Source organism: Bos indicus, chromosome 12 (assembly GCF_029378745.1).
Source record: "Bos indicus isolate NIAB-ARS_2022 breed Sahiwal x Tharparkar chromosome 12, NIAB-ARS_B.indTharparkar_mat_pri_1.0, whole genome shotgun sequence".
In the NCBI taxonomy this organism is placed as follows: Eukaryota; Metazoa; Chordata; class Mammalia; order Artiodactyla; family Bovidae; genus Bos; species Bos indicus.
In genome coordinates, this window is record NC_091771.1 from 14,911,939 (window position 1) to 14,984,027 (window position 72,089).

A 72,089-nucleotide genomic window follows, 5' to 3' on the forward strand; every position below is an offset into this window, starting at 1 on the left:
GGCCATTGTGAAGAGTCAGTCATTCTGAACTGGGGGAGGAGGCAATGTGGGTTCATGAATGTTCTAATGGGCCACTCTAATAGCAGAATATCAGTATCTTAAAATATTAATTCTGGGAAGAGGCATTAGCAAAGCAAGGAGGGCTGAGTAGCAAAATATGAAAGCTCAAAGAAGAGTTGAAGAAAAAGTATAATTCTAATTGTTACTTCTTGACCTGCATACAGATTTCTCAGGAGGCAGGTCAGGTGGTCTGGTATTCCCATCTCTTTAAGAATTTTCCACAGTTTGTTGTGATCCACAGACTCAAAGACTTTGGCATAGTCAATAAAGCAGAAGTCAATGTTTTTTTGGAACTCTCTTGCTTTTTTGATGATCCAACAGATGTTGGCAATTTGATCTCTGGTTTCTCTGCCTTTTCTAAATCCAGCCTGAACATCTGGAAGTTCACAGTTCATGTACTGTTGAAGGCTGGCTTGGAGACTTTTGAGCATTACTTTGTTAGCATGTGAGATGAGTGTAACTGTGCAGTAGTTGAAGCTTTCTGACCGTACTGTTGTGCTATTTGAGCCACCCAGTTAGTGGTCCTTTGTTCCAGAAGCCCCAGGAAACTAAAGCAACCCCTTGAGACATCTTTCCCAACTAGGTGGTTTCCGTATTGCTAGAGATCTCCCAGGACCCTGCACCCTCTACTTTTGGGAAAGAAAAAGAACTGACAGATTGTAACAGTACCAGACTCTGTATTAGATGCTCTGCATTCCTTGCCCCAATTAACCCTCAGACAGCCCCGAGGAGGTGTATGTTACTATCCTCATTTTAGAAACAAGCACATAGTGGGACTTCCCTGGTGATCCAGTGGTGAAGAACCCGCCTTGCAATGCAAGGCTTCCCAGATGGTTCAGTGGTAAAGAATCTGCCTGCCAATGCAGAAGACACAGGTTCAATCCCTGGATTGGGAAGATCCCCTGGAGAAGGAAATGGCACCCCACTCCAGTATTCGTGCAGGGAGAATTCCACGGACAGAGGAGCCTGGTGGGCTACAGTCCACAGAGTCTCAAAGAGTCAGACACAACTTACTGACTCAGCACACATGTACACTTGCAATACAGGGGACTCGGGTTCAAGCCCTGATCTGAGAACCAAGATCCCGCACGCTGTGTGCCACAACTGCTGAGCCTATTAGTCCAAGCCCCCTGGAGCCCCGCCACAACTGGAGAGCTTATGTGCAGCAACGAAAGGTCTTGTGTGACACAGCAAAGATCCCGGGTCCACAGCTAAGGCCTGATGCAGCCAAATAAAAGTATTAGGGGAGAGGAAGAAAGAAAGAAATGAGCACGTAGAAACATTAAATACTTGCCCAGGGTAAGTGACGGAGGTGAAATTCAAGCCCACGTCTAACTCCAAAGCCAAAGCTCTTTCCATGATTTCATTCCTCCCCACTTTCCTTGAAAGAGCAGATAGTTCAAACCTCAAAACCGTCCTCTCCTCTGACATTTCTCAGTTGTTCTGTTTCCCAAAAGAGACCCACAGAGTTGCGAGAAAAATTGAGAGGCAGAGTCTTCACTTAACAAAGCTCAGTCCCTACCCTCTGTACCTCGGCCCCATATACTTCCCTATTTTGTAGAAATAGTCATGGAAATCGGAGCTAATTAGACTGAACCTAGGGAATGTCAGGAAGAAATGGAAAAAAACAAGGATTTAGAGGCTGTCCTTAAAGTTAAGATTTTATGATTTTCAAGTGTAAATGAAATACAAAGTGTGCCAACAAAATATTGCTTGGGAGAGAGCCCTTGGAGGATCTGCTTTAATGAATAAATAAGTATATTTTGAAATTAGCTTTCTATTGTCTGTAGTAAATCCCCCATATGAGCTTGAAAGTAGTTGCTTTCTAATTCATGAAAAGAATTTCCTTCTATTGTTTTGCTTACCCTGTTGGAAGCATGGTGCTTATAGGGAACCTCAATTCAGGGAAGGCCACTGGTGCAAAATCCACCAGTCTGAGCCAAAGTCAGAGGCCAGAGGTCAAAGCTATCAGGTTTAGCCTAGGGAGGGCCCAGGTCCAGAGAGTCAGGTGACCTGGCATTCTTGGATCCAGAGAAGCTCATTTGTGGGCCTTCTTGCAAATGAGGCCCTCAGAGAAGAGTTCCTGACTTATGTAGACTTTGTTGTTAAAACCAAAGTTTTAACTGTATACTGTTAACTGTTTTAACTGTATACTGAGCTACCGTATAGCTCAGGGAACTCTATTCAGTGCTCTGAGCGAGCATGCATGCCTGCTAATTCACTTCAGTTGTGTCTGTCTCTTTGCGACACTATGGACTATGGCCCACAGGGCTCCTCTGTCCATGGGATCCGCCATGCCCTCCTCCACGGGATCTTCCCGACCCAGGGATCGAACTTGCATCTCTTATGTCTCTTGCATTGGCAGGCAGGTTCTTTACCATTAGCGCCACCTGGGAAGCCCATTCAGTCCCACTGAATGGGACGGAAATCCAAAAAAGAGGGGATATATGTATATGTACAGCTGATTCCCTGGTGACTCAGACGGTATATGTAAAATGACTTCCCTGGTGGTCAGACGGTAAAGCGTCTGTCTACAATGCGGGAGACCCGGGTTCGATCCCTGGGTCAGGAAGATCCGCTGGAGAAGGAAATGGCAATCCACTTCAGTACTATTGCCCGGAAAATCCCGTGGACAGAGGAGCCTGGTAGGCTACAGCCCATGGGGTCGCAAAGAGTCGGACACAACTGAGCAACTTCACTCATTTATAGCTGATTCACTTTGCTGCACAGTAGAAACTAACATGGCACTGTAAATCAACTATATTCCAATAAAAATTAATTTTAAGAAGATCAATCAATCAATAAAAATGAAGAGCCCTTGACTTGATGTGTTGGTAGGCTTGGCCCCAGGTTCCTACACTCAGCTCTGGACCCCAAACACCTCAGTCTGGCTCACTACTTCATGCTGAATGTTTTCTGCTCACCTCCCAACCCCACCCCCAACCTGATCCATTATCCACCCTGCTGTACATCCCAATCCTAAAGAACTCTAAGAACTGCATCTTTGACCTCTTACCTTCTGGCTTCCATTTGGGCTCATCAACATTTGGGGTATTTATTACCCTGGATTCCTCAACACTGAGGCAAGACACATCGGTAAATGCTTTCCTCCATCAAAGGCCAAAGTTGCTTTCTGGAAGCCCCGTCCCTACAGTTATACTTCTGGCCTGGTCCCTTTAGCCTTTGCCTCCCCTTGCTTCTCTAGGTTTATCAGTGGCCGTGTGTGTGTGTGTGTGTGTGTGTGTGTGTGTGCGCGCACTCAGTCATGTCCAGCTCTTTGCAACTCCACAGACTGTAACCTGCCAGGCTCCTCTGTCTGTGGAATTTCTCAGGCAAGAATACTGGAGTAGGTTGCTATTTCCTTCTCTAGGGGATCTTCCCGACCCAGGGATCAAACCCACGTCTCCTGCATTGGCAGATGGGTTCTTTACCAGCTGAGCCACCTGGGAAGCCCTGGCAGTGGTGATAGCTTCTTGTTATTGCTAAACTGGCATCTTCCTCATCTTCTACCCATTCCTTTAGCTCTGCCTACAACTTTGCAAGTATTTTCTTCATGAACTTTCAGGTGGACCATTTGCTTTTCTGCTGGGACCCTGATGGAAATGCTACTGCATGTCCAGTATCTAACGTTTTGGAAAATAGTAGATACTCCGTAAAAATGTGTTGCCAGGGAAAAAAACCAAAAACGAAGATGATGGATGGGGAATAGATTCTACTTCAAAAGGAGAATAACTTTCCTCTCCCTTCACTCTCTCCCCAGTAACTCTTGCCTTCCACTCCTTTCTTCAATTTTTTTTTTTTTTTTTTTTTTTTGCCTCTTCAGCTTTTGCTTTATGATCTTATTCCCAAGAGTCCCCAGGGAAAGAGAACTGAGGACAATGATCTAGCCACAGTTACCCATCCCCACCCCCGAAAAGAACTAGAATTGAAAACGGAGGATTCACATGCCTAGTTCCCCAAGTCAGTGGATTCTGCCGAAAATGTCAGTGGAAAAATGCAACACAAGTGGATGGTGAGATGGGAGACGTCTGTAGATGAAAGTCAGCGAACTGATAAATTAGCAGTACATCCCATCTGGCGTGAAGAAGCCACAACAGAGAATAAAGCAGGCTTGCGGAGGGGAATTATGGATTCATGTACACTGTGCCAGAGAGGTTCTCATTTGGCATTCTAATGTGCTGACAAGCTGTGCTGAAAGGCCATCTCATTTTCCGGGCCCATAATGAAATGATAAAGGAGTGGTCAATTGCCCTGGGCCCTTCTTTAGGAAAAGCCACAAATGCTGAATTGGTACATCTGGACGGGGAAAGGGGACTAAATACTAGGACACATGAAGTTTGTTACCAGGGACTGGAGCTAATCAGCAGTGAAAGCCAAGAGGATCATGTTCAGTTGGAGCTTCTGGTCCTTATATATGAGAGACAGGGGGCTGCTGGCTCAACTATGAACAAAAAGTTTGACCTTCATTTCTCTTTATCCTCGGTGGCTCAGATGGTAAAGTATCCACTGGCAATGCAGGAGACCCAGGTTCAATCTTTGGGTCAGGAAGATCCCCTGGAGAAGGGAATGCCTGGAGGATCCTATGGACAGAGGAGCCTGGTGGTCTATAGTCCATGGGGTCACAAAGAGTTGGACCTGACTGAGTGACTAACACTGTCTTTATTTTCATGTTTATATAAAGACAGAAAGCTTATATCAGCCTCCTTGTATTAAAGCAGGGACATTTTCTGTGACTTTCCAAGAAAAATCTCTGTGATTTTCAACCCCCTCTCCTCGTATCTTTTTATTTATTGACTTATTTTTTATTATTATTATTTTTTGGCTGTGGTGCTGTACAGCAAGTGGGATCTTAGTTCCCTGACGGAGAGTCACACCCATGCCCCCTGCAGTGGAAGCCCAGAGCCTTAACCCCTGGACCAACAGCGAAGTCCCCCTCATCTCTTTTTTAGGTTTTGCTCCATTTGCTGTAAGTATTTGTGGAGCATCAAGACTGTTCTAGGTCTTCCAGATAGATCAGCATTCCCAGAGATGCCAGCGGGGAGGAGAGGACTACCTTTGGCTTATCAGCCGCCTGGAGCAGGGCCACATTTGGGAGGAAGCCGAGCCTGAGTCCAAATTCTGGCTCTTCCACGGTTAACTAGCTGTGTGACCTTCACCTCTCCATGTCTCGGTCCCCACATGACTCCAGTGGGGATAATCCCTGCATCACAGCATTGTTGGGAGGATTAAGTTAGGCAGCACGTGCTGGTACCCAGAATAGTCCCCGGCTCTTAGTAGGCCCTCAATAAGCGGTGTCTGTAAGGGTCGCTGGCCGCCAAGCATCCCTGCATTAGTTGACCACAAAGACCGTGGCGCGGGCGCAGGATGAAATAAATCACTTTTGTTTTCCCTGTCCGGACAAAAGAAGTCCCCTGGCTCTCGTTGCGTATAAAGCAGCCAAAACAGACTGAGCCCTAAGAGCCCCCTTTGTCCCAACAGAGGCCTCATTTGTCAGACCCAAATGCTGCCCTGGCAGTCCTGGATGCCTGTGCCACTGCTACAAATCTGTTTGGGTTGGAGCACCCCCAGTTCACTGCTGTGATGCGTCCAAGCTCCCGGGCTGGCCAGGCGCAGCTGTGAATTCATTCAGAGTGGCCCTGCCCACGGGGCTCCGGTCACCGTCGGCTTTAAATCCTGAGAATCAGCAATTCATTTTGATGACCTTGCTCCTCTCTGGGTTGAGGTGGCCCAGGGGCCCTGGCCTGCCAGGGGGTCAGATGACTTCTGGAGAGGATTTCTGGGTTCTAGGAGCAAGTGTCCTTGGTGTAGGAAGTGAGGGGACCTGGCAGGATTTCTCTTGGTGCCTGCTCTTGGAGCCTGTGCTAGGAGAAAGACACTGCTTTTGCTTTGTAAGTTGTTAGAGGGAAAAGAGTAGAACTTTTAACAGAGTTTGAGACAGGAATTCAGGTGGCGCTAATGGTAAAGAATTCACCTGCCAATGCAGGAGATACAAAAGATACAGGTTCGATCCCTGGGTCAGGAAGATCCCCTGGAAGAGAGCGTGGCACCCCACTCCTGTATTCTTGCCTGGAGAATCCCATGGACAGAGGAGCCTGGCGGGCTACAGTCTGTGGGGCTGCAAAGAGTCGGACACAATTGACCAACTGAACACAGCACAGTTCCTCATTCTGTTCAGATGAACTGCAAACCTGAAGACAAGGACACTGGAAGCTATTATAACTTCTGAGGCTGTAAGCACAGACCCAGGAGCTGGCGTGTGGGTGGGTTATCCACGTGGGCCTCACAATCACGCCCATGTCTCCCAGGGAATTACTGTTTCCACTCTCCTTGAACGGGGTGAATAATCAGCACGATCAGAACCATGAATCCACAGACCTTCACTCCAAGTGAGCTCACGAGCTGTCTTTTTAAATATATTTTTTATATTTCCCTTTTTATTTCTAATTGTGGTAAAATACATATAAAGTTACCATCTTGACCATTCTAAGTGTATGCATCGTTCAGTTGTGTTTAACACTTTCACACTGTCGTGCAGCCAATCTCCAGAACTCTTTTCATCTTGCAAAACTGAAACTCTATTTGTTGTTGTTCAGTCTCTAAGTCATGTACAGCTCTCTGTGACCCCATGGACTGCAGCACACCAGGCTTCCCTGTCCATCGCCAACTCCTGGAGCTTGCTCAAACTCTTGTCAATCAAGCTGGTGATGCCATCCAACCATCTCATCTCTGTCATCCCCTTCTCTTGCCCTCAATCTTTTCCAGCATTAGAGTCTTTTCCAATGAGTTGGCCCTTCACATCAGGTGGGCCAAAATATTAGAGCTTCAGTTTCAGAATCAGTCCTTCCAGTGAATATTCAAGGTTGATTTCCTTTAGGATTGACTGTTTTGATCTCCTTACTGTCCAAAGGACTCTGAAGAGTCTTCTCCAGCAGTACAATTCAAAAGCATCATTTCTTCGGTGCTCAGCCTTCTTTATGGTCCAACTCTCACATCTGCACAGGACTACTAGAAAAACCATAACGTTGATTATACAGACCATTGTTGGCAAAGTGATGAAACTCTATACCTATTAAATAATAACTTCCCATCTCTGCCTCCCCCAGCCCCTTGAAAACCAACATTTTACTTTTCTATCTCTATCAGTTTGATTACTCTAGATACCTCATATAAGCGAATCATACAGTATTTGTCTTTTTGTGACTGGTGTATTTCACTTACCCTAATGTCCTCAAGATTTATCCGGGTTGCAGCTTGTGTTGGAATGTCTTCCTTTCTAAGCCTGAATGATATGACAAGTTGCCTTTTTTTTTGGCTATGCTGGGTCTTCATTGCAGCATATGGGCTCTTTGTTGCTTCACACAGGCTTTCTCCAGTTGCAGCACACGGACTCTAGGGTTTGAGCTTAGTTGCCCTGAGTCATGTAGGATTTTGATTCCTGGACCAGAGATCAAACCTGATTATTAACTACTGGACCACCAAGGAAGTCCCACAAGTCGTCTTTTCTAATTACAGTCCTCTTAGGGATCCTTACAATATGAAGGAGAGCATTAGAAGGACTAATACTGAAACCAAAGCTCTAATGCTTTTGGCCACCTGATAGCAAGGGCCAACTCCTTGGAAAAGACCCTGATGCTGGGAAGAATTGAGAGCAGGAGGAGAAGGGGACGACAGAGGATGAGATGGTTAGACAGCATCACGGATGCAACGGATGTGAGTTTGAGAAAACTCTGGGAGATAGTGAAGGACAGGGAAGCCTGGTGTGCTACAGTCCATTGTGTCGAAGTCAGACAAGACTTAGCATCTGAACAACAACAAAGGCTGGGTGGGGAAGACCATTTAGGGTTTGACGTTTCATAAAGCCTACAGAGATTGAATCTTTTTATGGATATATTACCATCACTTATATTCAATATCCAATGTCACGTGCTGCCCATCAGGTAATTAATGCATGTTGATCACTGATGGTGTAGAGAGCCTTGGGTCATACATCACTCTCTGTACTGAGTTCTGAGGAAGACCAGGTCTTGCTTTCCAGGGGAGAGGGAGGTCCAACCATACCACACAGCTCTGACATGTGTTAGTGGTGAGTTCCTTGATGAGTCACTTCACCACTGTGACTTTGGTATTTTCATTTGGTATCAAATGAAGATGATATTAGGGCTTCCCAGGTGGCACTAGTGGGTAAAGAATCTGCCTGCCGATGCAGGAGACATGAGACTAGGGTTCAATCCCTGGGTCAGGAAGATCCCCTGGAGGAGAACATGGCAACCCACTCCAGTATTCTTGCCCAGAGAATCCCAGGGACAGAGCAGCCTGGAGGGCCACAGTCCATGGGGTCACAAAGAGTCGGGCATGGCTAAGCACTAGTGAACTCTCCTTAGGTTGGGTGGGGATTAAATGAAAGAGTACATACAAAAGCAGCAAGCATGGTGCTGGGTCAGTTTTCAACAAACGGACATTAAATATTAGCACAAAGCAAACTAAAGATGAGATTCTTCCCCTCATGAAGCAGAGAACCCAGAGTGGCCAGTGGCTCTTGTACTTTTTGAGTTAGGGGTCCCTCTGAGAGTCACATCCATGAATACACAATCTGACAGTGAATTTCCAGGGAATTCTTGAATCTTATGATGCCCATTCATGGATTTGGAGCACCAAGATCAGAGATCTGGAATCTAGATAGCAAAAGAAAAAACATTCACAGACAATGTAGATGATGTTTTACATGGTGTGAAAAATAAAAAGCAGTTTAGCGCTGTTTAGTGCTAAATTACAATTACAATACTAATTGTTGTTGTTGTTCAGTCGCTAAGTCATGTCCAACTCTTTACGACCCCATGGGCTGCAGCACACCAAGCTTCCCTGTCCTTCACCATCTCCCAGAGTTTGCTCAAACTCATGTCCATTGAGTGGATGGTGCCATCCCACCATCTCATCCTCTGCCGCCCTCTTCTCTTTTTGCCTCTAATCTTTCCAAGAATCAGAAGATACTGAGAGAGTCAGGTGAATCCAATCAGAAACACTACAGATATCCAGAAATTTCCCAAGAATTTAGCACTTCCTTTTCGTTCTACTGTGAGTGGTTGCTCTTTCACTCACCACCCTGTGAAAGCACTTATCCTCTTGGTAGCCACAAGATGTAGCTTTTTTAAAAAACCATTTTATTTATTTATTTGGCTGCTACCCAGTCTTAGTTGCGGCTTGCAGAATTTCTTGTGGCATGTGGGATCTAGGTCCCTGACCAGGGATCGAGCCCAGGCCCCCTGCGTTGGGAGCATGGAGTCTGAGGCACTGGATCACCAGGGATGTCCCTTCACAATGTAATACTTCTTGGCGTCTGTCCTGTGGCTTGGTGGGTTCACTTTCCAGTCCAACCTTTATGCCTTCTTCCTCGTGTTGCACACTTGGAGAGCCCATCTGTGGCGTAGTGCCTCTCCCAAAGCCTCACAAACGCAACTCTTTCAATGAGATTGTGGGTGGAAAATCACTCTTGGGATTGTTTTAAACTTTCAGATATACCACTGTCCCACGAGGTTCTCAACTGATTTAATATCATTCCATAGGTGTCTCCACAGATGCTTGGTGAACAGACATGGCCTTGTGTTTCAAGGGGGGTTGTTTTTATGGGCTCAGATGGCTTAGCTCTAAAATCCAGCTACCATCCTCTACCTCACTGGGTTATCTGTCTAAAATTGGGGACTGGGATAACAGTGGAGGGCACCATCAGTTTCCTGCCTGCCTGCCTGCCTGCCACCCTGGACTGTTCTCCAGCCAACTCAGGGCATGGGCATCGCCTAAGCAGTTCTACAGGTGTTACCAGTCATTTCAAATCCACTTCTAATGGCACCATTTCAACTGCTATTATAGATCCCATTTCTGCACCCTGCCCTCCATGGCCTAATGTGAGCATTTTACTAAATTTCAGTATCCTTGTAATCACTGCTTCAAGCCTAGCATTAAAGATTTATATGGTAACAAAAAGCCTCTTGTCTAAGCAAGTAGAGGAAAAACATATAGGGAGTCTAATCTTCTAATTGCCTAGGAACTGGCAGGTTACTCAACTCTCCAATTAGAGAGCCTTTGATTTAAGTTAAGTAGCAAATCTATTAAATCTGATACCTTAGAATGGTTTGAGTAGCCATACTGTTATAAACTACTTTAAAATGGCAGTAATCCGAAGAATCCAGGGTAAGGTAAGAAACAAGTCTACTCACACTGCCAGAACAAATAATACAACCTGCCCCGAATATGTCAACCTTCCAAATCCAAAGCCATGCAAAAGATAGCATCGATCAAAAGGATTTCTACTCTCTTTCCTCCCATCATCTTAATGCCAGCAAAGCCAATTCTTCCCAGTGGCAAGAAAAATAAAGCTGGCTCTATGTTTCATTTGACTTTGTTTTTAAACTGCACTTTCCCCCTAACTACGAGATGTATTCATGCTCCATGGAGAAAGCTTGGGGAGCAACACAACAAAGGAAATGTCACTTAAGGTCTCATTTGCCAGCAAGAACCACTGTAAGTATTTTAATATATGACTTTCCTTTCTTTTACATTTACCGTAGATAGAAAATTTTTTACAAAAACTAAGCACTGCTACACAAGGTCTTTTGGTCTACTGGTCTATTTATTTCATTTAGCAACAGATTATATTTCCATAACAATAGATAGTCTCCTTAGCATGTTTCCTAATGGCTACATTCAGCTCAGTCCTTTGCATGTACTATAATCCCCTCGAGTTAGATGTTAAGTACATTACAATGTTTTTCTGTCATAAATAAGGCTTTGATGGATATCTTTATAGGAACATCTTTAACTTCATCTCTGATTGTTCTTAGAACCATCCTAGAAGTGTAATTCCTATCACTAACATAAGCACATACTTCTAATCTTAGGCAATCTTCAAGTTCCTCTTTTGATTTTATGTATTTATCAGTCATTTCACCACCAAAAAATAGCACTAATGTGGATACAAGAGAAAAGGAACAAACATGCCTCCCGCAGACCCAAAGACATCAAACCTTAAAGTTATTTGCTAAAGAAACTTGTAGAGGACAGACTAGAGATGGGCTCTTTTCTGAAAAACCAACCAGAAAAAAATAGACTATCTGCTGATGCTAATGGGGAGATTCAAGAGGAACAACCAAAACATAATTTGAAACACAAATTTCAAACTGAATTTCCAACATATCCAAAAGTAAATTCCTTGAGGAAGGTGATGCAGTTAGGAAAGGCACAGTTACACAGACCAGAAACAATGCATTATTTCCAGTGAGTAATATGTAAAATTGCGGCAATACATGCGGATTAAATTGTCAAAGATAAAACGGTTGGGGATGTGAGAGTCACATCTGTGACTTTTTGTTTGTTTCTTTTGTTTGTTTCTTTCTATCCGAGCTGAGCACACACACGTTTAAAGAGTGGAATCCTTTTACAAGGCTTACTGCAGAAACAGCAGTCACACCCATCCCCTCTCACTTCTTTTCCTTGCAGAGGCAACTACTTTCTCACTTTTTTAGCTGATTCTCTTGCCATCATCATAGGCTAGGCTAGGCTAAGTCACTTCAGCCGTGTCCGACTCTGTGTGACCCCATAGACGGCAGCCTACCAGGCTCCCCCGTCCCTGGGATTCTCCAGGCAAGAACACTGGAATGGGTTGCCATTTCCTTCTCCAATGCATGAAAGTGAAAAGTGAAAGTGAAGTCGCTCAGTCGTGTCCGACTCTAGTGACCCCATGAACTAGAGGGGTCCTAGTCCATGGAGGCTCCTCAGTCCACGGGATTTTCTAGGCAAAAGTACTGGAGTGGGGTGCCATTGCCTTCTCCGGCCATCATCATATCCCTAATAGTTTATTTCTCTAATTATGTGTCTAATATTTTTCTAGCTTTTTATTCAGCCCAATTATTGAGATTACTTTTTTCCTAGATGAAAACATTATACACTGTCTTTCCACTATGAAAGGTGAGAATTCAGCTCACTTATACTCCATCAATACACTGGTACATCTAACAGGCTTGCGGTTGCCAAGGGGGAGGGGCCTGGCGGAGGGATGGAACGGGTGTTTGGGGTTGGTGGTGGTGGTTTAGTCGCTCAGTTGTGTCCCACTCTTGCGACCCCATGGACTGTAGCCTGCCAGGCTTCTCTGTCCAGGGGATTTTCAGGCATGAATACTGGAGTTGGGGTTAGCAGATGCAAACCTATTATACACAGAATGGATAAACCACAAGGTCCTACTGTATAGCACAAGGAATTCTATTCAATATTCTATGATAAATCGTAACAGAAAAGAATATTGTTAAAAAGAATGTATATATATATATAGAGAGAGAGAGAGAAAGAGAGAGAGTGAATTTTTTTACATCTTTTAAAAATTGAAGCATAGTTGATTTGCAATGTTCTGTTAATTTCTGCTGTACATCAAAGTTATATATAATACATATATAGATATAACTGAATCAGTTTGATGTACAGCAAAGCTATATATACATACATAACTGAATCACTTTGATGTACAACAGAAATTAACAGAACATTGCACATCAACTATACTTCAATTTTAAAAAGATGTAAAAAATATTCGCTCATATATCCTCTCAATATATTATCTGTCAGTCTATGTGTGCATGTGTAACTTTGGTTAGATCAGTAATCAGTGATTGCATAAGGATAATAATATTATTCTCTGATTATTTTCTGCACTATGTTTGACCAAGTGTTCATCATTATTTCCTTTGCTTGGTTTTGTCGGTATTGCTATTGAGTCAATCTGAACCTGTCCACCAATGTAGTCAAGAATTATCTACAGACATTCAGCTGTCTGAATCAAGACATTCAGATGTTATCAACTCTTGTGTCATTGTCATCTGAAAGTCCTCTCCTGGAAACCTCGACTGCTCCAATCCATCTGGTTTTCCTTATGCCTCACAAAGATTCCTCTCCCTCATCCAGAAGCTGAGGGAGATCACTGAGATCTCCTGTTCCCATGCCCTTTGTCTTAACTCTGCCAGGAGATTTTCAACAAAGAGCGCTTGGAAATTAAACATTTCATGAGCCGGAAAATGTTTTTATGCTACCCTCTCGGTTGGGATTTGACTAGATATATAGAGTCCTCTTCTAGATGCAACTGTACCTCAGAATCTTGATGGCATCAATCCATTATTATATTTCAGAATTCTTATGGAGAAAAACAGCCATTCAGATGTCCAGTCCTTTGTAGCTTGGTTTTCCTCTCCGGAGGCCTATGGTCTCTTCCCTTGAAGTAGTCTGAAAACTAAGGATGATGAACTTTTGGTGTGGGGTGCTGCACTGGGTCTTCCCTGGGGCTCACCAGCTCAGCAGTTGTGGCACAGGGGCCTAGTTGCCCCTCGGTATGTGGAATCTTATAGTAGATCCTTGACCAGGGGTCAAACCTGCGTCCTCTGCATTGGAAGGTAGATTCTTAACCACTGGACCACCAGGGAAGTCCCAGTGATGATGTACCTTAAGGTGGGATTATTTTCACCCGTTGTCCTAGGCATGCCATTCTATGAAATTTTCTTCATTTAATGATGATTTCATTCCCTCTATTTTTCTAGCCATATCTTTTCTCTCTTTTCCCTCTCTCCCACCTTGGTGGCCTACTTTCTGAGATATTTTGCAACTTTATCTTCCAACCCCTCTAGTGAGTTTTCCATTTCAGCAATAGTGGTTTTAATTTTCAAAAGCTCTCTTTTATTTCTTTGATCTTTTACAGCATCCGCTTCTTGTTTCATGGATGTTTTCTCTGAGAATATTAAGTGTTTTCTCACATGATCTCTATCTCTCCAAGTTATTATTATTATTATTATTGTTATTTGTTTATTTTGGTCTCCATCTTTATTTTTAAATGCTTATCTCAATTGTCTAGTAATCGGTGGTTGTCTGCTCATATTTAAGAACAAAGCTTTCAGCTCTGTTTATAAGCTCTGAGCACATGGATGGGGCTTATTTGATTTGAGCTTCAGTGTAAGAAGATCTGACTGGGACATCAACTTAGGAAAACTCTGATATTAGTATCTTTAGGTCTTTTCTCTTGAAGTGAAGTGAAGTGAAGTGAAGTCACTCAGTCGTGTTCGACTCTTCAGTTCAGTTCAGTTCAGTCGCTCAGTCATGTCCGACTCTTTGCAACCCCATGAATCTCAGCTCACCAGGCCTCCCTGTCCATCACCAACTCCCGGAGTTCACTCAGACTCACGTCCATCGAGTCAGTGATGCCATCCAGCCGTCTCATCCTCTGTCATCCCCTTCTCCTCCTGCCCCCAATCCCTCCCAGCATCAGAGTCTTTTCCAATGAGTCAACTGTTCGCACGAGGTGGCCAAAGTACTGGAGTTTCAGCTTTAGCATCATTCCTTCCAAAGACTCTTAGCGACCTCAAATTCCCAGAAAAGGATTATCTGCTCTCCTGCCTGGCTGTCAATATTCTGGAAGCTTAGTGAGGAAAAAGAGCTGGGAGCCAGTCCCCTTTTCTGGAGGATCCCCACTCTCAGCTGTGCCTGACATTTCCCCCCGCCTTATTGTCTTAAGAGAATAACACTCATCTTCTTCAGGAATGGGTAAAGAATAGTCCCTAGGCTACACAGGCAAGAGAAGATGTTTAGGAATCAAATTACCTCTCAAATGAACTTTTCATCAATATTCATGTTTCTAGCCTCACCTTCAAATCCAGTCCCCTAAATACCTGTATAATGAATTCCTGAGCCTTTGACTGTCCTCTAAAAAACTGGGCTGCTTTTCTGTTCTCCCCACCGTTGGCCTAGGACTCTGACACTTCGGGTCAGCCAAGTTAGCCAACATTCGTCCAAGTGCTTACCACCTTCCAAAATCTGTTGCTGTCATCTTTTCATTTCTGTTGGAGTTATGTCATATAGAAATACATATGTCATTCAGATGGATGGATAAAGAAGCTGTGGCACATATATATAATAGAATATTACTCAGCCATAAAAAGGAACAAATTTGAGTCAGCTCTAGTGAGGTAGATGAACCTAGAGCCCATTATACAGAGTGAAGTAAGTCAGAAAGAGAAAAACGAATATATATTAACATGTATAGATGTAATCTAGAATAATGATACTGATGAACCTGTTTGCGGGGCAGGAATAGAGATGCAGACATAGAGACCAGACTTGTGGACACAGCTGGGGAAGGAGCGGAAGGGGCTAATGGAGAGAGTAGCATTGACATATATACACTATAATATATAACATAGCTAGTGGGAAGTTGCCGTATAACACAGAGAGCTCAACCCAGGGCTCTGTGACAACCTAGAGGGCTGGGGTGGGGTGGCGGGTAAGAGGGAGGTTCAGGAGGGAGAGGATACGTGTATATTTACGGCTGATTCATGTTGTTGTATGACAGAAACCAACACAACATTGTAAAGCAGTTCTCCTTCAGTTTAAAAAAAAGTCATTGTATTGGAATCTCAAAGGGAGAAACAGAGATACATGTATTTCTAGAAGCAGAGGGTACTTTTAAGGAAGAGAAATTGCAATAGAACAACTATTATACCAAAATTCAAAGGGCAATAAACTGAGAGGAGGGTAAGAGTGTGAAGAAAGATGCTCCACGCTTAGCTCTTTCTTCTAAAGAGTGAAGCAGAATGCGACCAAATCACGGAGGAAGAGGGAACGCCTCACGTAGTTAATTAGATTTGGAGAAAACTTTATTATTTTTTTTTTTTTGGAGAAAACTTTATTATGGTAGGTGATTTTATCGGCCCCAACCAATAAAACAGCTACCACTTTCAGATTTGCTTCTGTCCGAGTATTGGTCTAGGTAACTCACTTACATTAACTCATGTGATCTTCATGATGCTATCATACTCATTTTCCAAATGAGGGAACTAATGCACAGGAAGGTGAATTAGCACATCTAAGACTAAAGAGGTACAAAGAGAATCAGATTCTGAGTTCCAGTCATCTTGACACTGGGCTTCCCAGATGGCTCAGTGGTAAAGAATTCACCTGCAATGCAAGAGACGCAAGAGACTCAGGTTTGATCCCTGGGTCGGGAAGATCCCCTGGAGAAGGAAATGGCACCCCACTCCAGCATTCCTCCCTGGAAAATCCCATGGACAGAGGAGCCTGGCAGGCTGCAGTCCATGGGGTTTCAAAGAGTCAGACACGACTGAGCATGCACTTGGACAGCATCCTGACACTAAACTTACATCCGGGGGTCATATTCACAATGTGACACCCATAGACTGTATTTCTCACATTATACTTAAAATGGGCCAGCCAGCCATATTTTCCGCACGATTCCTCACCACCTCAGTCTCATTCACAGTCATGTGTCTCGTATTTCTTATTTTTCTTGTTGGGCTATTTGCTTTCTTTCCTTTGTTGGGAGGCTGGTTTATTCCCTTTAACTTCTTGTTCTTCAGCTAGTCGGGATCCATTTCTCCCATGTGATGATCAGGGTGTGGTTCTTGCTGATGTTTGTAGCTAATGTAACTCATCCAAAGACTATTTTATGGTTTACTTTGAGAAATTTAGCAGATTATAAGGGCTGGGGATGACTTAACCAAATACAGTGGATTACTAGCTAAGACCAAGAAATGATTTCTTTTTGTGTATTATTTATAGCACAGAAAATGAGTTTATGTCTCTGAGTAGTTTCTGGTGTCTGCTGAGAAGAAACAGAAATTAAGTTCATTGGCATTCTGGTTTTATACTTTTCTTCAACTCTTCTTTGAGCTTTCATATTTTGCTACTCAGCCCTCCTTGCTTTGCTAATGCCTCTTCCCAGAATTAATATTTTAAGATACTAATATTCTGCTATTAGAGTGGCCCATTAGAACATTCATGAACCCACATTGCCTCCTCCCCCAGTTCAGAATGACTGACTCTTCACAGAGGCCCTAGGCAGCCTTGAGCACCATGCTAGGCCTTGGGTGGGGAGAAGGAAGGACACAAACTTCGGAAGAAAAGATAAAGAGAAATAAAACGTGAGGCAAGAAGAAACGGAGGAAGAGGAAACACATAAAACAAGGGTGCTAATCAGGTGATGGGGAGAGGCTCCCAGTGTTATCCAGGCTCTACATCCAGGTTCCCCCCACCCCATGACCCAGAAAATCATGATGGTGTGATCACTCACCTAGAACCAGACATCCTGGAATGTGAAGTCAAGTGGGCCTTAGGAAGCATCACTACGAACAAAGCTAGTGGAGGTGATGGAATTCCAGTTGAACTATTTCAAATCCTGGAAGATGATGCTGTGAAAATGCTGCACTCAGTATGCCAGCAAATTTTGAAAACTCAGCAGTGGCCACAGGACTGGAAAAGGTCAGTTTTCATTCCAATCCCAAAGAAAAGCAATGCCAAAGAATGCTCAAACTACCGCACAATTGCACTCATCTCACACGCTAGTAAAGCAATGCTCAAAATTCTCCAAACCAGGCTTCAGCAATACGTGAACCATGAACTTTCAGATGTTCAAGTTGGTTTTAGAAAAGGCAGAGGAATCAGAGATCAAATTGCCAACATCCATTGGATCATTGAAAAAGCAAGAGAGTTCCAGAAAAACATCTATTTCTGCTGTATTGACTATGCCAAAGCCTTTGACTGTGTGGATCACAATAAACTGTGGAAAATTCTGAAAGACATGGGCATACCAGACCACCTGACCTGCCTCTTGAGAAATTTGTATGCAGGTCAGGAAGCAACAATTAGAACTGGACGTGGAACAACAGACTGGTTCCAAATAGGAAAAGGAGTACGTCAAGGCTGTACATTGTCACCCTGCTTATTTAACTTCTATGCAGAGCACATCATGAGAAACGCTGGGCTGGAAGAAGCACAAGCTGGAATCAAGATTGCTGGGAGAAATATCAGTAACCTCAGATATGCAGATGACACCACCCTTATGGTAGAAAGTGAAAAAGAACTAAAGAGCCTCTTGATGAAAGTGAAAGAGGAGAGTGAAAAACTTGGCTTAAAGCTCAACATTCAGGAAATGAAGATCATGGCACCTGGTCCCATCAATTCATGGGAAATAGATGCGGAAACAGTGGAAACAGTGGCAAACTTTATTTTTCTGGGCTCCAAACTCACTGCAGATGGTGATTGCAGCCATGAAATTGAAACACGCTTGTTCCTTGGAAGGAAAGTTATGACCAACCTAGATAGCATATTCAAAAGCAGAGACATTACTTTGCCAAAAAAGGTCCGTCTAGTCAAGGCTATGGTTTTTCCAGTGGTCATGTATGGATGTGAGAGTTGGACTATAAAGAAAGCTGAGCGCAGAAGAATTGGTGCTTTTGAACTGTGATGTTGGAGAAGACTCTTGAGAGTCCCTTGGACTGCAAGGAAATCCAACCAGTCCATCCTAAAGGAGATCAACCCAGAGTGTTCATTGGAAGGACTGATGTTGAAGCTGAAACTCCAATACTTTGGCCACCTGATGCAAACAGCTGACTCATTTGAAAAGACCCTAATTCTGGGAAAGATTGAGGGCAGGAGGAGAAGGAGACAACAGGAGATGAGGTGGTTGGATGGCATCAGCGACTCGATGGACATGGGTTTGGGTAGACTCCGGGAGTTGGTGATGGACAGGGAGGCCTGGCGTGCTGCAGTTCATGGGGTCGCAAAGAGTCGGACACGACTGAACGACTGAACTGAACCCCCGGGGGACTGGATAGACCACCCCAGGTCCAAAGGATAGGAGTTTCCACCTTTATTTTGGCCATAATATAGTTTCCTCAGTTCTTCTCTGAGGATGGTTTTAACCCATCCTACCTGCCTTTTCACTTCAAAACTCAGTACAGTCATCCCTTGGGATCCATAGGGGATTGGCCCCAGGATCTCCTCAGATATGAAAATTCACTGATGTTCAAGTCCTTTGTAGCATCACATGGTATCGTACAATGAATATATTCAGCCCTCCATATACACGAGTCCATATTCCTGGATTCAGAGAGGCAACTGTAATTACATCAGCTCTGGGCAGGATATAGTGTGAAGGGCTATACAGCCCACAGAGTGTTTTTTGTTGTTGCTGCTTTTGTTTTTTCATGATTTTTACAAATATTTATTTATTTGGCTGCGCCAGGTCTTAGCCGTGGCACGTGGAATCTTTAGTTGCAGTAGGTGGGATCTAGTTCCCCGATCAGTGATAGAACCCAGGCCCCTGTACTGGGAGGGCAGAGTCTTAACCACTGGACCCCTGGAAGTCCCCTACAGAGTGTCTTTAACATTGCCCTTGAATGCCTTTAGACAGATCTGCCCTCTCCAATGCCTGGGGCTCCCATGTGCCTTGTCAGAGCCTCCACTTCTCTCAGAGCGGAAGTGGCCTGCTTGGCTTTTGAGAGCCCGTGAGTAGGTGACACCTGCCTGATATCCTGTGCGCCCCGCTATGGTTTCCGTGTCCTTCATTCTCCACATAATGAATCTGTTGAAGAGGCGGGGAAGCTCTCAGTATAGGTGCCCGCCTGCAGCTCTGTCCATCAGAGCAGTAACAGCAACCAGCTGGACATTACAGAAGCCGCCGTGCAATGAGATCCCAAAACGTGCCAGGCCCTGTCCTAAACACTTTACATGTGATAACTCATTTAATCCTAAAACACACAGGTGGGGATAGATGAGGGAACCGAGGCACCGAATCACCAACTGGGCCAGGTTTACCACCTGGAAAAGCCAGGACTTCAACCCCTCCTGACTCCAAGCCTCCATTCGATCGTCACAGCCCGGCTCACTTGCTGTCATCAATCGTGGAGTTAATTACAGAGATAATTAAACTAAGAAAGTTGAGGCCTCTGGACTCCAACACTTGCTCACTCAGCTCCTTAACTCACTTCCTCCCTCCATGAGGGAGCATAGTAGGCAAGCAATTTATGGGATCCTGTCTCTAACATGAGAAGAACAGACCGCATGTATCCATCATCACCCAGAGGAGCCTGTTTTGTATTGTTATACATTTCTTCACCAAGAACCACTCAAGATGACAAGTCTTCTAAAGAAAGATCAGGAAAAAAAAAAAAACACACAAAGAAAAACTGAAGAACATACCTTTCAGAGCAGTAGTTTGCTTTGTCAAGGCTTGGGACGTAGCCCTGTTTTTTTTTTTTCAGTGAGGTCTTTGAGTGTTGCAGGAATGTAATACACCAGGCATAAGCCATTTTCTTAGACAGTCCAGAAGTCCGAGAGACATAAACAACTTGGAATTGCTTTTGAAGGCCAGGTATTTAAAGTCCCCAACATAATGACTTATTAATAAAGCTCTCCATGGCTCATACATGAATGTTATTAACAAATCCTATTTAATCAGTCAAGATAATCTGATTAACTGGAATAAAAGAGGCATCTAGATCCCCAGTAATTCGCTGAACTTGCATACCACCAAGGGATGTCTATGCTGCAAACCAAGTAAAAGCATTTTGTGAATGTGTATGTGAGAGGTCTGATCTGGGCTGCTGGCTTCTGGATTCAGCCACACTCAGCTGCAGCCTCACCAGGGCCCCTGTCTGATCTAGCCAACTCCTGCTGGTCAGGGTAGCTCCATCCCTCTGTCCCCCTACTGGCGCCCCTTCCTGTTCTGAAGTCACAAATCTGTGCGGTCTCCTCCCTGCCCCCTGAAGCCAGGACGAGGCTGGTGCAGGGTGGAGGGCAGGTGGTGTAGCTGGAGGGAGCCTTTGTTGGAGCCACAGGAACAGAGAAGCAGGGGTGGTCACTTGGGGCCACCTGTAGCCAGAGCAGGTCAGGACACCGGTTCCTGCCTCCAGAACTTGGGGCCTGAGGATCATCTCGTCTTCGCAGTCTCCTGGGGGATTCAAGCACACAGCCACTTCACCTATCTCAACCCCAAGCTCACACAATCACTGGTGGGAGAAAGAAAATGATAAGAATCAAGTAAAAAGGTGTTAACAGTTTTTCAAAACTCTTCGGATCCAAGACTCTGATCCACTTTCCAGTTGCGTGTGCTCAGGCATTCACTCATGTCTGACTCTTTGTGACCCCACAGACCTTAGCCCACCAGGCTCCTCTGTCCATGGGATTCTCCAGGCAAGAATACTGGGGTGAGTTCCTCTTTCCTTTACCATGATCCTTTGCTTTTCCTCCCATGTGGCAACCAGCCCTGAACTCACCTCTCATGTGTCCATGCGTCTTCACTTCCACTTCTGCCAGGCCCCTCATGCTCAGGTCTGGGTGGGGTAAGTGGGGAGGGGGCTTTGAGTACCACTCCTTCCTCAGCCCTCTCTCCCTTGATTCTTCTTCAAAGCTCAGGCCAAATTTCACCTTTGGGGCTCATTCTCAGACGACTTGACCTGTCGGAATTCTTGTTTCTGGGATGCTGCTTCAAAGAGTCATTAATTTAACTTGCAACGTGCCTGGGTTGTTTACACTGTGTCCTCAAAACTGAGGAAACAGATAACAAGAATGTGGCTTGGGGGACTTCTCTGGTGGTCCAGTGGTTGAGACTCTGCCTTCCAGTATAGTGGTTCAAGTTCTAAGATCCCACGTGCTGTGGGCAACTAAGCGTGTGCCCCAACTATTGAGTCCACACACTGTAAAGCCTGTGTACTGCAAACTGTGACAAAGACTCTGGGCAGCCAAAAATTTTTTAAAATAAAAATAAAAAAGCATGGCTCCTGCCCTCAGTGGGCTTCCAGTCTCGGACCTGGTGATATTGCAGTGGAAGTGCTAAACTAGTCTTGTGAGCAAAGTTTCAGGAGAGCTTCTGGGGTTGGGAGAAAGAACCCCTGCGTCTGCCAGCGTTCAGCACGAGCTCCATCGTTGAGGATGACAGTGGGTACCCATGGCATGGCTTCCTGGTTGAGTCAACCATGTTCTGTTTTTACTGACACACACTTTGGGATACAGGTCACAATATTTTTATTTGGCTTTTTTGCTTAATCGCATAATAAATGACCCTCCCTCTTTTCTTCTTGCTTCTGGTTTGGAGGCTCCTGGTCCTACGCATATCACCCATCACTTGCACGTGCCCTGGTGAGGCTCCAATCCAGGATGTAAACACCGCTGAGAGGTAACGGTACGTCCCAAGGGGACTTCCCTAGTGGTGCAGTGGTTAAGACTCTGCACTTCCAGTGCAGGGGGGCGCGGGCTTGATCCCTGGTTGGGGAACTTAGATCTCACATGCTGCACAGTTTGGGCAAAGAAAAAAAAAAATGAACATTCCCAAACATCGCCATCCTGTAGCCACATGAAGATGGAACAGGAAATGGCCAGGCTGCACCGTTCAAAGGGGGAAGTCAAGCATGTTCGCTGTCACCCACCAGCCTCCCTCCCCCTCCACATTCCACTCCAGGACCACTGCTGACAACCGTAAAATCAAATTCCTGGCCTGGAAAAGCTGCTCCTTAAAGGCAGATGTGCAAACAGGAGTGTTAGGAGGAAGGCCTGTCCCTCGATTCAGAGGCTCTGGTCTCAGGATGCAGCGTCGCTTCAAGCTCTAGTCTTTGCGTTTGTTCATTTGTTTTAATCTCTTGGCTCTGGCCCATGGCATGTGGGAATATTAGTTCTCCCACCAGGGATCAAACCTGCACCCCTCTGTTGGCACTGCAGAGTCTTAACCACTGGACTGTCAGGAAAGTCTCCAAGATGTACTCTTGAAGAAGGTTGCAGGAAGTGTGCTGTCTCTCAGACGCCCCTCCTCCCAGCTTTTCCAGAATGGAGTGGCCACCTTTTGTCTGAATACAGCTACTAGGAAAACACCACGGGTTTTCAGATGTGTCCCTGAAGCCCCTGGTGCCTGGCAGCCCCACCCTTAGTGCTGAGGGCGCTGACCACAGCTTCGGGAATCCTGAAGATCAATTTTCGGCCAATGATGCCAGTGGGAGAAGGAGGGGACAGATCCGAGTCTGTTTTCCGCAATGAATGTTGGTAACTGTCACTGAGGGGACCTCAAATTGCACCCGGGCGGCCAAGCTTGAAGAGGAGAATGGACCCCAGGCTCTGTGGAGGGGCTTGACCTGCCCGAGGACACATGATAGGTACGGATTCTACCTGGGTCATTGTGCTCCCCGTCAGCAGAGTCCGGTCTGGTTTAAGTAGCCCAGGCAAGCCAGCCTGTCTTACATCTGGGACGGGTCAGGTTTCTTAGCTACGAGTCATTTCCCCTACTCACATAAATGGAAAAAATTGATCAGACGCCAGCCTGTTGGGTCATCTCTGCCCCTGCCACAGAAGGTGATGGGCACACGGCTTTGTCAGGCAGCAAATTTATTGGCTTATATTTCCCAACAGAAATGGGAAAATGGTCTGTGCCAACCTCTTCACGCGCGAGGAGAATGGCAGAAGTATCCTATACGTGCATCCTGCTTTTTAAACGATGTGCTGTGAGATAGAGATATTAATTGCCTGATGGGGAAATTGAGACTCGGCTCATTTACATCCACTAGCGGGAGAGAATGGAGAGCAGTTTTGTCATCTTAAAACATAAGATTTGCGTTTCTAGCCCTGAGTAGAAATAACCAGTGACAGTTTTGATGTTCTTAGCTAACAGAGAATGGTAGGAAGAGTCATGGCCATCATTAGAATTCCACTATTCTTTTGATTAAGTAGCACAGTTGATGAGTTCATACAGGATATTTGAGGACTTCCCTGGTGGCTCAGATGGTAAAAGCGTTTGCCTACAATGCTGAAGACCCAGGTTCAATTCCTGGGCCAGGAAGATCCCCTGGAGAAGGAAATGGCAACCCACTCCAGTACTCTTGCCTGGAAAATCCCATGGATGGATGGAGGAGCCAGCTGGGCTACAGTCCATGGGGTTGCAGAGAGTCAGACACGACTGAGCGAATTCACTTTCTTTCTTTTCTTTCTTTATAGGATATTCTGTGCAGACTCTAAAACTGTGGGGCTGATGAACTAACAAGTCTCTCCCTCCTTCCCTCTGTCTCTGTCTGTCTCCTTTCCTCCCTCTCCTCAGTCTCCTCTCTGTCTCTCTCTCCCTTCCTCCCTGTCTCTGTCTGTCTGTCTGTCTGTCTCCTCCCCCCCACCCCCCCACCCCCGTCTCTCTCTCTCCCTTCCTCCCTGTCTGTCTGTCTCCTCTCCTCTCTCTCCTCTCTGTCTCTCTCTCCCTTCCTCCCTGTCTCTCACTGTCTGTCTGTCTGTCCTTCCCTCCCTCTCTTCCCCATTCTCCCCCTGCCCCGGTCTTCTCTCCGTCTCTCTGTCCATCTCTCTCCCTCTCTCCCCCTGTCTCTCAGAAGCCAGCTACCAGACTCTTTCAGGAGACCTCCCAGCCTGTGAGGAATCATTCTTCTCCTGAGGCCTCATGGCCTGAATTTCAGCGCGAGAAGGGTCGGCGTTTATTTGTCTTGGGCTGCGTCGTGCGCAGCGGTCTCCCTGAGGTAACCCGCCGCTGCTCTGAGGCGCGCGGGCGCGGGCGGGCGCCCTGGCCTCCTTGTGTGTGCTCCAGCTCCCGGGGAGAGTGCCCTTCTTCATGGGAAGGCCTCCACAGGCCCAGCCATGGATTGTTTATTTACACTCAAGGAACAGATCCTGAAAAATGAAAACCAAAACCAGTCGGAATTCAGATGACCGAGGTCTAGGTGGGAAGGCAGATTCTGGGGTGATTTCGCAGGCAGGGTTTCAGAGAGGATTCCATCCTAATACTAAATATTTTTGAGAACAGACACTCCCTTTTCTCAATGCCGTGTTGAGAAATACTACCTTAATACAGCCTTAAATAATAGGGTTGAATACAACTTTTGGAGGGTGTCTGAATAGGGGTTTTATTCCTCTATTCCCTAGGAAAACTTCTGGAAAATACCATATAGGGGCTTTATCTGAGCATCATTCAGTCGCTCAGTCATGTCTGACTCTTTGCAAACCTATGGACTATAGCCCGCCAGGCTCCTTTGTCCATGGGGATTTCCAGGCAAGAAGACTGGAGTGGGTTGCCATTTCCATCTCCAGGGGATCTTCCTGGATCAGGTGTCGAACCTGTCTCTCCTGCATTGACAGGCAGATTCATTAGTGCTGAGTCACCAGGGAATCCCTATCTGCCTGTTGCTAAGTCATGTCCAACTCTTTGAGACCCCATGGACTATAGCCTACCAGGCTCCTCTGTCCATCGGATTTCCCAGGCAAGAATACTGGAGTGAGTTGCCATTTCTTTCTCCAGGGGATCTTCCAACCCAGGGATCGAACCTGAGTCTCCTGCATTGGCAGGTGGATTCTTTACCACTGAGCCACCAGAAAAGTCCTGAGTGTAGGTTCCTCTGAAACAGTAGACCCTTGGCACTGAGATTCCAGGCTTCTGTTCTTTGCTGCCAAGCCTCTATCTTTCTTCCAGTTATTGGGCGCTCCCTGGATGCTATGCTTTGTACCAGATACTTTACACGTGCCCCTCGATTATTTATCACCATTCAATCAGGCAGGCCCCATGACTGTACCTGGGTTACAAACAAGGAAGCTGATACTGAGAGAGGTCAGTTGCTCCAAGTCAGAGACCAAGTGAACACAGACCCCGACGTCCAGCTCACTTCCATTTGACTTCAACTCTGTGCTGTTAACCACTGGGATTTTCTGTCTCCTCAACAGACCACTGCTTTCTGACTTTTTTTTTTTTTAGTTGCTCTTTCACTTCTAAATTGATTGCATCTGTAAACAGCATGATGTATAAACCCATATCCTTCCACTTTTATTTTTGGAGAGATTCTTGTGGTATTCAGGGTTTCTCAGCCTCGACACCGTTGACACTTGGGGCTGTATAATCCTTTGTTGAGGGGCTGTATGGCATATTGCAGGATATTTAGCAGCATCCTTGGTCTCTACCTACTATGTGCCAGTAGGTAAAACCCTTCCCCCAAGCTGTGACCATTAAAAATGTCTCCAGAGGGACTTCCCTGGCAGTCCAGTAGGTAAGACTTCACCTTCCAATACCAGGAGTGCAGGTTCGATCCTTGATCATGGAGCTAAGATGCGACATGCCTCAAAAGGCCCCCACATCAAAACATAAAACGGAAGCAAAATTCTAACAGCTTCAATAAAGACTTTCAAATGATCCGCATCAAAATAAAATCTTAAAACTTTTTTAAAAGTCTCCAGATAGTGCCAAATGTTCCAGAAAGGGGGCAAAGTCTCCCCCAGCTTCGAATCCACTGAACTAGCATTATACTCAGCAGCTAATTAAAAGAGGCAATGGGTTTCAAGTTCTCCTTTCTACAGTTCCCATCATTACTCCAGAAAGTATTTTCAACCTTCCCTTATGTTACAGTGTCCCAGCAGTAAGGTCACATTCAACTAGCCCTCAAAAATGGAGCCCAAACACTACTGGAGGAAGAAAAAGTATGACTTCGGCAGGCAGGACAACTCAGTAACAGTCTATGAACAGCGCCAAGAGAGCCAGGGGAGGCGCCGGCAGAGGCCCTTGCAGTGAGAAACGGACCACCAGCCCTTCTCTTTGGCATCAACATCCGCAGCATCTCTGGAGACCAACCACACAGCTTCACTACTTAATTGCTGGGACCTCTAGATCCCAGACTCTAAAGCATGTGTTGTTTGCGGTTGTCATTGTCACAAGTCCCAGGACTTAGGATTGCAGAGCAGATGTTTAGATTTACGAAATGACAGAAGACATAGAAAGTATTGCAAAAGTGCTCAGGCTAATCCTACGACTTTTCATCCTAATCTAGAGAGCTGTCATCACCTTAAATAATAGGGTTGAATATGACTTTTAGAGGGTGTCTGAGTAGGGGTTGTGTTCCCCTATTCCTTAGGGAAACTTTTGGAAAATACCATATAGAGGCTTTGTCTGAGTGTAGGGTCCTCAAAAAAAAAAAAATAGACTCTGAAAAATGAGTTGGATACTAGTGGTTTGTTTGGGAGAGGATCCCAGGAAGCATGGTACGTAGGCGAAGCAAAGCAGGGACGGGAAGAAAGCTAAGAAAGGGTTATCTTCAAGAAATGGGTTATGTCTATGGCTCCATCCTCTGGGGTCCTCTGAGTGATTGTGTATAACACACCTTAGGACTGTGCCCCCAAGGGTTACTGGAATATCTATCAAACCCCATTCCTCATTGGTTGACATCTCCTGGGAACATGAGCTCCAGGGCACTTGTGGACATGCCACACTCCTGGGGGAAGTGCACACCCTCAGTCAGTCATAGAGAAGCAGGCAGGTGAGTTGCGTTGGTTACCAATGGCTGTGTCACAAACTACCCCAAAACTAACTGGCTTAAAACAATACACATGAATATCCCAGTTGTTGTGGGCTGGGAATCCAGGTGCAGCCGAGTTGGGCGTTCTGCTCAGCATCTCTTAAAATGCTGCAACCAAGGTTATAACTGGGCTGCAGGCAGCTAAAGGTTCACATTTGGAGGGAGGGATGTCCCTGGTGGCCCAGTTGTTAAGACTCCACATTTCCAAGGCAGGGAGTGCAAGTTCGATTCCTGAACTAAAATCCACATGTGCCATAGCATGGCCAAAAATATAACTATAAATAAAACTTTTAAAAAACGAATTGGGGAGGAGCCAACTGCAGGCTCTCTCAGGTGGCAGTTGGCAGGATACAGTTCCGCACAGGCTGGTGGCCTAAGGGCCTCAGTCCCTTGCTGGCTGTTGATGAAAAGCCCTCCTTGTCATGTGGCCCCTCCATTGAGCAGCTCACAACGTGACAGCTGGCTTTCCTCAAAGAGAGCAAGAGAGGGCGAGTGTGACCAGGGTCACAGTCTTTAAAATCTAATCCCAAAAGTAACACCCCATCGCTGTCGTTGGATTGTAGTCATTAGAAGTGAGTTCCTCAGTCCATCCCATGCTCCAGGAGTAGAGTTTACACTAGGCGTATAACCAGGAGACACCCTCCCAGGAGCCGTTTTAGAAGATACCCATTTCAGGAGTGGATGAAAATTGCCCACCAAAGCTGTAGGTGACCTCTGGGCTGAGACAAAGGGATATGACCACAGCACTTGCATGCTACCTATGGATATAACTGCATGCTGTTACATTATCCCTGATTAATGAGACATTCTAGTTGTCTTCAAAATTCAAGGCCCTGGGGAACATGGCTTCTTTTTCACTGAATTAGAGTTTATTTACAATATTCCCGTTGGATCAGATGCTAAAGAATCTGCCTGCAATGCAGGAGACCCAGGTTCTATCCCTGACTCGGGAAGATCCCCTGGAGAAGGGAATGGCAACTGATTCCTGTATTCTTGCCTGGAGAATTCCATGGACAGAGGAGTCTGGCAGTCCATGGAGTTGCAAAGAATATGACATGACTGAGCAACAAACACTTTCATTGTGTTAGTTTCAGGTGTACAGTATAGTGATTCTGTATTTTTGTAGATTATACTCCATTATAAGTTACAAGATAATCACTATAATTCCCTGTGCTGTACAGTATCCTTGTTTATCTCTTTGTACCTGTTAATTCCATTGAAAAGGCAAGTATTACTATGTTGTTGTTGCTGTTCAATCACTAAGTCGTGTCTGACTCTTTTCAACCCTGCGGACTGCAGCACATCAGGCTTCCCTATCCTTCACAATCTCCCAGGGTTTGCTCAGATTCATCTCCATTGAGATGGTGATGCTATCTAACCATCTCACCCTCTGTCTCCCCTTCTCCTTTTGTCTTCAGTCTTTCCCACCATCAGGGTCTTATCTAATGAGTCAGTTCTTCACATCAAGTGGCCAAAGTATTGGAGCTTCAGCTTCAGCATCAGTCCTTCCAATGAATATTCAGGGTTCATTTCCTTTAGGCTGGACTGGTTGTATCTCCTTGCTGTCCAATGGACTCTCAAGAGTCTTCTTCAACACCGCAGTTCAAAAGTATCATTTCTTCAGTTCTCAGTCTTCTTTATGGTCCAAATTTCACATCCATACAGATACTGGAAAAATCATAGCTTTGACTCTACAGACCTTTGTCTGCATAGTGACGTCACAGCTTTTAATAAGTATTATTATAAATGGGGACGCTTAGTGAACCTGGTGCAGACTGACAAATCTGAAACTGACATGAATCAAGTGACAGGCACCGTGCTGAGTTCCAGAGTGTGTGTGTGCTCAGTCACTCAGTTGTGTCTGACTCTTTTGTGATCCCATGGACTGTAGCCCACCAGGCTTCTCTGTCCATAGAGTTTTCCAGGCAAGAATACTGGAATGGGTTGCCATTTCATACTCCAGGGGATCTTCCAGATCCAGGGATTGAACCTGGGTCTCCTGTGTCTCCTGCATTGGCAGGTGGATTCTTTACTGCCAAGCCACCTGGGAAGCCAGAGACACAGAGATAAATCCTCAGGGAGGCTACTGTCTGTAGGGGTGGGAGGTGGAGGGATGTAAACCTAGGGCTGCAGAACAGCACCACGCGTACTGTGCTCTGCTAGACAGAAACCTCGAGCTTCAGGCACCGGGGCATCTAATTCTAGGTAAGTGGGGGGAGGTGACAGGGATGGCCTGGGAGGTGGAGTGAGGAGCCGGTGACATGTGCAAATCTCCCTGCTGTCATGGAACACTGCTTCCTCTCCTTCCCTATAGAGTGATCCTTGAAGGATCACCAACACGCCTACCAGATGCCTTCATATGCTTAATCTTTCGTAAAGATTTACTCTCAGGCACTTTCCATGTGGGCTGTGCTTTCAGGAGGACCCTCTGTCCAGGCCCTGAAGAAAACCAGGAATAAAGGTGAAAAAGTAAGAAGGAACAGAATAGCAAGACCAACACCACAAACACATCAGATGACAAGTAATTCCCCCTCCTCCCACCAATTACTGCCCAAGAACAGTGCTCTGAACTCCATAACTGGGCCCTCCTAACACACTGTGCATTGCGAGCCCCCAGGTACAAATCTAATCTATTTACCTGCCCACCTATAATATTCAAACCACAGGAGCCTCCAGAGAAAACAACTGCCTGCTGTGAGAGTGTTTTTCTTTCCCTTTTATTAAAAAAAAAAAGCCTTATCTCGAGGTTAAATCCATTATCCTGGACATTGGAATGAAGTCCACCAATGTGATGAATAACCCTGTTGCCTAATTTCCACCTCTTATCCATTCAAACTGAAAGCAAGGAGGCCCCAAAGGAAAACGGGGAGAGAAGTTGAGTCCCAGAAATGAATGGCAGGCTCTACAAGTGTGCTTCTTTGAGCAAAGCCACATCTGGTTTTCTCAACATCTGTCCCCCTCTTCCCTTCATTAACATCCCTTTGATCTTCTTTTTTTGTTGTTCTTTTATCCATTCCTTCTCCTTACACTTTTTATTTTTGAAAACCAGCGTCTCATCAATCACTGTCTTCAGAGTGTGATTTAAATGATTGATCAAGGACTTCCCTGGAGGTCTACAGGTTAAGACTTTGCCTTCCAATGCAGGGGGCACAGGTTCAATCCCAGATTGGGGAGCTAGGATCCCACATGCCTTGTGGCCAAAAAAAACCAAAACATAAAACAGAAGCGGTATTGTAACCAGTTCAATAAAGACTTTAAAAATGGTCCACATTAAAAAAAAACTTTAAAAAATGACTAATCAGTAATTAATCATGAATAAGAATAATAATATGACTTATTAACTTATTTCAATAATCACTTGATGACTTTTTTTACAGTAGGTCACTGTTATCTATTTTTTTAAACTTTTTATTTTGTATTGGAGTACAGCTTATTAACAAGGTGATAGTTTCAGGTCAACAGGGAAGGGATTCAGCCATACACATATATGTATGCATTCTCCCCCAAACTCACCTCCCATCTAGGCTACCACATAACCTTGAGTGGAGTTCCATGTGCTAGACAGTAGGTCCTTGTTGGTTATCCATTTTAAATACTGCAGTGTAAACATCACGGGTTTCCTCTGTGGCTCAGGAGTAAAGAGCCTGCTTGCAATGCAGGAGATGAAGGAGACGCGAGTTCGATCCCTGGATTAAGAAGATCCCCTGAAGGAGAGCCTGGCAATTCACTCCAGTATTCTTGCCTGGAGAATCCCATGGACAGAGGAGCCTGATAGGCTACAGTCCATAGGATTGTAAGAGTAAGATGCAAAGAGTCAGAACGAATGAAGCGACTGAGCATGCACACACCCATACGTGTCTATCCCAAACCCAGATCTATCCCTCTCCCCAGCCTTTCTCTCCTGGTGCCCACTAGTTCATTCTCTAAGTCTGTGAATCTGTTTCTGTTTTGTAAATAAGTTCATTTGTATCATTTTTTTATTTGAGATTCTGCATATAAACGATGTCATATGATATTTGTCTTTCTCTGATTTACTCATTTGAAGATTCCCACCAAAAGTGGATGAGTGGGGAGCTGGCTTCAGGATGAATGGGGACCACCCAGCCTGGAAGGGATGCTAGGATGCCCCCCCAACATAAGTGTCACTGCTCTGGTAAGTGCAGCCCTGCAGGTGTGTCTTCTAAATTATACCTCACCAAATCTTGCAGGGGAAGAATAAGGCTCTCTGAACTCCCCCATTCCACCTAAAATCAGTACATAAAATTTCCCTTGACATCTCTGCACCAGGGCAAGACCATTCTTATCACTGGAGACTTGGAGTCAATGCTGAAATACATCTCTACAAACAAACCTACTGAAGTGACCTGTATCTTCCATAAGTTCCCCCATTCTAGTTCCTAGTCACTCTCCCACAATTTATTGCCCCAACCCAAATCCTTTCTTCCTCTGTCTTGTCAAGTTCCAAAATCGATCATTCTTTGTGGAAATGCCTTACAAGCTCTCAGGCCCGTCTCCTTCTTTGGGTCTTCATTTCTTTTCTCTGAAGGTTCCCTGCTACATAGGAATATTAACATCAGGGGATTTCTCTGGTTGTCTAGTGTTTAAGACTCCATGCTTTCACTTCAGGAGCCACAGGTTCAACCCCTGGTGAAGGGACTAAGATCTTATATGGCTCGTGATGCAGAGAAAAAAAAATTAACTTCAAATATCTATATGCTTGTCTCCTATTAATCTGTCCTATGTCAATTTAAATCTCAGGCCCAGCCTAGACACAAGAGGGTGGGAGTTAGGGGGAAAATCTGTTCTCTGTTACAGTAAGAAGTCAGCGACTCAGAAGCATCCCAGTGTCTTCCAGACCATGGAAGTAAATAGTCCAAAGGTCAGCATCCTCTGGCCCTAGAGCCTTATAATAAAGCCAGCATCCTCCAGAAAGCCCTGAGCTCCAGCTAGGCTTGGCTCCATGCCCATTCCCGAAGTCAAGAATATAAATACAAGCTTCAGAGGTGGAGGCAAAGAGGCAACCCAACTCCAAACCTCCTACCCATTCAGGGTGCCTCAGGTTTGAGATCTTCTCCGTGTTTCCCAGGAGAAATATCAATAACCTCAGATATGCTAATGATACCACCCTAATGGCAGAAAGAAAAGATGAACTAAAGAGCATCTTGATGAAGGTGAAAGAGGAGAGTTAAAAAGCTGACTTAAAACTCAGCATTCAAAAAACTAAGATCATGGCATCTGGTCCCATCACTTCATGAAGAAACAATGGAAAGAGTGAAAAACTTCATTTTCTTGGGCTCCAAAATCACTGCAGATGGTGCCTACAGCCATGAAATTAAAAGATGCTTTCTCTTTGGACGAAAAGCTGTGACTCACCTAGACAGCATATTAAAAAACAGAGACATTATTTTCCCAACAAAGATCCATCTAGTCAAATCTATGGTTTTTCCTATAGTCATGTATGGATGTGAGAGCTGGACCATAAAGAAAGCTGAGCACTGAAGAATTGATGTTCTTGAACTGTGGTGATGGAGAAGACTCTTGAGAGTCCCTTGGACAGCAAGGAGATCAAACCAGGAAAGGAAATCAGTACTGAATATTCATTGGAAGGCCTGATGCTGAAGCTGAAGCTCAAATACTTTGGCCACCTGATGCAAAGAGCTGATTGATTAGAAAAGACCCTGATGCTGGGAAAGATTGAAGGCAGGAGAAGAAGGGGATGAAAGAGGATGAGATGGTGGGATGGCATCACTAACTCAAGGACATGAGTTTGAGCAAGCTCTGGCAGATGGTGATAGACAGGGAAGCCTGGTGTGCTGCAGTCCATGAGGTCACAAAGAGTCGGACAAGACTGAGCGACCGAACAACAACACCAACAACCACCATTTTTCCCAAACTTGTCATCCATCACTCCTGGGAATGGACTGTGGTCATCAGCAATGCCTGGGTCTGGTCCATGTCCTTGCCAAATCCCACCTGCAGACAGGGCCTGTATTAAGTCCATGAACTCTGAACTCTCAGTAACATTTGTCACAATGATAATGATGACTCTCCATTCAGCAGCAATGCCTCTTAGTTTCTGTTACACCAGAAGTGTCAGAGAGGGCGAAAAGTGAGGGAACAGGAGAAAGAAAACTAAGGATGACACTAAGGAGGCTAGATTTTCCCCTTCTTTAAGGATTCTGTCACTTGTGTCTTCAGGGGGGTTAAAGAATTAACACATCAACTAATGAACAGATTTTTAAAGTGCAGTATATCCATACAACAGAATATTATTAAACAATAAAAGTGAAGTACTGACACACCCTGTGACATGGATGAACTTCTAAAACATTATGCTAAGTGAAAGAAGCCAGTCACAAAAGACCATATTTTGCATGATTCCATTTATAGCAAATTTCCAGAATGGGCAAATCTATAGAGACAGAAAGTAGATTAATTTTTGCCTAGGGCTAGGTGAGTTGGAGGAAATGACAAGCAATGGCTAATGAGTACAGAGTTTCTTTTTGGGAGGATGAAAATGTTCTGAAATGGATCATGGTGATGGCTGCATGACTCTGAATATACTGAAAACCACCAACTCTGTACACTTTAAATAGGTGAACTGAATGGTATGTGAGTTTTATCTTAATAAAACTGTTATTTAAAACAGAAACAAAAGAGAGTCAACATACCCTCTAGGATGTTTGTGTGTGCTTAGTCGCTCAGTCATGTCCAACTCTTGCGACCCCATAGACTGTGGCCCGCCAGGCTCCTCTGTCCATGGGATTCTCCAAGCAAGAATACTGGAGTGGGTTGCCATTCCCTTCTCCAGGGGATCTTCCCGACCCAGGAATAAAACCCAGGTCTCCTGCATTGCAGGAGAAAAATACCCTGTAACGTGGATGAACCTCTAAAACATTATGTTAAGTGAAAGAAGCGAGGTTAAATATGATTTGGCTTAATTTTCTGTATCAACCCTCAGGGTCAGTTTGGATGTAAAGCTACTGAAGCATAAGCTTCAGGCCCCATACTTGCATGGGGCCCTTCAAAATCAATAATCAAATCATAGTTCATTTTATATTCCTGATTTATCATTCTTTCCCTTAAAAAGTAGCCCCAAATTGTAAAAGTTCTGTGGCTCACAAAACCTCGATCTGCCTAATGAACATTCAATACTTTTATAATCAAAAAAGAAGGAACCATGATTTTTTAATATATATTTTTTTAAATATTTATTTTTTAATTAAATGAAAAATTCTTTAAATTCTATAGTGCTTTAAAACTTTCAAAAATTTCACACACGTGACTTCGTATAATACCATAATAACCCTTTTTTCCCCTACTCCTGTAATGCCTCTTCTCCCTTCCCTCTCCCCACTGGTAACCACTAGTTTTTTCTCTGTATCTGTGAGTCTGCTTCTCTCTATTATATTCACTAGTTTGTCGTATTTTTTAGATTCCGCATATAAGTGATATCATATAGTATTTGTTTTTCTGTCTGACTTATTTCACTTAGCATAATACCCTTCATACATATATTTATAAATGTAGAATTTTTAATCTTTAATGTGTCTCCCTTTCTACAGTACTGAGACCCATTGAGTCTCTGAAGATCTCTTCTCAACAGTAACCTGTATGAAATCATCATGTGACTTCACAGGAAATTTGATCACAGGCTCAGGTGGAATAAGTCATAGTTTCCTCTGGGTGCCCAGCCCTGTTCATGCTGGCTGTGGCTTCAGAACACTGCCCCTCCAGGAGAAACTGCAAGAGAAAACTGTTCAGGAACATCTTCAGGTTAGGTTTTTTTTTTTTTTTTTTTAATAATTTATGTATTTAATGTGTATCTTGACTCTAACTGGGTATGTGTGCATGCTAAGTCACTTCAATCATGTCCAATTCTTTTCGACCCCATGGACTATAGACACCCCCTCCACCCACCACCACCCTCCCACCCCACCTCACCCTCACCCCCACCATGTTCCTCTGTCCATGGGATTATCCTGGCAAGAATATTGGAGTCAGTTGCCATGCCGTCCTCCAAGGGATCGTCCCCACCCAAGGATCAAACCCGGGTCGATTATACCTCCTGCATTGGCAGGCAGATTCTTTACCACTAGCACCACCAGGAAAGCTCTATCCTTTTCTATAATACTTAAGGAAAAAAGGTTCCAACCTCTAACACACATGTGGTGGGAAATCTAGTGCCCCCTCCTCTCCCGTGTCTAAAATCCTCGGGCCTCAGGTTCCCAGGAACAAGCCTGCTGAATCTCCTACCAACAAAGTCCTAAGTATAGAATCAACCAAGACATACCTGGGGAGAAAAGATTCATGGTCAACCCATCCTTTACTCGGGGACTGGGTACAGATCTGGGTGCAGGATGTCTTTTTAAGCTACATCAGAATACTGCCAACTGGGGAAGCCATTCAGAAGGGTGAGGTGGGAGGGGAAACTCTTTCACTCTGGGGGTGCAGATATAGGTGCCCCTATATCTCTAGAAAGATGCTGCGAAAGGGACAGAATGACAGAACACATGATTTTCCCTCAGGAGGGATGCCACTGGGGTTTGGGGGAAGCAAACCCCTGCCCCCCCACCTCCATCCCAGCTGTGTGGACCCCTTATCCAGGAATTAAGTCAACCAGAAAAAGACTCGGGGGCTTCCCTGGTAGTACAGAGCATAAGAATCCACCTGCCAATGCAGGGGCCACCGCTTCGATCCCTGATCCAGGAAGATCCCACATGCTGCAGAGCAACTAAGCCAGTGAGCCAGGACCGCGGAGCCTCAGCTCTAGAGTCGGGAGCTGCAACGAGAGAAGCGGCCACCATGGTGAGAAGCCCGGGAAACCACAGCTGCAGAGTGGCCCCGGCGCCCGGCAACTAGAAAAAGCGCAAGTGCAGCAATGACGACCCAGAGAAACCAAAATTAAATCAACTAATTAATGTAAATGTTTTTGTCTTTTTTTTAAAGAGAGACTGGGATTGTTAAAATTCAAGTTCATGTAAGAAAAAACAAAACTCAGTGTTCTTCCACGAACGTGAGATTTTACTGTAGCTAGTCAAGAGATCTCCTCATGAGGTTAATGGAATGGAATATTCTGGTTCTAGGGTCCCGACTCTAATCCTTTAACAACGCTGGCTGGACTCTGCAATTATCACAGCTAACTGAAGAAAGATGCTCATTAGTATTCAGGACTCAGCTCGGGTGGGTGAAACCTTTGGGATCGCCTCAGAAATCATGTATAATTTTAAATGCTTAAATGCCGAAAACAATCCCTAGATTTAAATAGCCAAGCCACACAGAATGGGAAAGAACCCAGCATGGTGGATTACAGCTACCAGACTCACACTTGGAAGAGCGAGTGAGGTGGGAGTCAGGTTCTGCCCCCCACCCATCCCTCCTGGTGCTCCCTCCTCACACCAGCCGTGGCCCCCGCTCCGCGGAGGTTGCGGCCTCATTACTGGTGAGCGCTTGGCTATAAATGCCATTTAAGCAGTTCCTATCCGGAGAAAAGACCGAACATCGTGCAGCTCTTCCCAGCTCTGTAAAGTGGACACTCTGTACAAGTGTTTATCCACTATTAGATGTAAGCTTCCTATAACACTGGGGATGCACAGCTTAATTGTCGTTTTTCTAAAGGAGAGGCTCAAAGAAGTTGAGTTGGCTAAGGTCACCCAGGCATTACATGGTAGAACAGATTTCCAACTTGTCTGCCTAATGTCAAAAGCTTTTTTACCTTCCACCGTGCCAGCCTTTTCCAATTCTAAATAGCAATGGAATGGGTGGTAATTAACAGGCTGTGAACAATGTTTCTGAGATTTTTTCCTAGGCCAGAGGGTTACCCTGGACTGTAGCCCTCCCGTCCAGGTAGCCCCCAGGCAAGTCCCTAACTCTCTCAGCTCTTCTCTCAAAGCCATCAGGGAGGCTTTTCAACACTGAAGCCTTTCTTTACCCTTCCCTACTTCGTTTCTGCTCACTTATTGCTGTCTGATACATCAAGTATGAACTTGTTTATTTATTATTCACTTTCTCCACTAGAGTATAAACTCCCAGAGGGCAGGGAATTTCATCTGTTCAGCAAAGTATCCCTAGATCTTGAAAGAATATCAGGCATACCCTAGGCCCTCCATAAATATTGGTTGAGTGAATGAATGAATGAATAAATCCTGTCCTCTTAATCATGCATTTGGGTGCATGTTACTGAAAAAGATATGTAAACTTTATATATGTAAAGAATAGAATTTAAAGGATGTAAATGTAAAGAATAGAATTCCACCAGTGTTGGCTGTGGCTTCAAATCTAGTTTTATTATAATTACAATTTTTTTAAGTAATATTTTATAAAAAAAAAAATGCCTCTAAAATACTAGTATTCAAGACAGCAAGCTGTTCTGTATAGTATCAATATGTGTAGGCATTTAAAAATTTTTATTGACAAATTAGTGAAAGAATGCACAAATAGGTAAGACCATCATTTAAACCTGAGCTCTGTTTACATAAGACTTACTTAATATAAGTCTGTCTCAGAGGCAAGACATGTCATATTCACTGAAGTTTCATAATAATGAAAAGGAATCAACATTCTGCTAAAGTTTGGAACACCTCAATCCTTCTGAAAAAGGATCCTGTAAAAAAAAAAAAAAAATGTACCAAGTCATGTCATAATTAACTGCACAAAATCTATTTGTAAAGAAAACAATGTGTTAGAGAATCGAAGACACCAAGAGGGAGAAGCTTGTGTTAGCAGTCAGTCAAATTCTGTTTTAATAAAAAGGTAGATGGGAGGAGGATTAGGAAAATATGCATTATAATAACCAAGCTTTTTAAAGACTTATTACAGAAAAGTGAAAAGAAAATCCACAAGGAAAATGCCTGAATGAATGCTGCTCTTAAATGATGGCAATCTCTATGTGAATTTCTGATAAAGAAAGCAAGGACTTCCCTGGTGGTCCAGTGGTTAAGAATCCACCTGTCAATGCAGGGGACACGGGTTCGATCCCTGACCCAGGATCCACATGCTGCAGAGCCACTCAGCCACAACTACAGAGCCCGCACACTCTAAAACCTGTGCTCGGCAACAAGAGAAGCCGCCGCGATGAGAAGCCCACGCTCTGCAACGAGAGTAGCCCCCATTCATCACAACTAAAGAAAGCCCACTCACAGCCATGCAGACCCAGCAGAGCCAAAGATTTAAAAAAATAAATAAAAATATATATTTTTTTAAAAAGGAAGAAAACAAAATACAGTCAGCCCTCTGTATCCACAGGCTGTCTATCTGCTGATTCAACCAATCTCAGATCGAAAATATTTTTTTTTAATTCCAGAAAGTTCCAAAAAGCAAAACTTGAATTTGCTGAGCGCTGGCAACTATTTACATAACATTTACATTGCATTAAGTATATCTAATTCAGAGATGATTTAACGTATACAGGCAGATGTGTGTAGGTTAAATGCAGATACTATGCCTTATATCTTGAGCATCCAGGGTTTTGGTACCCATCGGGGTCCCTGAAACCAATCCTCAAGGATTTAGAGGGACTACTGCACAATTGCACCCATCTCACACGCTAGTAATGCTCAAAATTCTCCAAGCCAGGCTTCAGCAATATGTGAACTGTGAACTTCCTGATGTTCAAGCTGGTTTTAGAAAAGGCAGAGGAACCAGAGATCAAATTGCCAACATCCGCTGGATCATAGAAAAAGCAAGAGAGTTCCAGAAAAACATCTATTTCTGCTTTATTGACTATGCCAAAGCCTTTGACTGTGTGGATCACAATAAACTGTGGAAAATTCTTCAAGAGATGGGAATACCAGACCACCTGATCTGCCTCTTGAGAAATTTGTATGCAGGTCAGGAAGCAACAGTTAGAACTGGACATGGAACAACAGACTGGTTCCAAATAGGAAAAGGAGTTCGTCAAGGCTGTATATTGTCACCCTGTTTATTTAACTTCTATGCAGAGTACATCATGAGAAATGCTGGACTGGAAGAAGCACAAGCTGGAATCAAGATTGCTGGGAGAAATATCAATAACCTCAGATATGCAGTTGACACCACCCTTATGGCAGAAAGTGAAGAGGAACTCAAAAGCCTCTTGATGAAAGTGAAAGTGGAGAGTAAAAAAGTTGGCTTAAAGCTCAACATTCAGAAAATGAAGATCATGGCATCCGGTCCCACCACTTCATGGCAAATAGATGGGGAAACAGTGGGGCTCCAAAATCACTGCAGATGATGACTGCAGCCATGAAATTAAAAGACGCTTACTCCTTGGAAGGAAAGTTATGACCAACCTAGATAGCGTGTTCAAAAGCAGAGACATTACTTTGCCAACAAAGGTCCGTCTAGTCAAGGCTATGGTTTTCCCAGTGGTCATGTATGGATGTGAGAGTTGGACTGTGAAGAAGGCTGAGCACCGAAGAATTGATGCTTTTGAACTGTGGTGTTGGAGAAGACTCTTGAGAATCCCTTGGACTGCAAGGAGATCCAACCAGTCCATTCTAAAGGAGATCAACCCTGGGATTTCTTTGGAAGGAATGACGCTAAAGCTGAAACTCCAATATTTTGGCCACCTCATGCGAAGAGTTGACTCATTGGAAAAGACTCTGATGCTGGGATGGATTGGGGGCAGGAGGAGAAGGGGACGCCAGAGGATGAGATGGCTGGATGGCATCACTGACTCGATGGACGTGAGTCTGAGTGAACTCCAGGAGTTGGTGATGGACAGGGAGGCCTGGCGTGCTGCGATTCATGGGGTCGCAAAGAGTCGGACATGACTGAGCGACTGATCTGATCTGATCTGACTGCATAATTAACCAGGGAACTTGGAGAGTAATGACATCCTTACAGGAGACAACTGAAGTACCCCAGAAATATTTTAAACATTTTGTTATGATGTTTCAAATGTACACAAAAATAGAGTACTTTCACGAACTCCATCTACCCATCACCCAATTACAACAATCATGGCCTAATACTAGTTCCTTTACAGTACCACACACTCCGTTCTCCTCCACCAAATGAATGATTCTGAAGCCAGCCCCAAGTCACATCATTTCAACTCGATTCCCTTAGAAGACAGATACTTTTTAAAAATTGTGAACACAATGCTAATATCATGCTTTAAAAAAAAATCAATTGACCCCAAGCTACTCAACCTTAGCGGAAAAGAATGAACTGCATTCCATTCTAGCTAAATAGAGTTACAGGATAACTGAATAAAAAATTCAAGTAAGGAGACAAATCCTGCACCCTTAGGGGTCACACTGGCCAGCCTGACTGCTAGTCAGCAATCCAATTTCTCCTTCCTTTGCTCCTTTATGACTTCAAGGCCACCTGACCACAGAGCACAGTGCCTGAGAGCAGAGACTCTTAGAAAGGGCCTCATCCCAGCTGTGTTGCATATGGGTGTGGGACACTGGGCAGAGGGCAAAATCACTGCAAAAGTATTCTGTAAAAAGAGGACAATAATCGTGTTCGCCTTGTAGATTTTTTATACAGCTAAATGAGACAGTAGGGCTTCCCTGGTGGCTCAGTGGTAAAGAATCTTCCTCCCAATGCTGGAGATGCAAGAGATGCTGTTTCATCCCTGGGTCAGCAAGATCCCCTGGAGAAGGAAAAGGCAACCAGCTCTAGTGTTCTGGCCTGGGAAATCCCATAGACAGAGGAACCAAGAGGGCCACCCTCTATGGGGTCGCAAAAGAATCGGATGTTGACTTAGCAACTAAACAACAACAAACAACCAATGAGACAGTGTTCTCATTCTCTAATACACAACAAGTGTGCAAACTCTATTAACTTCTGTTATCACTGGGAGGTGTGGCGGGTGGAGATATCAAAGGCCAGATTAAAAGCAATGTTTTTCTAAGACAGCTAACATATTCAGTTTCGAGCCGATCACTAAAACCACCGGGCAAATTTTAATTGCTGGTTTTGCGTGTCTGAGTATCTTGGACTCATTGAAATAGCCAGTAGAAATTATTTAGGCATCAGCAAAGCATGTTATCCAAAAGCTTATGACATTTTTATTGTAACATCAATTTTGATGTCGTGGCCAAGAGCACCTTAAAAATGGGCTAAATCCTAATAAAATTACCATGTGGCAAGGATGATGGTCAGTGTGAAAGAAAAGACTAGATTTCAAAGATCATTTTGAAGACTAAACCCATTTTAAAGTCAATGTTGCTGATAAGACAGAAGGAATGAAATGAACTGACGAAACTTAAGTGTGCCCATCAGTTGAAGGCACTAAAGACAACAGGAAAAAGCAGGGTTGGAAATCTAAGACTTCATAAAATGGAGAGAACGTGAACCTAAAAAACAACAGATAAAATCTGAAAGGGTAAAAGAAGCGAAAACAAATATTCTCTGGGAAGGATAACTCCAGGAAGAGGGTACCCTGAATCAGACCCAGAGGCAGCCAGAAAAAAAGAAAATGGATATTTTTAACTTTTACTTAAGCAGGGTCTGAGGACAAGGGTCAGAGAAGGCAATGGCAACCCACTCCAGTACTCTTGCCTGGAAAATCCCATGGACGGAGGAGCCTGGTAGGCTGCAGTCCATGGGGTCGCTAGGAGTCGGACACGACTGAGCGACTTCACTTTCACTTTTCACTTTCATGCATTGGAGAAGGAAATGGCAACCCACTCCAGTATTCTTGCCTGGAGAATCCCAGGGACAGGGGAGCCTGGCGGGCTGCCGTCTCTGGGGTCGCACAGAGTCGGACACGACTGAAGTGACTCAGCAGCAGCAGAGGACAAGGGTACCTCTGAAAATCTCAAATCATTTCTTCAAGTGTCAGTGTAAAATTATTTCCCGGATTTAACTATGAAAAATCACCTGGATAAGTGTTAATTGGATAGGAATTGAAAATATTTTCTCCACCCTGAAATGTGCTCCTATTATTTTATGTGTGTGTGTGAAATATTAATACTTTGAGGTACAGTACTGGGTCCAACGTATGACCATAGGTACACTTTTTTTTTTAATGAAAAGAAAAATAACATTTGACATTTGCCTGTCATGTATCTAGAACTCTACTAGTTGACTTATATAAATTGTCTCATTTAAGTAAGGAGGCAAAAATGGATGACTTGAGGAACTAAAAATTAAAAGCATCCTATATTTGCATCTTTGGGTCCTTCTCTTAGCAGATTCTTAAAAAGGGACTTGAAAGTCATCTTTCAGGGCCCAGATAGCCAGCCACTGCATCAACACTCCAAACCAAAGCCACTTGAATGAATTAACTTGAGTGTTTCTCAAGTCAGTAAGCTCATAACTTAACTCATTTGAAAGCTTATTTTTCTCTTCCTTAAAAAAAAATTAAATCTACAGAAAAGTTGAACTAGTACAATGAATAAAGATGCTCTCCTATGTAACCACAGCTTTGTTTATCACACATATCTAAGAAATTGAGCTTCCTTGGTTGCTTAGACAGTAAAGAATCTGCCTGCAATGCGGGAGATGAGGGTTCAACCACTGGGTCAGGAAGATCCTCTGGAGAAGGGAATGCAACCCATTCCTGTATTCTTGCCTGGGAAATTCCATGGACCTATCTATGATCCTGGCAGGGATCCCAAAAAGACTGACCAGACTGAGCAACTAACACACACATCTAAGAAGTTAACATTCAGTTCAGTTCAGTCGCTCAGTCTTGTCCAGATCTTTGCGACCCCATGCCAGGCCTCCCTGTCCAACACCAACTCCCGGAGCTTGCTCTAACTCATGTCCATCGAGTCGGTGATGCCATCCAACCATTTCATTCCCTGTCATCCTCTTCTCCTCCTGCCTTCAATCTTTCCCAACATTAGGGTCTTTTCCAATGAGTCAATTCTTTGCATCAGGTAGCCAAAGTATTGGAGTTTCAGCTTCAGCATCAGTCCTTCCAATGAATATTCAGGACTGATTTCCTTTAGGATTGTCTGGCTTGATCTCCTCGCTGTCTAAGGGACTCTCAAAAGTCTTCTCCAACACCACAGTTCAAAAGTATCAATTCTTCAGTGCTCAGTTTTCTTTATAGTCCAACTCTCACATCCATACATGACTACTGAAAAAGCCATAGCTTTGACTAGATGGACCTTTGTTGGCAAAGTAATGTCTCTGCTTTTTAGTATGCTGCCTAGGTTGGTCATAGCTTTCCTTCCAAGGAGCAAGTGTCTTTTAGTTTCATGGCTGCAGTCATCATCTGCAGTGATTTTGGAGCCAAAAAAAAAAGTCTCTCACTGTTTCCATTGTTTCCCCATCTATTTACCATGAAGTGATGGGACCAGAAGATTAATTACCATCTAATATGCAGTCTCTATTTAAATTTCTGCAATTGTGCTGAAAATAATTTTTCCTTAGCTCTTTTCCCCGTAAATCTAAGATCTTACCAAGGTTCTAGTATTGCTTTTGGTTGGTATATCTCCGTCTTATTTTCAGCACCTCTGATTCTCAGTAAACTCCTCCCAATATTGATCCAACAGATCCTCCTCCTACATTTCATCTCCTGAATTCTCCAGTGGTTCTCAATATATCCCTGACATCACATCTGCAAATCTGTCTGTTTTCTGTGAGAAAATTTAAGAACCAAAGGTCAGTACCTAGCTTATTCTAGATTGACTTGTGATTCTAAGAATGTCCTACACATAGGACTCAAACCAGTGACCTGATGGTTTGGCCATATGTATGGTCAAGCTGCATCCTGACCACACATATGTACGGTTTGTTCCACTCAGTCTGGGTGTACAGACGTGCATACATACCTGTATGTTTAATATGAATTCATGGCCAGAATTTTAAAATTAGGAAGAAATTTTTTTCCTAATTTCTGATTCTTCCTTTAAAATGAAATTAAAAGGATCAGTAACACTGACCTCAAATTCCCAAAATATAACAATTGGCTGAAATCTTCAGGTAGCAGCTTCTGCCTTGAGGTGGGTCTGGGCCCACCATCTCCACAATCCACAAAGTGGTTGGTATAAGCAGTTCCCTCCTACTAAGACAATAATTTAATGAGATACAGGAAACAAGGGACAATGAAATTCTCTGCACTTGTGATGCAGAGGAAAGCATTCTTTTAGAAAGGGTCATCAGGAGCATGGGGAACCTAACTCTGGTGCAGAGAAGGGACACCTATTTTTAGTGATGTTACATCATTTTCATTAGTTATTGTGGATGGACTTGAATGGCTCCTTCAGTTGTTGCCATGGAAACCATGAACTAGTGAGCATTGTCTAGCAGCCTGGGTCATGTGACTTTAAAAAGAAAGAAACTTTTGAAAATACCTAACTAAAGAATTTCTGGAATGAGAAGCAGGCAGGATAAAGTATTCAAGGTGCTTATGAATTCCATCTGAGAAGCACAGGCTAATGGGAAATCCCAACTGAGGCCAAGTGGGTGAACCCTCATCCCTTCCTGTTTAGCTCAAATGCCTGCTAGGACTGCAGCAAGGACCTCAGAGCTCAAGCCTCAGGTCTTCCTAGGCTAAGTGATTGCAAGGAGATAAAGGAGCTTTTGTCCTCATCTTAGCTTCACACGATCTGGTTACAGGCTCCTGCGCCCTCTCCTCTGCTATAGGGAACATCCGCTTATGTAAAAATATCATCAACAAAGCATCACAAAGACTTTCTTGTCTGCTGAAGTGGAACAGAGACAGCAGGCTTCACCCCCAAATTCAACTTCGCTTCCACGTTCTTGCTCAAATCATTAACTCTCCACTTAAACTCAGGTCTGGAAAACAGGGCCACGAAGTCCTCTGAAACACTGAAGCCAGAAACAAATGAACAAGGCTTAAGAGTCCGAGGACACAGCATTCCAGGAGAGACAAATATAGAAGCTCTCGGAGCCAAAAAATTCACTGTATCTCCTGAGTGATTTATTTTACAATTTAGACAAGTTTTAGGATAAAGAATTTTAAAACTCATTTATTTTTAGGTAAACCTCTCTCCTTTCAGAAGGAAACAGTCTCTAGCGGATGACCATAAGAGGATGTCAAACTCACTGTACAGTCCCAACAATGGTGAAGAAAACAGAGGTGGTATTTTTCAGTGTCCATGATTGATTCAGGTATTCAACTGATAGGCTTTATTAAAAATAGTTACTGGATGGGAAAGGAGTTTGGAGGAAAATGGATACATGTATATGTCTGGCTGTATCCCTTAGCTGTTCACCTGAAACTATCACAACATTGTTAATAGGCTATACTCAAATACAAAACAAAACATTAAAAAAAATAAAGTACCCTTTTGTTACTAAAAAAAAAAGTAACAATGAATCTTTATAGTCATTATCATGACAGAGATCTTTGTTAGAAGGGAGAGTTAATCAATGAATATAGTAAAGTTGCAGGATATAAAATTAATGAGCAGAAATCCCTTTTATTCCTATACACTAACAATGAAAAAACAGAAAGAGAAATTAAGGAAACAATCCCATTCGCCCTTGCAATGAAAAGAATAAAATACTTAGGAGTAAATTTATCTAAAGAAACAAAAGACCTATATATAGAAAACTGTAAAACACTGATGAAAGAAATCAAAAATGACACAAATAGATGGAGAAATATACCATGTTCCCAGATTGGAAGAATCAGTAGAGTGAAAATGAGCATACTACCCAAAGCAATCTATAGATTCAATGCAATTCCTATCAAGCTACCAATGGTATTTTTCACAGAACTAGAACAAATAACTTCACAATTTGTATGGAAACACAAAAAACCTTGAATAGCCAAAGCAATCTTGAGAAAGAAGAAAGGAACTGGAGGAAACAACTTTCCTGACCTCAGACTATACTACAAACTGCAGTCATCAAGAAAGGAGGATACTGGCACAAAGAAAGAAATATGGATCAATGGAACAAGTAGAAAGACCAGAGATAAATCCATGCACCTATGGACACCTTATCTTTGACAAAGGAGGCAAAAATATACAATGGAAAAAAGACAATGTCTTTGACAAGTGGTGCTGGGAAAACTGGTCAACCACATTTAAAAGAATGAAACTAGAATACTTTCTAACACCATACACAAAAATAAACTCAAAATGGATTAAAGATCTAAATATAAGACCAGAAACTATAAAACTTTTAGAAGAAAACAGGCAGAACACTGACATAAATCACAGCAAGATCCTCTATGACCCACTTCCCAGAGTAATGAAAATAAAAACAAAAATAAACAAATGGGACCTTATTAAACTTAAAAGATTTTGCACAATGAAGGAAACTATAAGCAATGTGAAAAGGCAGCTTTCAGAGTAGGAGAATGTAATAGCAAACAAAATAACTGACAAAATATACAAGCAGCTCATGCAGCTCAATACCAGAAAAACAAACAACCCAATCAAAAAGTGGGCCAAAGAACTAAACAGATATTTCTCCAAAGAAGACATACAGATGGCTAATAAACACATGAAAAGATGATCAACATCACTCATTATCCAGTTCAGTTCAGTTCAGTCTCTCAGTCTTATTAGATAAATGCAAAACAAAACCACAATGAGGTATCACCTCACACCGGTCAGAATGGCTGCCATCAAAAAGTCTACAAACAATAAATTCTGGAGAGGGTGTGGAGAAAAGGGAACCCTCTTACACTGTTGGTGGGAAGGCAAACTGGTACAGCTACTACGGAGAACAGTATGAAGATTCTTTGAAAAATTGGAAATAGAACTGTCATAGGACCCAGCAACCCCACTGCGGGGCATACACACCAAGGAAACCAGATTTGAAACAGCACATGTACGCCAGTGTTCATTGCAGCACTGTTTATAATAGCCAGGACATGGAAGCAACCTAGATGTCCATCGGCAGATGAATGGATAAGGAAGTTGTGGTACATATGCACAATGGAATATTACTCAGTTATAAAAAAGAACACATTTGAGTCCGTTCTAATGAGGTTGATGAAACTGGAGCCTATTGTACGGAGTGATGTAAGTCAGAAAGTGAAACACCAATACCGTATATTAATGCATATATATGGGGTTTAGAAAGACAGTAATGACAAACCTATATGCAAGGCAGCAAAAGAGACCCAGATGTAAAGAACAGACTTGGACTCTGTGGGAGAAGGCGAGGGTGGGATTATTTGAGAGAATAGCATTGAAACATGTATATTACCATATGTGAAATAGATGACCAGTGCAAATTTGATGCATGAAGCAGGGGACTCAAAGCCAGTGCTCTGGAACAACCCAGAGGGATGAAGTGGGGAGGAAGGTAGGAAGGGGCTCATAAATGGAGGGAGGGCACATGTGCACCCGTGGCTGATTCATGTCGACGTATAGCAAAAACAAGCACAATATTCTAAAGTAATTATCCTCCAATTAAAATAAATTAATTATTTCTTAAAAAAAGAAGGGAGAGTTCAGAGCACACACATAGAAATTAATGTGGGATGATAAAATAAGCCTCACGTGAAAGTCACTCAGTCATGTCCAACTCTCTGCGACCCCATGGACTGTCCATGGAATTCTCCAGGCCAGAATACTGGAGTGGGTAGCCATTCCCTTCTCCAGGGGATCTTCCCAACCTAGGGATCAAACTCAGGTCTCCTACATCACAGGCAGATTCTTTACCAGCTTAGCCACAAGGGAAGCCCACGAATACTGGTAGCCTATCCCTTCTCCAGGGGATCTTCCCGACCCAGGAATCGAACCAGGTCTCCTGCATTGCAGGCAGATTCTTTACCAACTGAGCTATCAGGGAAGCCCTAAGCTTCATGATGAAGGAGAAATTCTGGAAATTCTGATACCTAGGCACAGCGTTACTGGGCGGGGGCCTTCCACAATAACATCTCATTCACTATGCAAATTGTTTTACTTTTTAATTGGAGTATAATTTCTTTACAATGTTGTGTTGGTTTCTGCTGTACAACACCAGGAAATACGTATATATATATATATGTATCACCTTCCTCGGGAGCCTCCCTCCCACCCTGCCCCCATCCCACCCCTCCAGATCATCACAGAGCACAGAGCTGAACTCCCTACGCTCTGCAGTAGCTTCTCACTAGCTATTTTACCCATGGCAGTGTGTACTTATCAATGCTACTCTCTCAATTTGTCCCACTCTCTCCTCCCCCAATCACCATGTCCACAAGTCTGCTCTCTACATCTGTCTCTCTCTTCCTGCCCTGCAAATAAGTTCATCGGTACCATTTTCCTAGATTTCATATACATGCATTAATATGCAATATTTGTTTTTGTCTTTCTGACTTTGTATGACAGACTCTAGGTTCATCCACATCACTGTAAATAATCCAGTTTTGTTTCTTTTAATGGCTGAGTGATATTCCATCCTATATACATACCACATCTTTATCCACTATGCAGTTGTATAGAAAGCAGCTGGTGAATGAGAGTAAGCCCTGGGAACAGTGAGGAGCAAGAGAATAGAGTTTCTACTCCCAGAGAGTAATGATCCAGTGGGAACAAGCAATGAGCATGTTTCGACAAGTATGATCAGTGTTTGGAAAGAAGTTTAGCATCAATGGGTGGATAAAGCAAGAGTTAGAAAGCCAGTTCAACCTCACTCAGCATTGCCAGAGCAGGTAGCATGGGAGGAAAGGGCCAGACAGGCTCAGGTCTTCCCCATTCTGCCACGACATTGTGTTGGGAGCTCAGAACTGGCCCCGGTGAGAGTATTTCACCAGGAAAATCCCATCTCCTCTTCTGTAGAGCTGGTTGTTAAGTAAAACTAGCACACCACTGCACACTGCCACCGAAAGAATAAGAGACATAACTGGTAGGAATATGCTCACTGAACTTAAAGTGTGTACACATGTATGGTGATAACAAAAAGCAATCATATAACAATAGTTATTATATAATAACTATATATATTATATATATGTATATGATAGCGGTGCTGTAGTTCTTTTATTCTGAAATGAATGTAAACATGTAAAAAAATATAAGACAATATAAATAATGACACTGGGATTCCCTGGTGGCTCAGAGGTAAAGAACCCACCTGCCAGTGCAGGAGACACAGGTTCAATCCATGCGTCAGGAAGATCTCCTGAAGAAAGAAATGGCAACCCCCTCCAGTATTCTTGCCTGGAAAATTCCATGGACAGAGGAGCTTGGCAGGCTACAGTCCATGGGGTCACAAAGAGCTGGACACAATTGGGTGTCTAAGCACATCCAACAAGTGGAGATAATAAAATATATCTTGTCTACCACCCTGAGGATGCTTCAATAATCTAAAAAGAAATGATGCAAATGAACTTATTTACAAAACAAAAACAGACTCACAGACTTAGAGAATGGAACTTATGGTTGCCAGGGGGGGAAGAATTGGGAGGGATAGTTGGGGAGTTTGGGATGGACATGTACACTGCTGTATTTAAAATGGGTATCCAACAAGAAGCTACTGTAGAGCACAGGGAACCCTGCTCAATGTTATGTGGCAGCCTGGATGGGCGGGGAGTTTGGGGGAGCGTGGATGCACGTGTGTGTGGCTGAGTTGCTCTGCTGTGCACCTGAAACCATCACGACATTAACTGGCTATATGTACCCCAATACGAAAATAAAAACATTGAAAAAAGAATCTGAGAATCGTGACTATTTAGAGCTGGAAACTTAGGGTGATCTGTCCCACTCCTCACTTCATGGGTGAGGACAATGAGGCCTGACAGAGTGTTTGTCCAAGGTACAGCTAGAGAGTGGTATAGCTACACCAGAATCCCAAGTTTTCTCCTGTGCCTACCCCACCGTGCCACACTCTTTACACCCAGAATGAATGAAAAATACATAGTCAAAGGTGGCTTCTGTGTATTGGCCTTCAGGTTGTTATTTTTTTTTTTTTTCCTGCTGCAGACTGAGATTCATCCCTTCAAAAGTCTGCTGGTGCTGAACTCAAATTTTTAGACATTCAGTTATTTTTAAAATAGCTCAAATAACCAGATTTTTAGCTGCTTAGAGCCCACCTGCTTTGCATACCCCATCATCCATCACTTGTTGGCCATTGATAAGGTAGAACCTTATAATTACAAGACCCCCGGGTGCCACCAGCCTGTGGAGCTCTCTAATCCAAAGACCACTCCCCACACACACCGTGGCTGCTGAGACTCCTCTGGTCCCCTGTCTCCCAAAGGCTCCCTTACCCTCCTTCCCTCTGGATCTTACCTTCCTGGAGCCTCTGGACAGTCTCAGACTGTGAAAGATCCCAGCTCATGCATCTCTGTCCAAGCAGAGCCCAGCAATGTTTGTTGTGCATTGCTGCCTCTCACAGTCATATCTTTTCCCGTGTGTGTGTGTGTGTGTGTGTGTGTGTGTGTGTGTGTGTGTGTGTATGCACGCATGTGCGTGGTCAGTCAGTCATGTCCCACTCTTTGTGACCCCATGCACTGCAGCCAGGCAGGCTCCTCTGTCCCTGGGATTTCCCAAGCAAGAATATTGGAGTGGGTTGCCATTTCCTCCTCCAGGGAATCTTCTCAACCCAGGAATCAAACCCACATCTCTTGCACCTCCTGCATTGGCACCACCTAGGAAGCCCATCTTTTCCGTTGATCGGTCCCAAACCTCTCAAACCTCCTGCAAAAGATGAAAATATGCTTTGAGCAAAACTCATGGAGAGGTTTGGTGCCATTATTAAGACTAAGGAGGAGGGGAAAACGTCAGTTTCCTGTGGGTTTTCTTAATACCAGACAGCAAGGGACATTAATATTTCTTGGTGTTGGTCCCCTGTGGATAAGCCCTGATAACTTGGCTCATCAAATCTTATAGCTCTCTTTATGCTTATTCACAAACTGGTCCCGGTGGCTGCAAAGTAAATGCTCTACGCCTTTGGAATACATCTGGAGCACCAAAATAAAAGCCTGAGATCAGGGACAGTACAGAAGTCCCCCAAATGTGGCTGTCACCCAAAGGCAAACTGCTTTAGAAAACAAGACAAGGAACTCCAGTTTAACACCAAAGGTTTTATTATTTCAAAAGCTCCAAAATCTAAATTCTACCCCTCAAAGTCTAAATGCATGCATTTTTCAAACATCTAAACACACAATTCAGCTCCCTTAAATCTTTCTGACAAGGGGGTAACAAATTTTTTTTAATATTTATTTATTTGGCTGCACAAGGTTTTCCTTGCTGTGTGTAAGATCTATGAATAATTCCCTGAACAGGGATAAAACCTGGACCCCCTACATTGGAAGTGAGGAGTCTTAACCACTGGACCACCAGGAACACCCCTGGGGTAACAGTCGACATGTAACTAGTTAGAGCTATTCTTGCTTTCCCTTGCCATGGGCCTAGGGGAAAGGCCATTTTACATTTTAAAAATTACTGGTTTCATGAAATCAAAGACTGAAGTATTTCAAGTATGCTTTCCTGATTTAGGCTGCTAAACAATTGCCATCCCCCAGCCCTGCCCCTCAAAAAAGATCTACACTCTAAATTCAACTCAGTTTCATTTGATATGGAATTACCATATTTTGGAGGAAAATTAACACTTTAACTCTGACTACTTTTGCCAAAATTAATAATGATCATTAGCCCAGATTGATTAAACATATGCCAGCCACTGCACTGAGCACTTTAAGTATATTTACTTACATCATTTTCATATATGTTACAAACCCAGTAATGTAGATCCTAGTATCAGTCCCATTTCACAGATGTAGATACTGAGAGGCATGATGCTTAAGTAATTTGCTCAAGATCAGGCAGCTTCTAACTCAACCCAATATGACTTTAAAGCTTCCCTGCCCAATGCAGTCAGTAGCCTCCAGCCACATACAGGTATTGAGTACTTGAAACGTGGTTAGTTTGAACTGAGATGGCAGTAACTAAAATACACACTATATTTTAATGACTTAGCATGAAGAAAACAACATAAAATATCTCTATAATTTTTAAAATACTGATATGCTGAAATGATATTTTGGATATGTCGAATAAAATAAAATGTTCAAATGCTTTTCACCTTTTTGATTTTGCTTTGGGTTAACATGGTGGGCTGATGTCTATGGGGTCACACAGAGTCGGACACGACTGACGTGTCTTAGCAGCAGCAGCAGCAACATGGAAAAGTTAACACTCCCTATGCCCGCCCCACTTGGGGGTCTCATTATTTGGACCATGTTGCTCTAGAGCCTAAACTCTTCACCATTCTGCTTTACCCTCCAAAGGAATGAGTTTTTAACCATTCACACCACTGGGAAGTGTGACCTTCTTTCATTGCAATATGTATGCTTGATTTGCAGGTGAGGAAACCAAGACATAAAATAGTTAAGACCCAAAGTCAAACGTTAACCCTGAAACAATCTTCAAAGCCTGCTGAGAACAAAAGATTGCATACTCTGTCCTCAGCTTTACTTGCTTGACCTGCTTTCCAACCTGGACTGAAGCCACAGAGCTCAAGAAGTTTAATGACTGTCTGAGGTTTAATGTCTAATCTAAAGCCAAACATGGCCTTTGCTTGTGTGTGTGCTCTTGCTTTATGTACACTTGTGCTATGCATAGAAAGAAGAATACAGCAAGGCGGGAGAGGATGCCAGCGCATGAGACTTTTTACAAGGGGTCATGGGTTACTTTTTAGAGGATCAATACTTCAATTATTTAAGGAAAATCCCTGGGTTTCCCTTTTCAAGGAGGAGGTAAAAAAACACTTTGTTGTTCTTGTTTGTTCAGTTGCTAAGACGTGTCCAACTCCTGCTGACCCCATGGTTTGTAGCCCTCCAGGCTCCTCTGTCCATGGGATGTCCCAGGCAAAAATACTGGAGTGGGTTGCCATTTCCTTTTCCAAGGGAATCTTCCTGACCCGGGCATTGAACCTGCATCTCCTGCATTGGCAGCTGGATTCTTTACTGCTGAGCCACCAGAGAAGCCCATAAAACACATACTCTTAAGCAAATTCACTGAATGGCCTAAGGGGCCCGTAAGAAAGCCTAAGCTGTACAGAAGCTGAAATTATGGCTCAGGGGCTGGACCAGCTCAGAGCTGAAGTTGAATTTTTGTTATTTTCCTCTGAAAAGTCTCTACGCAAAAAAAAAAAAAAAAAAAAAATTTCCTGAAGTGTGAGCAACTCCACAGATGCCACCTAAGAGAACAGGACTTGGCAATTAAGAACCAAGTCGTTCCTGTACTTGCTCCTGAGTGCTTGGTCCTGCCCAGCCCCCATCCAGTCTTGGACATTTGACGTCTGTGCTTATTTATTTAGCTCCCTGGAGCACAGGGCGGCTTTTCTCTATTACAGCGTTCACCTGTGAGGACTCTATTTAAAGAGCCTTCACGATATTCCAAACATTTACATCTGAGCCAAACCCTCAACTCGACCTTTCAGCACCCACCCTCTCCTTACTTTTTCTCAGCATCTCCATTCCTCTTATGTCCTCTCACTGCTGTCTTCCTGGCAAGCATGTAAAGGAAGAGGCTTTGACACTGGAAACCCTCCAGGGGAGGTGATACGGTCGGTCCTCTACCCTACCGCCCCTTCTTAGTGGGGATTAAGTGTTCCTCCCGGGTGTCCCCACACTGGGCAGCTGTCCCAGGATCAACTGGTGACACTGCAGAGGGCTGCAGTGGGGAGAACAGAGGCCCGTGCCTTGTATTCATAGCTCTGTGTGTGCTTATATAATTTGCCATATATGGATACACCTAACTCTTACCTTTCACCTTGCTTCGTACTTTAGCATTGTCTTCCTTGACTTATTACATGTTTGAGTTTCCTAATGGACAGTATTCCACGTGGCACGGTGGAAGGCCTGTGAATGTGGAGAATCAGATTCTAACCACTCTTCTGCTGCTTTGGACTTGTCGTTGAACCTCTGACCCTGTTCTTCAGTGAAGTGAAAGGCTGAATTGAATGATACCTGGAAGCCCTTTGTGTTCAACGACTCCATGAATCCTGAACTTTAGAGATCATCTCGAGTCATTCATATCCCTTTCTTAAAAATCTGTATTTCCTGCAACTCTTGACTCCGAGGGGTTCACCCTCCTTGGAAAGGTTTGTGGGTGCCCCGTGATAAGCAAAATGAAAGATCTTGCAAAGTGATTTATGGAACTCCACCCTGGACTCCAGAACAATGACCAAATTACATTGTAGCTGCACAGGAGGTATTTTTTGTTTGTTTTATGGTTGTTGTTTTTTTTTTTGGCCAGAGTAGGGAGTGGGACTGTGCTGCATGGCATGAAGGATTTTAGTTCCCAGACCAGGGATCGAACCGGCGACCCCTGCAGTGGAAGAACAGAGTCTTTTTTTTTTTAATTTTTTTTAAAAAGAAAGAAGAAAATAACAGGTAAGAAATTAACTCACAAAAGGGTAACATAGGAAATGGAATGTGTCTGCACTTATCTGCAGAAGAACAATGTGAATTTTTAAATCATTTCTTTGTTTCTTTGTTTGCTTGATTTAGATTCTTGGCTGAAAGGAAGCAGTCATTTTTTCCCCACCAGGTATCTCCAAAATTACTGCTGAAGTCTTCAAAACATGTGTCTCTGTTTCCAGTTTTCCCCACTCCATCCCAGTTTACACTCTGCAGCCAGATAAATTCCATTAAAGCTGCCCCTGGTCAGAAGCCTCCCAGCTCCCCCTTGGCCAACTGGATCAAACACAGCCAGCTCCGCCTGGCTGGTCAAGGCTCCCACGTCATGGCTCCATCACCCTAACCAGCCTTTCCCACTGCTGCCCTCTAAAGACAACGCCCAGGGCTCTCCTACACATCCGCCACCCCAGGCATAATCCCACATCATATTTTTGTCCGGCTTCTTCTCTTCCAGGAACGCCCTCTACCCTCGCCTCCTGACCCATCCCACCAGTTCTGCAAAATTAATGTCAAAAATCAACCTCTTTCCGGACTTCCCTAGAGTTCCAGTGGCTAATGTTCCCAAGGCAAGGGGCCCAGGTTTGACCCCTGGTTGGGGAACTAGATCCCACATGTTGCCATGAAGATCAAAGATTCTGCATGCCATAACTGAGACCTGGCACAGCCAAATAAAGAAATAAATTTAACAAAGAAACAACAAAAAAAAACCTCTTTCATGATTAGCTTTGTCTCACCTTCAAAATCCCACAGACCAGTGCTATTCGAGAGAAGCAAGTCATATGTATAATCTGGATTGATCCAGTAGTCACATTAGAAAAGGAAAGAAAAAGAACAGAAAAATCAATTTTAATAATTTAATTTATTTAACCCAAGATATTAAAAATATTATTACTTTAACACATTACAAACATTTAAAACTTATCAATGAGTTATTTTACATTGCTTTTTTTTTTTTTTTTTTGGTACCAGATTTTCCAAATCCAGGGTGCATTTTATATGTATGGCTCTTCTCACTTAGAGGCCTACATTTTCATAGGAAACATTGCTATCACTGTGCTGTGCTCAGTCATGTCCAGCTCTTTGCAACCCCATGGGTGGCCTATCAGCCTCCTCTGTCCACAGAATCCTCCAAGCAAAAATACTGGAGTAGGTTCCCATTTCCTATTCCAAGGAAACATTGACCCATACTTAAATTTCATAGAGTTTAAAACTGAAAAAGTACATTCATGTACCCAAGTTGTTTCAAATATACTAAAAAGTCTGCCAGTACTGAACCCAGTATTGCTTTCTAATTAATTAATTTAAAGGAAATACATTGTAAATCAACCATACTCCGATAAAATTTTTTAAATTATTTTAAGGATGCTTAATAAAAGATATTTTTTAATGTTCATTAAAAATAAATAAATGGAAATAACATTGAATTTTCAGCTCCTCTTTTGTACTAGGCATAGTTCTAGTGTTCAGGGGCCACTTGTGTTCAGTGGCTACGATCAGGACTGTGTGGACGGGGCAGCCAGTGTGCGTCTCTCCAGAGGCATTCAGCCCATTTATCTTCAGGAAGCTTTCCTCTGTGTGTAGCCTCAGCTGGATCACAGAACCCCAGTGGGCACTATTGCACCTTTCTCCCTCAGTGCTCCAACCCCAGTGCCTGGCATTGACCCTGACACAGACCAGTCTGTGCACAAATACCTTATGGATCAATCAAAGAAAGAGTAAACACCTAAGTGATCTCTTCTGTCCATTAGATCATCAACTATTCGAGTGTATATATAATACACACACATATGTATTTAATTTATTTTACTGAGTATAGTTGATTTGCAATATTGTGTTAATTAAGATATAGCGAAGTAACCCAGTAATTTCAGTAATTCAGCTACACACACACACACACACACACACATATATATACATTCTTTTTTTTTTTTTACTGCACTGGGTCTTCATTGCAACAAGCAGGCTTTCTGAAGTTTCATGCTGGCCTAGTTGCCCCGAAGTATGTGGGACTCTTAGTTCCCCAACCAGGGACTGAACCCATGTCCCCTGCACTGGAAAGCAGGTTCTTACCCACTGGGCCACATATATACACCTCCTTCCTCACCTCCTTTTCCATTACGGTTTATTACATGACACTGAATATCGTTCCCTGTGCTGTAGAGTAGTGAAAGTGAAGTCGCTCAGTCGTGTCCGACTCTCTGTGACCCCATGGACTATACAGTCCTTGGAATTCTCCAGGCCAGAGTACTGGAGTGGGTAGCCTTTCTTGTCTCCAGGGGATCTTCCCAACCCAGGGATCGAACCCAGGTCTCCTGCACTGCAGGTGGATTCTTTACCAGCTGAGCCACAAGGGAACCCCGTACTGTAGTAGTTTGCGAGAACATTTTATCCTTCCTAGAGTTTTCTATTATGCCAACACACGGGCTTTCTCCCAATAGTCAAAGGCATTTCTTCCTCACTTAGGTGAATTCAGCATTCTGTAAACACACACGTTTCATTTTCCATAATAATTTATACTTAGGTATACAAGTACATATGTACTGTACATAAAAACATCTCTTAGGTTGAACTCTTTAAAATTCTTTTTAGCATTTAATTCGACTAATTTAACCACGAATTTATGTTAGGACAACACTGTCAAGTGAATTCAGGAATGTCTTTCCTTGTTAAGCAGGGAATTCTGACAGATTCACTCATATTTCCACCCACCTTGTGCATTCATTATTTGCTGAATTGAACACCTGACTTTTAAAGAAATACAGGCACTCTGTAAAAACCTTTACACAGGCTGAAAAAACAGAAAAGAGACTCAGAAGGAAGAGGGTGATGATTCGTGAAGGACAAAGAGCAACCGGTGGCAACCCCACCCAGGGGTGCCGTCCACTGGCGATGGCACGATCACACCCATTCCCGCGATGTGTGCAGCCTTATCTAGAGATCAGTACCTTGAGAAACAAGTGCCTACGTGCATGCTCAGTCGTGTCCAACTCTTTGCAACTGCATGGACTACAACCACCAGGCTCCTCTGTCCATGAGATTTCCCAGCCAAGAATACTGGAGTGGGCTGCCATTTCCTCCACCAGAGGAATCCTCCCAACCCAGGGGTTGAACCAATGCATCTCCTACATTGGCAGGTGAATTCTTTATCACTGGGCCACCTGGAAAGTCTTTCTGTGACAGAAGTATTACTGCAAAAGAATAAGCCTGATGCTCAGCAAATATTTCCATCCCAACATGGAGCCTTCTCATTGCATCATGGAAAAACTCAGAATCAGGCCAGGTGAGGGCAGCGAAGCTGAGCCCAGTGCAAAGGCAGAGTCCTTGACCTTTATCGTGGAACATCAGCCCTGGGGCTCTCAGGATGTGGTCCTCATGATTCCTGAGGAGTCCTGGAGTTAGGAACTAAGAGTTTATAATCCTGACCACAAGCTCTCACTGTCCCCTCGAACCCCAAGAGAAAGATAACAGGGCACCCTCTCGCCAGCTCTCTCGCTTTCTCGCTCGTGCAACAAAGTAGAATTCATGTGAATTTTTTTCTCATATTCTGTTTATCTAACCCTGCGAGCCCTCCATATGCTGCAAGTGAGTGGGTTGGCCTTGCACTCAGCATATTCTCTGCCATTCATCCTAATTAAGTCCTTGTGACAGATATCAGCGTGCCAATTGACATCCTCCTAGGACACATCCCATTTGTCGCTGCTCTAGTCCAGGGCCTCTCCACTACTCTATTTATCCAACAGTCCCTGACATCTGAATAGGAGGGAGAAAGAAGATCTGCCCAGAGGAAATGGCACAGCATAGGTCACCACCTGACCTGGATTTATAACGATTCGGAGACGTTGGGGCAGAGGGTCATTCGGACTTTCCTTCTTTGCTCTTTATAGTTTTATTGTTGTCATTGTTGTTATTGGAGGCTATTAAATTTTTTGCTTTGAAAAAATTTAAAGTACAAGAATATGCAAGACAGCAATTATAAATGGAACCTCACTTTTAAGTCCAAAATGTTCCACCCCAGTTGGAATTTCCTGTCAAGCTTCCTCCCTTGATTATTTTTCTTTATAGCAGCATGATTTCCAATTGATTTTATATTTAGTAGTGGTTCCCAGAATTCCTAAGACAATAGACATTTTATTTTAAAAAGTTCCATGACTAAATGAATCCTCACATTAAGAGAATTATGCCTGTGGAACAACAGATGTGATTCAGAAGTAACCTTTATCACCAGATGAAGGAGAGCAAGACTGATTTTCTGTAGGGCAAGGTTAAGTGACTGGATTAGTCAGAACTCTTTAGGATGCAAATGACAGATAAACTACTTCAGCAAAATGGTTGTATATTGTCTTATGTATCTGGGATACTTATGTATGGATATGGACCTCAGGTAGAGTTGGATCCAGATGTCAGAACAAAGTTTTCATGACTTTTACGCTCATGATCTTCATTTCTTGGCCTGACTTTTCTCCAAATTTTTTAATTTTTTAAATTCTTTTCTGTTTCCTTTAACAGTTTGGGAGGAATGGCTATTGCTTGTTTTAGACCACATGCTTCTGGTTTAGAAATCCTAGTGAAAGAGAATACCTCTTTCCTGGTACATAAATAAGTCACCCTCTCAGAAGAATTCTCATCTGTCCTGATGTTGTCATATGCCCTCCTCTGCAATACAATTGACCTTGAATAGCATGGGTTTGAATTGTGCTGGTCCACTTATACGTGGGTTTGTGTTTTTTTTGTTTTTTTTTCAGTAAATACACACCGCAGTACTGCATGATATATTTGTTAGTTGAATCCTCAAATGTGGAACCAAAGACACAAAGGGCCAAACTGTAAAGTTATTGGCGGATTGTGGACTGAGTGGTTGGAGGGTTGCAACCTCTAACTTCTGCACTGTTCAAGTATCAACTATACTCATTTTTTTCATGGGAATGGGATACTATGATTAGCTGGAATGGCTCATATATACAAACTTGTGGTGGGAGAGGGGTGAGGAGGGTTATTTATCAGAAGGAGAATGAGGGGTGGAGAAGGAAATGGCAACCCACTCCAGTGTTCTTGCCTGGAAAATTCCATGGACAGAGGAGCCTGGTGGGCTACATTTCATGGGATCATAAAGAGTCAGCCATGACTGAGCACATCGGTATGGGAGATAAATACCCCAGTGACTGCACTGAGAGATGACTTGGAGAAGCGATAATTACTTCTCCAAGTGTTCATTTTAAATATAGTTACTAAGCATCTACTCTGTGCTAGGTAGTGAACAAACAGATTAAAACGCCTGCTCTCATAAAGTTTATATTCCATTACAATAGTCTTTGTCAAGATTAAAAAGTCATAACAGATAAATTCAAAATGTGATACTTGAAGGGATCATGCACTAAAAATAAACTATGCAGAACATTTTAGAGATAAATGGGGAAATCTGAATGAAGAGTGAGTATTAGATGAGTATACATTGTTGTTAAATTTCTGGAGTATGTTTTATAGATGTGGGAGAATATCCTTGCTCTTAAGGAACACATATCAAAGTATTGAGAGCTGAAGGGTAATGATGCCTTCAACTGATTCTCAAATGATTCAGCAAAATTTAAAATGTGATGTCTGTGTCTGTGTGTGTCTGCGTTTCTTATCAGAAAATCATCCCTCTGCCACCCTGAAGAAACATACAATCCAAATAACAGCAGGTTTTGTATACAAACCCTGGTCAAAAGAAATCTCACCCCTTTGGCATCAGGTGGCCAAAGTATTGGAGCTTCAGCTTCAGCATCAGTCCTTCCAATGAATATTCAGGACTGATTTCCTTTAGGATGGACTGGTTTGATCTCCTTGCAGTCCAAGGCTCTCAAGCGTCTTCTCCAACACCCAGTTCAAAAGCATCAGTTCTTCGGTGCTCAGCCTTCTTTATGGTCCAACTCTGACATGCATACACAGCTACTGGGAAAACCATAACTTTGACTATGGACCTTTGTCAGCAAAGTGATGTCTTTGCTTTTTAATATGGCTGTCTAGGTTTGCCATAGCTTTCCTTCCAAGGAGTAAGCATCTTTTAATTTCATGGCTTCAGTCCCCCTCCACAGTGATTCTGGAGCCCAAGAAAATAAAATCTGTCACTGCTTCCACTTGTTCCCCTTTTATTTGCCATGAAGGGATGGGACCAGATGCCACAATCCTAGAATATGCAAATTAACATGCAATTACCAGTTGCCTTTTGCAGCTCCTAAAGGAACCCTGTATCTAGGCAACAAACATCAGTGACTGATAAAATCAGTAGTAATGGGGGATTAAGTGTCCTATCACCACTGCTGGTTTCCCTTCCCTTGTGGCTCAGCTGGTCAAGAATCCGCCCGCAATGCTGGAGACCTGGGTTCAATCCTTGGGTTCCATCCCTGGGTTGGGAAGATCCCCTGGAGAAGGGAAAGGCTACCACTCCCGTATTCTGGCCTGGAGAATTCCATGGACTCTATAGTCCATGGGGTCGCAAAGAGCTGGACACGAATGAGTGACTTTCACTTTCATTTTCATCAGTGCTGTAACAAATTGCTACAAATACAGTGTCATGACACAGATTTATTATTGTACAGTTCTAGAAGTCAGAGGCCAAGGTGGGTCTCTCTAGGCTCACAGTGAGATGTCAGCAGGGCTGCCTTCCTTCTGGAGGCTCCAGGGGAGAATCTGTTTCCTGTCTTTCCCAGCTTCTAGAGGCCGCCCACACTCCTTGGCTGATGGCCCCATCCTCCATCTTCAAAGCCAGCAATGGTGGATTGAGTCCTTCTCATGCTGCAGTCTCTCTTGTCTCTCTCTCCTACCTCCTTCTTCCACTTTTAAGGGCCCTTGAGATTCTACTGGACCCACCTGGATAATCCAGGAGAGTTCCTGTATCTTAAGATCAGCTGATTTGCAACCTTAATTCTCCTTGCCATGTAATATAACAAATTCACAAATTCCAAGGACTAGGATATAGACACTTTCGGGAGGTTATAATTCTGCCCAACACAACTTCCAAAGCCTCTTTTCCTGACACCAGAACAGGTACTTCCCTGGTGGTCCAGTGGTTAAGATTCTGCCTTCCAATGCAGGGGCCTCAGGTTCCATTCCTGGTCAGGGCACTAAGATTCCACATTCCTTGGGGCAACTAAGTTTGCTTGCCACAACTAAGACCCAGTGAAACCAAAAATAAATAAATACTTAAAACAACACAGAAAAAAAGACACCAGGGAAGATCTGGGTCCAGCCTACTCTGTTGAGGTGTCCAGGAGTCAAGAGTACTATCTCCACTGGCCCCCGCCACCAACTCCACACCCAAGCTCTGGTCCAGGTGCTGAGCTGGGCCTCACCTAGAGTCCTCAGCCTCCACTTCAGGACTCCTGTGAATCCGTAGGCTCCCTAACTCTCTGGTGTCTCTAATGCCTTCTTCCATCCCCAACCCCAGGTTCAGCCTGAAGCAAGGGAAGAAGCAAGAGTCCTGCTGACCTCCTGTGGCCGGTTGCCCTCTGCCTCACTTGTTCCTCTGACAACCTCAACAGAAGGCTTAAGCTGTTCTTCTCATGTCCCTTCCCCCTCAGTGCTGGTGACAGACAGCCTCGGGCCTAAGCCATCAGAGGCAGAGCAGCAGGCGGGATCTCAGTCCCCTGACCAGGGATTGAACCCATACCCTCTGCAGTGAAAGGGCAGGGTCTTAACCATTCGCCCGCCAAGGAAGCCCCCGTAGTTCTTGATATGCTAAATTAATTGGAAGAGTCTGCCTTCCATGTTCCCTCCCATCCTCATTCCCTGGGGACAAAATCAAAACTGTATTTGAGCAGTCAAACCTGACCAACTGTCCTGTGGTTCGAATGGCTATCTACCCTTCACCTGAAGACCCAAAACCCACAGCTTCATTGGGCGCCATGCCCCAGGGTGACAAGATGTACAGGCTCTGGAAGTACAGCTGACACTACTTCAATGAATACTCCAATTTTTCTCCTATAGAAATATGTGTGACATATTATTTAATATATTGTTAAATATATTCTACAGGAAGAGTTCCTGTATAAATATTCCTACCTTGGAGGTAGGAAAAAGAGGATTAAGCTAGTGCCCCAATCTGAAAGTGGTTAAAGCCCTTTCTAACAAATTCCTAAACTGGAAAGAGAAACTTTTCTACAAATAGTCCATCACGTGGTTTTCACACTAGACCACAGATATGGGGCCCGTGGGGCAGGGGGCACTTTTAGTCACAGCTGTGAGAAAAGTTCCTGAGAGAGGGTTGGAAACTGTTAGTCCTGTTGTTGACATTTACAAGTTGTCTTAAAACCCCCCAACACAATCCATTGCCAAATCATTGAGTTTCTGAATTCATTTGGCTGAATGTACTGTGTACTTGAATTTAAAAGCAAGCGAGCTTTCCTTTGAGACATTGTGAGGTGACAGGGTTTCATCTATTATTGGAAATCTGATTCAAAGTCCCATCATTCAATGGGCCAAGTGATCTTCTTATGTGAAAGGGAATTCATTAGAGTTGCGCATATTTTAATTGTGGGCAATCTGGGATGGAGTTTGGTCCTACAGCCTCTACTGAAAGGTACAAAAGATGAGGAGCCTTGAAGGGCTAAGGGCCAGAACTTGCAGATGGAAGGGGAAGAATACAAGGGTATAAGTTTCCTTTGGAGGACCCATTCATTGTGGGTCATAGGGTGTGGGAGAACTTGGGGACACTCAGTTCAACTTTATTTTTAAGGAAGAAAAGAAAGGAGATTTCTGAGCCTTAACAGCACAGTGGGGTCATCTTTTTCAGGCTGGGTTGCTAAGATGTGACTTGTGTCTCACCAAGGGGAGGTCCCAGGAGGATGTTCACAATTTATCCCCTCACTATTTTGGTTCATCTGGTGTCTTTCTAGTGCTATGTGAAATCTGCCATAGAGAATTGTTTAAAAGTTCACTGAGCTCAATGCTATGGGGATATGCCTGTGATATACTGATAAGTAGGGAAAATAGAAGCTTACAATACAGTCTATACTATATAATGGCTTCCCTGGTAGGTCAGATGGTAAGGAATATGCCTGCAATACAGGAGACCCAGGATCTTTGAACCTGGGTTGGGAAGATCCCCTGGAGAAGGAAAGGGCAGCCCACTCCAATATTCCTGCCTAGAGAATTCCACGGAGAGAGGAGCCTGCAGGTTATAATCCATGAGGTCACAAAGAATCAGACACAACTAAGTGACTAACACATACACACAGACACACACATACTATATAATTCTAATCTTCTGACATAGGGACTTCCCTGGTAATCCAGGGGCTAAGACTCTGCACTCCCAATGCATGGGGCCCAGGTTCAATCCCTGATCAGGGAACTAGATCCCACATGCCACAACTACAGATCTTAAATGCCGCGACTAACATGTGGTGCAGCCAAATAAATAAAATTAAATTAAAAAATGGTATTGTGACACGCCTGTCTGCAGATAGGCTTTATATATTTGGGTATGCTGTTAGGAAATATACAAAAATCTTGGGGTACAAGGAAGGCTCATGAGTGATCTTTTAACTTGTCTTCATCTACTTTTTTGGAGAAGGAAATGGCAACCCACTCCAGTGTTCTTGCCTGGAAAGTCCCATGGATGGAGGAGCCTGGTAGGTTGCCGTCTATGGGGTTGCACAGAGTCGGACACGACTGAAGAGACTTAGCAGCAGCAGCAGCAGCAGCATCTACTTTTTATATTTTCTGATTTTTCAACAATACATATTGCTTTTATTGTGCTAAAAACAAAGATTAATTAAAACAAAAAGTCATATAACCCTCCTAGAGATGACAATATAAATTCCCTCTCTCACCCATTCCTTTGGCATATGATTCTATCACCTAAGTCAGTTCAGTCAGTTCAGTTGCTCAATCGTGTCTGACTCTTTGAGAACCCAAGGACTGCAGCATGCCAGGCCTCCCTATCCATCACCAACTCCTGAGCTTACTCAAACTCATGTCCATAGAGTCAGAGATGCCATCCAACCATCTCATCTTCTGTCGTCCCCTTCTCCTGCCTTCAATCTTTCCCACCATCAGGGTCTTTTCCAATGAGTCAGTTCTTCACATCAGGTGGCCAAAGTATTGGAGTTTCAGCTTCAGCATCAGTCCTTCTAATGAATATTCAGGACTGACTTCCTTTACGATGGACTGGTTGGATCTCCTTGCAGTCCAAGGGACTCTCAAGAGTCTTCTCCAACACCACAGTTCAAAAGCATCAACTCTTTAGCACTCGGCTTTTTTTTTCTGTCGAACTCTCACATCCATACATGACTACTGGAAAAACCATAGCCTTGACTAGATGGACCTTTGTTGATAAAGTAATGTCTCTGCTTTTTAATATGCTGTCTAGGTTGGTCATAGCTTTTCTTCCAAGGAGCAAGTATCTTTTAGTTTAAAGCCTGCAGTCACCATCTGCAGTGATTTTGGAGCCCAAAAAAATAAAGTCTCTCATTGTTTCCATGGTTTCCCCATCTATTTGCCATGAAGTGATGGGACAAGATGCCATGATCTTAGTTTTCTGAATGTTGAGTTTTAAGCCAGCTTTTTCACTCTCCTCTTTCACTTTCATTAAGAGGCTCTTTAGTTCTTCGCTTTCTGCCATAAGGGTGGTGTCATCTGCATATCTAAGGTTGATATTTCTCCTGGAAATCTTGATTCCAGCTTGTGCTTCATCCAGTCTGCCATTTCTCATGATGTACTCTGCATATAAGTTAAATAAGCAGAGTACAATATATAGCCTTGATGTACTCCTTTTCCTATTTGGAACCAGTCTGTTCTTCCACGTCCAGTTATAACTGTTGCTTCTTGATCTGCATACAGATTTCTCAGGAGGCAGGTCAGGTGGTCTGGTATTCCCATCTCCTTAAGAATTTTCCACAGTTTGTTGTGATCCTGTGATTCACACAGCCAAAGCTTTGGTGTAGTCAATAAAGCAGAAGTAGATGTTTTTCTGGAACTCTCTTGCTTTTTTGATGATCCAGAGGATGTTGGCAATTTGATCTCTTGTTCCTCTGCCTTTTCTAAATCCAGCTTGAACATCTGGAAGTTCTTGGTTCTGCTAAAGCCTGGCTTGGAGAATTTTGAGCATTACTTTGCTAGCATGTGAGATGAGTACAATTGTGCGGTAGTTTGAGCATTCTTTGACATTGCCTTTCTTTGGGATTTGAATGAAAACAGCTTTTCCAGTCCTGTGGCCACTGCTGAGTTTTCCAGATTTGCTGGCATATTGAGTGCAGCACTTTCACAGCATCATCTTTTAGGATTTGAAATAGCTCAACTGGAATTCCATCACCTCAACTAGCTTTGTTTTTAGTGATGCTTCCTAAAGCCCACTTGATTTCACTTTCCAGGATGTCTGGCTCTAAATGAGTGATCACACCATCATGGTTATCTGGGTCATGAAGATCTTTTTTGTATAGTTCTTCTGTGTATTCTCGCCACCTCTTCTTAATATCTTCTATTTCTGTTAAGAAAGAAAGTGAAGTCACTCAGTCATGTCCAACTCTTTGTGACCCCATGGACTGTAGCCTACCAGGTTCCACCATCCATGGGATTTTCCAGGCAAGAATACTGGAGTAAGTTGCCATTTCCTTCTCCAGGAGATCTTCCCCACCCAGGGATTGAACACGGGTCTCCCACATGGTAAGCATTGTAGGCAGACGCTTTACCGTCTGAGCCACCAGGGAAGATCCACTTCTGTTAGGTCTATACAATTTCTGTCCTTTATTGTGCCCATCTTTGCATGAAATGTTCCCTTGGTATCTCTAATGTTCTTGAAGAGATCTCTAATCTTCCCCATTCCTATCACCTAAGGAATTACGATAAAACTATGCAAGGACTTTCCCGGTGGTCAAGTGGCTAAGACTCCACATTCCCAATGCAGGAGGCCCAGGTTCAATCCTTGGTCAGGGAACTAGATCCCACATGCTCCAATTAAGAGTCTGAATGCCTCAACAAGATCGGAGATCTGGGTGATGCAACTAAGACCTGGCACAGCCAAATAAATAAATAAATATTAAAAAAAAAAAAAAACTATGCAGAAGAGACGAGCGGGGACGATAATTCCTGAGTGAACTTCCAGAGACAGTGGTAGCCAAAGGGTTAGTGCAGCTGCCGAGGCTGGGGGATCCTGAGGGTGTTGGATGAAGTGGGTTACCTCCTTGCTGAAAGCCTGTTCTTCCCTCTTTGGAAGATAGAGGGCACTCATCCAGAGCCCTTTGGGGGATGAAGAGGTCCTTAACCAGGCACTGGGCCATGTGGGAAATGTGATCACAGGGTGGGGAGGCTCAGAGGCTGGGCAAGACTAGCTGGATCTTTCAGATGTCAGGTGTGATGCAAGAAGAGTGAAGTCACAGCCCGTGTTTGCCCAGCTCAGCCAGTTCTGTTTGGCAGGTGGGTGTGGAGGACAGAACGTCCACCACAGCTGCGAGCACAGGCAGCCGCTCTGGGCACAGGTGGCTCCCACAGCTGCCTCCTCCCAAGGGACAACACCCTGCCCAGCGCCAGCTTGCAGAATGGTGGCCCTCCCCCTCCCCTGACTCCAGGTCTCATGGTGTAATGAAACAGAAGGCCAATTATAAGCTCGGATCTGTTACCTCCTAGTGTATGACCTTGGGCACTTAGCTTCCTGCACCTGGGTCCTATCAGTGAAAATGGAAAGACCATAACCAGGCTTTCACTGAGATGGTGTGAGTCTAAAATGAGAAGCTGCGTATTAGAGACACGTGTATGGCTTAGCAGTAAACACAGGTTTGTTATTCTCATAAGGAGATGGGGGCCTCTCCTCCTGCACCCAAGGCAAGACCTGAGCAGACAAACATCACAGTCACAAGCCCCTGCCCACCTTTGCCGCTTCGTCTCCACCCTCCCCAACATGTACCACCGTCCAGAGGACCTCCGGCTCGTAACCTGCCACCCCAAGGATCGTGATGGTTTCTTACTGCTGCAGAGGAAGTTCAAGTCCCAGCTGAAATTCGGAGGCAACAGATAAAGACACAAAACTGAGTTTTGCGAGAACCCTGGGAAAGGGTGAGGGGCCGAGGACCACCAGGGGACCCAGACTCCCCACCACGTACACACACACACACACACAGCGAGGGCCAGGGAGCATTGTGGAAAGAGAGGGCTTGTGAAGAGGACTTGTAAGCATCCACTTGTTTGGGAGTCCCGCCCTAGGAGACACACAGCGGTTGGATCCATCTTTCCCTCAGTTCAAGAGGGCAGAACTTCCACGAGTTCCCTCGGAGGAGGAGGCAAACCCTTCACAGTCTGGGGCTGGGGATGGAGGAGGCTGGTGCCTGCTCTCAGTGGGCGTAGGGGGCTCCCCTCCCATGCTATACACCAGCTCTCCAGGGTGGAGGAAGCTGAAGAGGGCCTGACAGCAGGGGAAATGCCTGCCCTCCCAGAGCTGGTTGCGGCAAAGTTGTCCGAGAGCATCCCAAGGACCAGCTCTGCGTTGGGCAAGAGGTGGCTGTACGGGGTTGGAGTTGCCAGAGGTGGACTTGCTGGAATCCAGAGGGCCTGGGAAGGGCAGACTAGAGCTACTTCTGCCTCAGGGAAGGCAGCTACAGGCAAAGCTCCCTAGCGATGGAACTTCCCTGGTGGTCCAGTGGCTAAGACTCCACGCTCCCAATGCAGGGGGCCCAGGTTCAATCCCTGATCAGGGAACGAGATCCCACATGCTGCAACCAAGACCCAGTACAGCCAAGTAAATAAATATATATTAAGACAAAACCTCCCTGGTGATGAGTGGATGTGGGGAGGGGGCTCTCTGAAGACCCTACAGATGCGCTAGGAAAGAACAAGTCAGCTCTAGGCAGCTGCCACCCCAGAGTCAGTTCCCGGCAGTGAGTGGCAGCTGCGTCCATGCTATCCCACCCCCCTTTCTCCTCCCTTTCTGCAGCCTCCGTCCCAGTGAGGTCAGGGACAACCTGGTGAGTATGGGAGGAAGTGAGCTCGAAAGAGAGAGAAAGCTGACCTCAGCCTTGCCCGGCCAACCCCCCGGCACAAAGATGAAAGGCTAGAATGTATCTGAGCAGCACGCACATTCTGATGTCAGCGTGTGAAATGAATCTACAGCTTTGCATTTCCTCAGAGCGACCAGAAAAGTCCTGAGACTTTTCGTCCAGATGCCCCGGGGTTGTGGGAGAAAACACAAAGCTGCTTTGTGACGACACTCCAGGAATGTGCTTATTCGACATAGCCATGTACTAATTAGATGTCTGTCGAGCTCTGCTGAGCTCTGCGGCAAGCCCCAACCAAGCACTTTGCTTTTATTCACGGAAGGCTTACAACAGCCATCTCATGTATCATCCCCAGGTTACTGAGGGGGAAACTGAGGCACGGAGAATTTAGGCAACTTGCCCCAAATTCGTAGAAGTTGGGTTTATCTTTTAAGCCTTATTCCTTCCTGGGCTACCTTTGATCTCTCCAGGATCCCAAAGCAACTCACTTTTCACTCTAAACTGCTTGTTTAGGGCTCAAGTCTTCAATTACAGTGATCTTTTTAATTTTATTTAAGATTTTTTTTTAATGTGGACCTTTATTTTCTTCAAGTGAAAGTCACTCAGTCACATCCTACTGTCTGTGACCCCACGGACTATCAGCTCAATTCAGTTCAGTTCAGTCGCTCAGTCGTGTCCGACTCTTTGCGACCCCATGAATCACAGCACGCCAGGCCTCCCTGTCCATCACCAACTCCCGGAGTTCACTCAGACTCACGTCCATCGAGTTAGTGATGCTATCCAGCCATCTCATCCTCTGTCGTCCTCTTCTCCTCCTGCCCCCAATCCCTCCCAGCGTCAGAATCTTTTCCAATGAGTCAACTCTTCGCATGAGGTGGCCAAAGTACTGGAGTTTCAGCTTTAGCATCATTCCTTCCAAAGAAATCCCAGGGCTGATCTCCTTCAGAATGGACTGGTATACAGTCCATGGAATTATCTAGGCCAGAATACTGGAGTGGGTAGCCTTTCCCTTCTCCAGGGGATCTTCCCAACCCAGGGATCGAACCCAGGTCTCCTGCATTGCAGGCAGAGTCTTTACCAGCTGAGCCACAAGGGAAGCCCATTTTCTTCGAAGTCTTTATCAAATTCGTTACCATATTGCTTCTGTTTTATGCTTTTGTTGGAGGGTTTTTTTTTTGGCCTCAAGGCATGTGGGATCCCAGCTCCCTGACCAGGGATTGAACCCACACCCCCTGCACTAGAAGGTGAAGTCCCAGCCACTGGACCACCCAGGAAGTCCCAACAGTGATCTCCATTGAGGCAAGAGCTAGATGGTTTTCATTTTGCTGGTATGAGTGCTGCGTGCGTGCTCAGTCACTCAGTCAGACTCATTACGACCCCATGGACTGTAACCTACCAGGTTCCTCTGTCCATGGAATTTCCCAGGCAAGAATTCTGGAGCAGGTTGCCATTTCCTTCTCCAGGAGATCTTCCTGACCCAGGGATCACGCCCACTTCTCCTGAGTCGCCTGCATTGGTGGATGTGTTCTTTACCACTGCACCACCTTGGAAGCCCTCATTTTTGGTAGGGCAGGACCAAAAGTCGGAACGTCCTGTCTCAGCTCAAGCCTGTCCCATCTCCACTGAAGACAGCCCTGGGACCCCATGCGTGTGCTTTGCCTCTGCCCAGCTGGCGCTTGGGTTTCTGTAACCAGGATCTGAGAGCAGGAACAAGGTCAAACAGAAGCAGCCTGAGGGCGGAGCAGAGAAGAGTCTTTCGGGGAGTTTGATAGAGACATGGGATACTTGTGGGGTGAAAAGAAAGTGGAGAAGACAACACGGGTGTTTTCAGATAAGGGCCAGAATCCCACTTAGGGATGTGCATGAATCACACACACATATTTGCTTGAAATTACATTTTTGGTGGCTGGACTGTGGCCTTTGTTGCTGTGGTTTGTTTTGCTTTGTTGGTTTCCAACTCTGCTCTGAGGCTAAACTGTATCTTGGCTTCCCAATCTACAGAATAGCTGTATTTTTAGACTCTAGACTTTGGCTTCCCAGGTGGCTCAGTGGTCAAGAATCCACCTGCAAATGCAGGAGACGTAGAAAATACAGGTTTGATCCCTGGGTTGGGAAGGTCCTCTGGAGAAGGAAATAGCTTCCCACTCCAGTATTCTTGGCTGGAAAATTCTATGGACAGAGGAGCCTGGCAGGCCACAGTGCATGGGGTCACAAAGAGTCGGACATGACTGAGCATGCACGAGGGGTGGGGGAAGAGTCTCTGACACATAATAGATGTTTGATAAATGATGGCCACACTGAATTTAAATTAATTTGCCAAGCACCCTGTTACTCATACCCGGATGCCTGCATCTGAGGTTGAATGGGTGCTCGAGGAGGAGCTGGCAAAACAGCCACAGAAAGCATTGAAGGTCAGACTATGGGCAACCTGACTTCAGCAAAAATCCCCAAAACCAAATGGCATCTGGTTCATGGTTGTGGGGGAGCAGCTGACAAGAGCCTGGCTGGGCTAGTGCTCAGAATATCAGAGCTTGAACAAAGTGGCTGAATGCAAGGTACCCCCAACCCCCAGACCCAGGATTCAGATGAGCAGTCATCCCTCTGGGGCGATGAGTCAGAGGTACAGGCAGGACATTTCGCCTCGCACGATCCTGGGTGATCTGTCACCCGGAGTTGGCCAGAGGATGTCCTTTCAGCCCTTTTTGATTAACTTTTATTTACCATTTTCTATTTTTAGGTGACCTTTGACAAGACCACTCTTTGAAATAGTCTGGCCGAAGGATTTCAAGAGGTCAACATCTTGTGTTGGGTATTTTATAAAAGGGCCCTTCTTTTCTACATGTGGAGCCCAGCTGGGTGGAGGTATTTTGCTAGAGAAGCCAGCCCTGAAATATCCATATAACACATAATCAATTCAAGGCTGGTCCTCGCCTTTCTCACACTTCCTTAGGGGGATTTCTTGGACACGGAGGAGCAGAGGAGGCTTCCAGAAGGGTCAACGCCTTTTCTACTGGGAACTCAGCACAAAGTCTTGAACGTAAAGCAAGAGAATTTCTCCCTAGTTGGCTCGTTGTGGTCTTAAGAAGAAATAGGTACTAGCCAGGAATCTCTAAAATCTCTGATGAAGACCAAAACTGGCATCCTCAGATATCTTCAGCTTTGTGGATGTTCAGTGAAGCTTTGAAAATAACTCCTAAAAAGTTTCAGTCCACAAGAATGTTCTCAACTTTAAATTCACCCCGTCACATTACCAGAGCTTCCCAGGAGGTGCAATGGTAAAGAATTCATCTGCCAATGCAGGAGACGCAAGAGATGTGGGTTTGATCCCTGGGTGGGGAAGATCTCCTGGAGGAGGAAATGGAAACCCACTCCAGTTTTCTTGCCTGGAGAATCCCATGGGCAGAGGAGCCTGGCGGGCTATCATCCAGGGATTGCAAAGAGTCAGACACGACTGAGCACCACCACCACATTAGACTTCCCTGATAATCCAGTGGCTGAGACTTCATGCTCCCAATGCAGGGAGCCCAGGTTCAATCCCTGGTCAGGGAATTAGATCCCACATGCCACAGCTAAGTGTTCCCATACTGTAACTAACATCTGACACAGCCAGATTAAAGATTAAAGATTAAAAAAAAAAGATGAACTAGATAAGAAGACGGCTTCTCTGGTGGCTCAGTGTAAAGAATCCGCCTGCTGATGCAGACACTGCAGGAG

At 44.3% G+C, this 72,089-nt stretch overlaps 1 long non-coding RNA gene and 1 other non-coding gene across 3 annotated transcripts; both read left to right on the forward strand.

The window, feature by feature from the left end:
* The first annotated feature begins 10,506 nt into the window (after window positions 1–10,506).
* Window positions 10,507–52,641, forward strand: LOC109566686 (uncharacterized). Of its 2 annotated transcripts, XR_011569678.1 has the most exons (5): window positions 10,507–10,575; window positions 31,237–31,344; window positions 34,757–34,967; window positions 43,631–43,739; window positions 52,354–52,641. It is a non-coding gene; the product is annotated as an uncharacterized lncRNA (long non-coding RNA). The 2 variants fall into 2 exon arrangements; XR_011569677.1 differs by lacking the exon at window positions 43,631–43,739.
* Window positions 23,629–23,702, forward strand: TRNAC-ACA (transfer RNA cysteine (anticodon ACA)). The gene has a single exon. It is a non-coding gene; the product is annotated as a tRNA-Cys (tRNA).
* Window positions 52,642–72,089: the final 19,448 nt, after the last annotated feature.